This window comes from Cucurbita maxima, unplaced genomic scaffold (genome assembly GCF_002738345.1).
Source record: "Cucurbita maxima cultivar Rimu unplaced genomic scaffold, Cmax_1.0 Cma_Scf00055, whole genome shotgun sequence".
Lineage (NCBI taxonomy): Eukaryota > Viridiplantae > Streptophyta > Magnoliopsida > Cucurbitales > Cucurbitaceae > Cucurbita > Cucurbita maxima.
Genome location: NW_019272071.1, coordinates 434,234 through 506,322, shown reverse-complemented (window position 1 = coordinate 506,322; position 72,089 = coordinate 434,234). Strand labels below are relative to the sequence as shown.

Genomic DNA, 72,089 nt, shown 5'->3' with positions numbered 1-72,089 from the left:
GTGAAAGGTTACCTCGCAAGTCTCGTCAGTTTAAAGTAAACCTCGAATTTCATCATTCATAGAAGAACATATTGAACGGCTCAGATCTAAAGAAAAATTGTGAAAGGTACCTCGCAGATCTCGTCGGGTTTAAAGTAATCCTCAAATTTGATCATTCATAGAAGAACATATCGAACGACTCAAATCTAAAGAAAAGTTGTAAAAAGTTACCCCGGGTCTCGTCTGTTTAAAGTTCGTAATGTTGTAACCCCGTATCATGAAAAAAATATTATTAAGAATTATAATGAGATTTAACCTATGTGATTGTCGAACCTACGACCTTCACGTTATTAACACAACAATCTAACCAACTGAGCTAATTAAGCATAGGTTTTATGTACATTATAAAGAGTTAATCGAGTTTTGTTTACATAACTTTATGCATAAAAAACTTAAAAAAGTCATTATCTTTTGAAGTTCTAACTTGTATCATGAAGATATATATTTAAAAATCAAGGAAATTGGTCTATATAGGTGTCAAACCTAAGACCTTCACATTATTAACACGACGTTCTAACCAACTGAGCTAATAGGCCATCAATTTTATGCACATTGTAGATTGATAACTCCTAATTTAGTCAATCAAGTTTAGGTTAGATAATTTTATGCATAATAAACTTGAAACTTTAAGTCTTTAAAGTTTCTAATGTTGTATCATGAAAAAATATTATTAAGAAGAAATGAACTTACCCATTCAGGTGTCAAACCAACAACCTTCACATTAATAGCACGACATTCTAACCAACTGAGCTAATAGGCCATAGGTTTTATGAACATTGTCGAACGATAGCTCCTCATTCAGTCAATTGAGTTTCGCTTATATAATTTTATGCATAATAAACTTAAAACTATAATTGATTATCTTTTAAATCTAGTATCATTAAATATATCATTATTGAGAATGAATGAAATTGACCATGCAAGTGTCAAACCTGCCGTAGCTCCTAATCTAGCCAATCGAGTTTAGGTTAGATAATTTTGTACATAATAAAACTTAAAACTCTCTAATTTTAAGTCATTATGAAATTAGCCCATCCAACCTTCGTGTTATTAACACGACGTTCTAACCAACTAATCTAATAGGCCACAAGTTTTATACTCATTGCAGAGTAGTAGCCCCTAAATCAGTCAATCGAGTTTAGGTTACATAATTTTATGCATAATAAACTTAAAACTTTAGGTCATTATCTTTTAAAGTTTGTAGTGTTTTAATCCTCGTATCATTAAAGATATCATTGAGAATTAATGAAATTGACTCATCCAAGTGGCAAACCTACTTTCGCACTTAATTAGCGTGACGTTCTAACAAACTTAGCTAATGGGTCAAAGGTTTTATGCAAATTGCAGATCAATAGCTCCTAATCTAGCCAATCGAGTTTAGGTTACATAATTTTATGCATAATAAAACTTCAAAACTTTCAAATTTTAAGATATCTTTAAAGTTCATAGTGTTGTAACCCCGTATCATGAAAAGATACTATTAAGAGAATTAATGGTATTGTCCCATGGTAAAAGGGAGGTCCATCACTTCATTTTATAAGCCCACTTGAACGGTTTAAAGTCATTCGAAGAATACATTTTTTGACTACTCTAGGTCAATATTTTGGCTGATCCGGCTTAGGTTTGATATGCTCGGACCCTTTCTTCTTTCAATTTTTCAGAAGCTTAAATTAGTATGAATAGGTAGGTTTAGTTAGTTTACATACTTATGAGTAAGTTTAAATTATTTTATGCAAAAGTATGTGAGTTAATTTTCATTGTAGAATTTTAATTTATGGTGGTTGAATTTCTTAAACAAAATTAAAATTTAGAGGCCAGCATGAAGCTAACGTCAAATGGTTGTAGTAGTTTCGACTTAGGCTATCCAAGTAAGTGACCTTACCATCATTTAACCTTGGTTATAATTGTGTGTTGTATGATGACACGTGCTCGTGGCTTTGCACATTGTAATAGCCCAAGCTCATCGCTAGTAGATATTGTCTTCTTGGGTTTTCGAGATTACCTTACGATTTTAAAACGCATAGAGAAATTTTCACACCCTTATAAAGAATGTTCCCCTCTCCAACTGTTGTGGGATCTCACAATCCACCCTCTTTCGAGACTCAGTATCCTTGCTAGTACTCGTTCCTCTCTCCAATCAATGTGGGATCTCACAATCTACCCCTTTGAAGCCCAAGCATCCTCGCTGACACATCGCCTGTTGTTTGGCTCTAATACCATTTGTAACCGTCTAATCCCACCACTAGTAAATATTCTCCTCTTTGGACTTTTCTTTTGAGCTTCTGCTCAAGGTTTTAAAATGTGTTTGCTGTGGAGAGGTTTTCACACCCTTATAAATAATGATTTGTTTCCCTCTCTAACCAATGTGAGATTTCAAAATGCATTTGTCAACTACTAAATGAAAATCAATGCATACACTATTATTCGTTTTCCCCAGTACACCACTCGGTGTTTGGCACTGATACCAACAGTAACACCCCTAGTTTCTTACCCTAATTAGAGGTGTCACTACATGCATGCCTTAATTAACATATGCGGACATTGAAAATGAAACATTTGCAAATGAAGCCATAAACTTACACATTTAATTTAAAACAAGAAAGTAGAAATAACGTAGTTTTTAAACATGAAAAAGTTTTGCATATGTACCATAGGGTCGAGACTTTATCCAAAGTACATATGTAAGCTTGTCAGTCCAACAGCCCACCACTACTCGAATGGTAGTGCGACCTTTTGTTATCTTACATAAACCTAGAAAGAATTCCATGACATAATTTCTAAGTTGTTGAACCTTTGAGTACCCATCAGATTCACTAACCAACGGTTTGAGCATATCCTTTAACAACTCTCTATGTGACCTACCACATTGAAGAACTTAACCAACTTGAGATTCACTCGCTATGTATTAGTAATTTAGTGTGGTATCCACTTTAAAAGGATGATGCAAATAATCTTATGTTCGTTTGGTAAATATGAAGTAGGATACTTACTTTTTGAGTTGTCTTATACTCAAACAAGTTATCTCTTCATAACATTATTAAATCTTACTTACCTAAATTCCTTAACTTTCGAAATCTCTTCTCATAGATAAGGATTAAAAATTGGAAAGTTTTGATGTTTTATTATGCATAAAGTTATTTAACCTAAACTCAATTGGCTAGATTAGGAGCTATTGATCTGCAATTTGTATAAAACCTTTGGCCCATTAGCTAAGTTTGTTAGAACGTCGTGCTAATGAAATGCGAAGGTCGTAGGTTTGCCACTTGGATGGGTCAATTTCATTAATTCTCAATGATATATTTAATGATATGGGGTTAAAGCACTACACACTTTAAAAGATAACGACCTAAAGTTTTAAGTTTATTATGCATCAAATTATGTAACCTAAACTCGACTGGTTTAGGGGCTACTACTTTACATTGAGCATAAAACTTGTGGTCTATTAGCTTAGTTGGTTAGAACGTTGTCTTAATAACACGAAGGTTGGATGGGCTAATTTCATAATTTCTTAAAATTAGAGAGTTTTAAGTTTTATTATGCATAAAATTATGTAACCTAAACTCGATTCGCTAGATTAGGAGCTAGGCAGGTTTAACACTTGCATGGTCAATTTCATTAATTCTCAATAATGATATATTTAATGATACTAGATTTAAAAGATAATCCCTTATAGTTTTAAGTTTATTATGCATAAAATTATGTAAGCGAAACTCGATTGACTAGATGAGAAGCTACCAATCTACAATGTCCATAAAACCTATGGCCTATTAGCTCAGTTGGTTAGAACATCGTGCTACTAATGTGAAGGTCGCAGGTTTGACTCCGACATGAACTTAAGTTTAAGTTAAACTCGATTGACTAGATTAGGAGCTAATGATCTACAATGTACATAAAACCTATGGCCTATTAGCTCTGATGGTTAGAGCGTTGTGCTAATAATGCAAAATTTACAAGTTCGACACCTGCATGTGCAACTTTAAAAGTAATGACTTTTTTAAGTTTATTATGCATAAAATTATGTAAACGGAACTCAATTGACTGGATTAGGAGTTAACGATCTACAATGTGCATAAAACCTATGGCCTATTAACTCAGTTGGTTAGAGCGTTGTGCTAATAATGTGAAGGTTGTGGAGGTTCTAGGTTCGAACACTCTTGCATGGGCAACTTTAAAAGATAATGACCTTTTTAAGTTTATTATATGGATAAAGTTGTGTAAACGAAACTCAATTGACTGGATTAGGAGCTAACAATCTACCATGTGCATATAATGCATGTGTTCGACGAAATTTAAAAGATAATGACTTTTTTAAGTTTATTATGCATAAAGTTATGTAAACAAAACTCGATTGACTAGATTAGGAGCTAATGATCTACAATATGCATAAAACCTATGGCCTACTAGCTTAGTTGGTTAGATTGTCATGCTACTAACATGAAGGTTGTAGGTTTGACACTCACATAGGCTAAATTTCATTAATAATTAATAATATCTTTTCATGATACGGGGTTATAACTCTACAAACTTTAAACTAACGAGGTAACCTTTCACCATTTTTCTTTAGATTTAATCCCTTTGGTATGTTCTTCTACGAAGGATTCCCCATAGTATTCATGAGGAATCCTACCCAAAATTCAAAGGTAGATTTATGAGAGTTCTTTCAGGAACACGAAGGAAGGTGTTGCGGGAGGAAAAGCGTGTCAGACACTTGAGGGACACGTGTTGACGAGCGGGAGGAAAAGCGTGTCAGACACTTGAGGGACACATGTTGACGAGCGGGAGGAAAAGCGTGTCAGACACTTGAGGGACACGTGTTGACGAGCGAGAGGAAAAGCGTGTCAGACACTTGAGGGACACGTGTTGACGAGCGGGAGGAAAAGCGTGTCAAATAGCCTGAGGGACGCGTCATGCGGATTGTAAAGTGACGCGGCTCCACTCGATATGCGACACGCAGTAGCTCTTCCGACCCATGCCCATGTCTAACCAGTTTGACTTGAAGGATGTTCAACCCGATTCGCATGGTGCCACGCTTCAATGTAAAGAATTTCACTTCCCAACGCGCACCTCCGGATTTAAACCCACGACTCATCAACAGCTGGCCAACCCAAGCCCGCCACGTGGCAGCATCAGGACGCCTCAAGCGCGTTCGTATGGGCAAGTGGAGCGTCTTTCCAGTGACTGCGCGCATGAAGGTTAGTTTCCTTCCTCTTCGACTTTTGTTTGCTCGATCTTAATCCCGATTCTAATCCTAACCATATTTTTGTGTGAATTAGAACCTAATTGGACAAAATCAGTATTTTTGGACATGTTATTTGTGTAGAAACACTAAACAAAGGTCATTCATGAATCACATAAGTCACACACGGTATTTAAGAAGCAATACTTGTAGGGATCATTTGGAATGCATGCATGCTAGTATATTTACCTTAGGTGGTAGCTTTCCATGATTGAATGTAGTTAATTTGATTGTTATGAGTATGGATGTATTATGTGAAGTATTATGAGTGTTATTTGAGTGTTGCAAGTATGCTTTAAACCTCCGTTATTTATGTATATGTTTAATTCATGCTGAAAAGAGGATGATAATTCTTGAATTCTAAGAGCTTGATGGATGTTATCGCCCTATTGAGCATGTATGTTTAATTTGTATGAATTATGTATGACAATGCTAGATGACGGTGGTATGCACACTCAGTTATTTTTCATGACCCAATAATATGATAAGCCTAGGGGTTTGTGGTTAGAAGTGACAAGTCACTGAGTCTAGACCTAACCTTTCCCTATGAGCCTATTAGATCACCATAGTAAATGAAGTACCTTACGAGTGTTCTTAGGCTTCTAGTTGTGTGAACAGTATCTATAGCTTCATGGGAGGACCAGAAGTTCCTGATCAGTTTATGTTCTCACGTCGTACAGACCATTAGCTGCATGGGAAAGGAGGGGTTGTGTGTTGGTATTTATGCCCTAAAGCCTCGTAATTAATTATTTAGTTTTTAACAATTATTTTATTATTTTATTTGTAATTTATTGTTATCTATTATATGAAAATCGAAGGTTATTAATGTAATCTTGAACCGTATGTGGTTGACATACAAGAGAATCATGTTCAAGTAATAACCTAAATAGTCTATAGTATATGGATAAGGTTGGGTGCCTTATCTTGGTAAGGCTATTGATACGGCCCACTTTATAATCGTTATAAATGATTTGATCCAAATCGTTCATGTTGAGACATGTAAATAAGGGTATTTTATATAATGAGTTTGTATAAGACTGGATCAAGAAATATTTAATCAAGATGATTTTGGTGAAGGTGAGTTGAGAATGACATGATGAGTGGAGAAAGTTGTGGGTGGAGCAAGGCTAATAAAGACGCAAGCGACTCAACCGTTCACTCTGGAAACTATACTGTGTCGCCAAGGGAACTCAGCTTGCGTTTGCATGCTGTTATTCAGTCAAGACTTGAAGCACGTATCGAGGAGCTTGAAAATGCCCTTCAAAATAACCACAAGAAGCAGCAGCTTCTTAATACAGAATACACCAGTGCTTGCCTTGAATACACCAGTTGATTACTTCTGAAGTTGATTACTTCTGAAGAAAGTTTTCTGTAACAACTCAAGTCAGCTAATAAATATTGTCCACTTTGGCTCATTATATTTCATTGTCAGCCTCACGATTTTTAAAATGCGTGTGCTAGAGAAAGATTTCTTTACTCTTACAAGAAATGTTTCGTTCTCCTTTCCAACCTTTGTGAGAAATCTTTCCCCCAACCCTTAAATATTTCATTCCTTTCTCCAACCCTTATAAGAAATGATTCGTTCCCCTTGGACATGACTTTCTTTCAATGGCTTGAAGAAGCCATTGTTAGGATCGGAAGAATTGGGAAGAAGGGTATGGATTTCTAATGGAATTCTCACATAATCTAAGTGGAGTGGCCGACGTTCAAGTTTGGATGGGTAATATTTCAAAGCAGAGAGGCAAAAATTTAGGGCGGTTGAAAGATGAGGATTTACAATGGCATAGTTAAAGTTGGAAGATGGGTCTCAGCTTCTCAGCTTGACAGTTCTAATTTTCTAATTTCGTGTCTAATCAACATGTGGCTATTTTCTGTCTCGTACATTTCTGAAAATTCATGTAGCATTGACTATGTCGTCAAATTTTCATAATTTATAATAACTACTAAAGCAAAATATTGGATAAGACATAATAGATTATGAAAGAATATTGACAAATAATGCATGTCATATTCATTTTATGGAAGGGCACAAGAATTCTTCACGTCGGAGGCATTGATTAGAGTAAATTCAACCAACAAAATTTAGGGTTTGAATGGTTAGGTTGAATGGCACTATTGATGGTGTTAATATAACACAGGAGGAAGCAATTTGGATCTTAGACACTTTTAGAATATCAATTATAGTATACAACTAGCATGTTCCTAAGTATTAAAACTTAATGAGTTTGAATACTAACCTTTTATAGTTCAAAGTCATTTTTCCTCACAAATCGGTTTCGAACCACCACTAGTGTCTTCTCCACTATCCTCTAGCCTTAGAACGGGATTGTGGAATACGGTGAGTGACTAAACTTATGAGGGATTTTGAATATATGAAGAAAGTGTTTGTAAGAGGTTTTTCTCAAGGTTTTTCACCAAGAAGAAGACCTTTCATGTTTTATGATCACTCTATTTATAGAGTCATGTTTGTATGTTCATGCAAATTTGAGATCACCAAATTTTGACATTCAAAATTCCACTCAAATGTTTGGGATTATGTGGCAAGCATGCATGATTGAGTTAACCAAATTTTGACACTCAAAATTCCACTCAAATTTGTGGGTTTATTTGGCAAGCATGCAAGTTTGATTAAACCAAATTTTGACACCTCAAAATTCCACTAACATGATTTTTCCATTAAATGAAGTCAACATTTTGACTTTCTTCCTTTTGATTCAACAATCGATTTGAATTATTAATTTCAAATTAAAGTAATATTAAATGAATAATTAAACTATTTAATTAATATTTAATATTAATTCAAATGTCAATCCTAATTAAATATCTCAAATTCTTTTTTTTTTTTTTTTGTTTAATTCGTCAATAAAACAAAATGCGGCTAAATATATCGTATATATGTAGTACATTCTCCCTAATTTGAATTCGAACACTTCGAACTCACTCGTCACACTGTTCTATGGTTTAGTCTGATATGAGCTAACAGAGGGACCTAATGGACCTATAGATCATGGGCTCCAACAATCCAAGATTAACCGGTTAAACTCATTAACCTTCTTAATCAACATTCGTTAACTACTAGGACATTCCACTATAGCCTAGTAGTTGCACTCCCCTCACTATAGATATATTTCTATCCATTTGATATAACCATGATTAGTAAGTCGATCCTTCATAGGTTGTTCGTAACTAGAGCTGGGTCAATTTACCGTTTTACCCCTGAAGTTACTTCTTATTTCTTATGTCTCATTGATCCTCTAATGAACAATTGATTTGTGGTCCAACCAGAAAACCGAATCTCTCTCAGGCCAATGAGAGGGTAAGGCCCCTTGTTCAAGACCTAGAGTCAGTACTTAAGGGAACTACCTCTCTTCTATCCCTAAAAGTGGGTAGGAGAGAATTCCATCTTGCACCCTACGTCCCCAGCCATTTATCCAATCTTACCCCTGAAATGAGAGGCCTATTTAGCCGACGAACTTGAGCCACTCTCACCCATGCAAATCTAAGGATAATTCCGAATAAACAGGAGTTCATGGTTAGCTCAAGATTAAGATCGAGTTACCTATGTCATCGAATGAAAAGAAAATCAGTCTCCACAGTAAACGACATTATAAAGTGAGAGTGATTTTCTTCATGGTCCGATCTTATGCAATACTCATTGCATAGAACGCTCCCACTCACATGTCTCCACATGTACAAATTTAGTGATCACATTATTTATATCATATACAAAAGTGAGACGCATCCATAATGTCCCCAGATACTCAGCCTTATCATTATACTATAGATCATTTTGACTATATACTTGAACTTGATCAACTCTTATGTCTCTACATATAGTTCAAGTAATCATACTATAGCCAAAGTGTTCTTAGTTTATTGGATTTAGATTAATGATCGTAAAGTTCACTTTATTCAATAACAATCTTTACTGAATAAACAACAATAATAACTTTATTGAAAATAGAATATGTTTTTGTTTACAAACTATGAGTTTTAGGACATAAAACTCAACAAACTCCCACTTGGACTAAAAATCTAGTGGGGTTTTATAATGTCGGGTAGAGAGAAAGACATAAATACAATAAACTAGAGCATCACATACTCATGTCTTTTCTCCCGCTTGCCCTAGATTATATAACTCGTAGTCCTAGATTCACTAGGTGCCCTTCAAATACTTTAGCCGTGAGGGGCTTTGTAAATGGAGCAGCAATGTTGTGCTCTGAAGCTATCTGTGTGACGATCACATCTCCTCGTTGCACAATCTCCCTTATGAGATGATATTTGCGCTCAATATGTTTTCCTCGCTTATGGCTTCTTGGTTCTTTTGAATTTGCAACTGCTCCACTGTTATCACAATAAAGAGTGACGGGAAGATGCATATTTGGAACGACTTCCAAATCAGTTAAGAACTTCCTAAGTCATACATATTCTTTCGCTGCTTCACAAGTAGCAACATACTCAGCCTCCATGGTGAAATCAACAATGCAACCTTGCTTTATGCTTCTCCATATTATTGCTCCTCCGTTCAGAGTGAAGACAGATCCTGATGTCGATATCCTCGAATCTACATCGGTCTGAAAATCTGAGTCAGTGTACCCTGTAAGGATCAGATCCTTAGCACCGTACATTAGCATATAGTCCCTCGTTCTCTTAAGATACTTGAGGATATTCTTAACGACAGTCCAATGAGCACATCCCGGATTGGACTGATATCTGCTGACAATTCCAACAGCATAGCATATGTCGGGTCAGGTACATAGCATGGCAACAGACTACCAACCGCTGATGCACAGGGAATGAGTCTCATATTCTCAACTTCTTGAGGTGTCTTAGGACTTTGTTCCTTCGACAAATGAACTTCATGCCTGAAAGGTAATAATCCTTTCTTGGAGTCCTACATCTTATATCGAATCAACATTTTGTCGATGTACGATGCCTGAGACAATGCTAGTGTTTTGTTCTTGCGATTCCGAACAATTTAGATTCCAAGAACAAACTGAGCCTCTCCCAAATCTTTCATTTGGAATTGTGTCTCTAGCCAATGCTTAATGTCAGTCAGAAATCCCACATTATTTCCAATGAGTAAGATATCGTCAACGTACAACACTAGGAAAGCTACTGTAGAGTTGACTATCCTTTTATAAGCACAAGGTTCGTCAACATTCTGTTTAAAACCATAAGATTTGATCGCAGTATCAAACTTTATATTCCAGGATCGAGATGCTTGCTTCAACCCATAAATGGATCTTTTAAGCTTGCAAACCCTTTGCTCGTGATCCTGTTCAATGAACCCCTCTAGTTGAGCCATATAGATACTCTCTTCAAGATTGTCGTTTAGAAAGGCTGTCTTAACATCCATTTGCCAAATTTCATTATCATAAAATGTGACAATAGACAAGAGTATTCTAATCGATTTAAGCAGAGCAACAGGAGAGAAGGTTTCTTCATAGTCCACCCCCTCTCTTTGGGTATAACCCTTTGCTACTAGTCGAACTTTAAAGGTCTGTACCTTACCGGTTTGGTCTCGTTTTCTCTTATAGATCCATTTGCAACCAATAGATTTTACCCCATCTGGTTGATCTACAAGTTCCCGGACTGAATTGAAGTACAATGACTCCATTTTAAGATTCATGGCTTTGATCCACTGATCTCTATCTTCATCATTCATTGCCTGTTTATAAGTCAATAGATCATCAACGCCATCATCAGGTATGATGACTTGAGTTTCTGCGAAACCCAAGTAACGATCGGGTTGAGTTATAACCCTCCCACTAAGTTGAGGCATTCTCAACTCTTGAGAAGGATGTGATTGACCAGAAGTGTCAGCTTCATCAACAACTCTTGTTGTTGTATCAGTAGCTTCTTTAGAAATCTCACTTAATACTAGTTTGCTGCGAGGTTGATGATTTCTTACGTGGTCTTCCTCTAAGAATATAGTGTTTGTTGATACAAACACTCTATTTTCTTGAGGGTCATAAAACAAACCACCTTTCGTCTCTTTGGGTATCCTACGAATAGACATAATTTTGAATGACGTTCTAATTTCTTTGAGTTTTGCAACAACACATGTGCTGGACATCCCCAAATTCTAAAGTGACGCAAACTACTTTTACGTCATTTCCATAACTCATAAGGTGTTTCTGAAACACTCTTAGTAGGAACCATGTTCAAAATGTATGTAGTAGTTTCCACTGCATATCCCCAAAACGGATCAGGTAATTAAGCAAAACTCATCATAGACCGAACCATGTCTAACAAAGTTCTATTTCTCCTTTCTGATACATCATTTTGTTGAGGCATACCAGGGGCTGAGAGTTGAGACCTTATTCCATGTTCTATTATATAGTCCTGAAATCTTAAGTCCATGTACTCTCCTCCTCGATCGGATCAAAGTGTTTTAATAGTTTTACCTAATAGATTCTCAACCTCAGTCTTATACTCTCTGAATTTTTCAAGAGCTTCGAACTTGTGATGCATTAGGTAAAGATAGCTATACCTTGAATAATCATTAATAAAACTGATGAAATATTCATACCCTTCTCGTGCTTTGACATTCATTGCACCACAAAGATCTGTATGCACGAGTTCTAAGGTTTCTTGGCTCTATAACCTTTTTCGGAAAACGATCGTTTAGTCATTTTACTTTCAAGACAAGACTCACATAGAGGTAAAGAGTTGTCTTCTAACTAATTTAGAAGTCCTCTTTTAACCGATCTCTCAATTCTATTGAGATTACTATGGCCTAGTCTTAAGTGCCAAAGATAGGTATTAGGAGAAATCTTTTGTCGTTTATTTTAAGTTTCAGCTGTTTTAAACATCTCGGTATTTAAAATGACTTTTTTTTCACTCAGTTTTAACATATATAAGTTGTTTTCTAGTTTTGCAGAACAAATATGAATACCTCTTTTGCAAATGAACACTTCATTGATTTCAAAAGATACTTTATACAATTGTTCTAATAAACAAGAGATAGATATTAGATTTCTTTTCATTTCAGCAACAAAAAGTACATTATCTCATATAATGAATCTATCTCCAAAAAACAACTTTAAGTTTCCTACTGATCTTGCTGAGACAACTTCTCTTGTTCCAACTCTGAGTGTTATCTCGCCGTCCGCAAGCATTCTCCAGGAGCTAGTTTCCTGGTAAAAAGAACAAATATGATTAGTCGCCCCTGAATTTAGTATCCAAGTTGAGTTGTCATACTCTACTAAACATATTTCTACAATGAGTAAATCATATTTACCTTGTTTTGTCTTTTCGGCTTTCTTCTCTGCAAGATATTTTGGGCAGTTTCTCTTCTAATGCCCGTTTTTGTTGCAATGAAAATATTTTCCTTTATCTGCTTTTTGAACCTTGTGTTTGCGATTAGTAGGAATCTTATTTTTTCCTTTACCCTTCTTCTTCATCAAAACACTTTTCGAAGTTGAAGGTCCAGGCTTATTTTTGGAGGATGATCCTCGTACTAATTTCTTGGAGATAGCAACATTTGCTTCTCCTGTTTGTCTCTTGTTCGTTAAGAGGGATTGATAAGTCTGTAGCTCATTGAGAAGAGCAGTCAAGTTATATTCTATTTTGTTCATTACCACATTTGTGCGGAACTGGAAGAAGCTCTTCAGAAGAGACATCATGATAAAACTGACTTGACTCTTCTCATCAATGACAGCTTCATTTTCTTCTGCCACATTGAAATGGACTATCATGTCCAGGACATGTTCTCTAACTGAGGTCCTTTCTTTCATACGGCAGTTGTAAATGTATTTAATGGCTTCATGTCTAAGGGAGAAGGACGGTTGTCCAAACATTCCTTTTAGATATTCCATAATCTCTTTAGCAGTACCCATAACATCGTGTTTCTTAGCCAAAACATCAGATATGCTGGCTAGAATGTACACTCGGGCTTTGTCATTTGCCTTTATCCATCTGTCATATGCATCCCGAACTGTTCGGTTTGCATTTGAGCTGGGGTTTGGAGGACATTCCTCAGTTAAAACAAACCTTAAATCATAAATTATCAATATTGTGTTTAGGTTTGATTTCCAGGTTGCGTAATTGTCGCCATTTAATTTCTCAGAAGCGAGTAATTTTACTATTGAGTTTGTCATGCTGTGATATAAAGAAAATTCTATTAGTGATTTGACTTAATCCTGTTTAATCCAATCAGTTTTAGCAAATGTAATAATGTACCCAAAAATTATTAATTTGCAACGATACTTTAGTGAGTTAAAGCAACTGCTATCGAGGGGCAGTCAATCACTCATTCACTAAACCAAGACATTCTTGATTTTAAACATTAATCCCAGAATAACTCTTGTTCCTATAGTGTTTTTAGTTATCGCTATTTTGGTCAAGAATATACTAACTCTTAGTAATTCTTCACAAGTGTGACCCGCCATTTTCAGACCTCAGAGATCGGTCCCAACAATGCTATCGAATGAAAAAGCCAAAGTTGGGAACGGACCTAAGAAATTCTATCCATTTCTGGAGTTTGCGTTGTTTCGACTCCCATGTTAAGACCCTCCGAATGTGTAGTTGCTCTAGGGCAACATGCAAGTGAAACATGAGAATCTCACGGTGCAACCTAGTGGTGGAGATCATAGTAGGTGTTGATATACTTCCTTCTCCCACTTACTATAAATACTTTCTCTACTCACCTTGTCATTGACTCATGCAAATACCTTCCAAATGGAGGACGCTCCTAGGGCGACACAAGGCCGAGCATGAATCTCATGGTGTGAATTTTCCAGAGAGCGTAAAAGAAGAATGATGTATCTCATATATCTTTTTTCTCCCACTAAGTATTTTAGATGGTTGGGTATACTTATTACTTAGGTATATTCCGGCTAATTAAATATAACTTAAGTCTAGGTGATTTTTCTAAAACTTATATCACTTAAGCATGTTCATAAAACTGGGCTAACTAAGCTCAAGTACTGGTCCGATCTCCAGGTAGTAGGTGTTTCGTAAACCGTCGACTTAAGTACCTCCAGCCTTAGACAAGATCGTGCCAGGTGAGCTTTCTCGTAACCGCAATTTTATAAGACATCGACCTATTTTAACTATTAAAATTGATCGTGCTCTGTTCTTAACCCTAAGTGAGCATGCACTTATCTTTATTATAGATTTTAACGTCTATCTCGTTTTATGACGTTGAAAATAACCTATAACATGCCTTAACATGCTTTATATAACAATTATATAATAATTCATTCCATGCCATATAACAATTTATATCTATCACTCATGGAAACCTAAACATGCATACTATACATTATAACACTTATAACATACTTTATATAACAATTATATAATAATTCATTCCATGCAATATAACAATTTATATCGTTATATAATTTATAGATGCATGTTACCAAATGCATGTTACCAAATAGATGTTATATAAAGCATGATCGTTATATAATTTATTATATAATTTATAACATCTTCATTATAAATGCATGTTACCAAATACATGCACTTATCCATTCCATGCAATAACCTATAACATGCCTTAACATGCTTTATATAACGATCCAAGATTAACCGGTTAAACAAATTAACCTTGTTAACCAACATTCGTTAACTACTAGGACATTCCACTATAGCCTAGTAGCTGCACTCCCCTTACTATAGATATATTTCTGTCCATTTGATAAAACCATTATTAGTAAGTCGATCCTTCACAGGTTGTTCATAACTAGAGCTGGGTCAATTTACCGTTTTACCCCTGAAGTTACTTCTTATTTCTTATGTCTCATTGATCCTCTAATGAACAATTGGTTTGTGGTCCAACCAGTAAACCGAATCCCTCTCAGGCCAATGAGAGGGTGGGACCCCTTGTTCAAGACCTAAAGTCAGTACTTAAGGGAACTACCTCTCTTCTATCCCTAAAAGTGAGTAGGAGTGAATTTCATCTTGCACCCCACGTCCCCAGCCATTTATCCAATCTTACCCCTGAAATGAGAGGCCTATTTAGTCGACGAACTTGAGCCACTCTCACCCATGCAAATCTAAGGATAATTCCGAATAAACAGGAGTTCATGGTTAGCTCAGGATTAAGATCGAGTTACCTATGTCATCGAATGAAAAGAAAATCAGTCTCAACAGTAAACGACATTATAAAGTGAGAGTGATTTTCTTCATGGTCCGATCTTATGCAATACTCATTGCATAGAACGCTCCCACTCACATGTCTCCACATGTACAAATTTAGTGATCACATTATTTATATCATATACAAAAGTGAGACGCATCCATAATGTCCCCAGATACTCAGCCTTATCATTATACTATAGATCATTTTGACTATATACTTGAACTTGATCAACTCTTATGTCTCTACATATAGTTCAAGTAATCATACTATAGCAAAGTGTTCTTAGTTTATTGGATTTAGATTAATGATACTAAAGTTCACTTTATTCAATAACAATCTTTACTGAATAAACAACAATAATAACTTTATTGAAAATAGAATATGTTTTTGTTTACAAACTATGAGTTTTAGAACATAAAACCCAACAACTATGACCGACCTCATGTATTTATAGATGTTTATAATGAAGATTGCATCCTAAATCATAGATTTGGTAACAAACCATGAAATCATAGATTTGGTAACAAACCCATCAAATCATAGATTTGGTAACAAACCAGTAAATCATAGATTTGGTAACAAACTAATAAATCACTAGATTATCATACTATATACAGATATGATCTATTCTACGTTTAACATCCCCCTCAATCTGGACGATGTACTACTAAGTTCAGATTGCGCCTAAAATTGCTAGAAGAAGGAGCTGGCAGTGGCTTTGTAATGATATCGGCGAGCTGATCCTTGGAAGATATGAGTCGAACATCAAGTCTACGAGTCGATACTCGTTCACGAACGAAGTGATAATCAACCTCAACATGCTTCGTCAGTCGATGAAAGATTGGATTGGCGGACAGGTAGGTGGCACCAATATTGTCACACCACAGGCTAGGCGCTCGCACTTGTGAGATCCTGAGCTCACACAAGAGGACTTGGATCCAAATTAATTCGGCAGTGGCATCAGCAACCGCCTTATATTCGGCCTCCGTACTAGAACGAGAAACTGTTGATTGTTTCCTCGAACTCCAAGAGATAAGATTGCCACCAAAGAAGATCACATAGCCTCTAGTGCTTCGACGATCATCAGGATTCCCGACCTAATCAGAATCCGAAAAGACACTCAACAAATCAGTGCTGGACTTTATAAGACACAAACTCATATCAATAGTGTCATGTAGATAATGGAGAATTCGTTTGACTATCGCCCAATGTATAGAAGTCGGGGAGGATATATTAGGACATGTTAGAGACAAATATTGGAGAGCACCAACGACACTCAGATAGCGAGTAGTATCCTCAGGCGAGAGCTTTTCACCACCATCCAATAACAACTTCTCACTAGGAAGCATAGGTGTGGGCACACCTTTGGAGGTGAGCATATTGGTTCTGGACAATAAATCTTGAATGTATTTATGTTGTGTCAGAATAAGTCCATTGGAAGTATGGCGGACCTCAATCCCAAGATAATAACTCAAAATGGCAAGATCCTTGACAGCAAAATCATCCTGAAGCTGTGTAAGAAGTTTCTCATTAGCTGTAGAAGATGAGTTGATGATAATAATGTCATCAACATAGATGAGGATATACATCTGAATGCCCATCTTGTTAAAAATAAAAAGAGAGACATCAGCCTTTGAAGGTGTAAAATCCAGCTGTAATAGTTTGGAGCTAAGGCAAGAAAACTAAGCACACGAAGCTTGTTTAAGGCCATAAAGCGACTTATCCAGCTTGCAGAGATAACCAGGGTGTTGAGAATCCACAAATCCACGGGGCTGCTTCATATAAACATCTTCATTAAGAAAGCCATGAAAAAAAGCATTTTGAATATCAATCTGCCAAATAGCCCAACCACAAGAAATAGCAAGAGATACTAAGAGCCGAATCGTAGTGGGCTTAACAACTGGACTAAAGGTATCATCATAATGTCATACTGCTTTTTAAACCATTTAGCAACCAGGCGTGCTTTGTAGCGATCAATAGAGCCATCTAGCTTTTGCTTGAGTTTGAAAACTCATTTGCAATCAATAACGTTAAGACCAGCACGATGAGGAACTAAGTGTCATGTCTTATTTTTTTTTTTAAGTGCCTGAAATTCATCATTCATTGCCTAACGCTAGAGAGGATGCCCATCAGTAATATGTGAAGTAGGTTCAGAGGCAGAAGACTGAACTACAGAATATGTTATTATTCCATCTGTACGTACCGTGGGTTTCTTGATATTGTGCTTCAATTGAGTACCATACGAATGAGTAGTAGGTTCAGGATCCACATTTGAGGGGACAGTCGTATCAACCGTTGCGAGGGGAGCAACTGATGCTATAGCAGTTGGTCGACCAGCGGCCGAGGATTCGACTGGGAATTGTGCAATATCATCTGCTGGCAGAGGATCCGAGGCCCCAATCATTGGCGGAACAGCCGAAGCTGATTCGCACGGCGGCGATTCCAAAGCTTATGTGGATACCAAATTTTCAGCATCCAAAGAGTTAGTAGGCACAGACATATGCATGTGATCATTCTCCAAATTAGTACTGCTATTACCCAAATGCAAGGTGCACAAATCAGGGGCATTATGCATCAACTGCATGATTGGGGAAGAATTAGATGGGGCTCTCTTGAACGGAAAAATATTTTCATCAAATATGACATCTCTAGAAATATAGACATGACCAGAATCGGTGTCAAGACACTTATACCCTTTATGTAAAGAACTGTTGCCTAGAAAGACACATTCCTTTGATCGAAAAGAGTGCTTTTGTTTGTTACAAGGACGAAGATGAGGCCAACAAGCACACTCAAAATTTTTTTAATAAGGAGTAATTTAGTGGAGTATTAAAAAGATGCTCTAAGGGGCATTTGCTATCGATGACACGAGTAGAAAGACAATTGATGAGATATGTGGCGGTAAGAAACGTGTCGTCCCAAAATTTAATAGGTACATGAGCATGAGCTAGAAGGGCTAGGCCAGTTTCAACAATATGACGGTGCTTGTGTTCAGCATACCCATTTTGTTGATGCGTGTGAGGGCACGAAACACGATGAGCAATTCCAAGGGAACGAAAAAATGTGTTATGAATTTTCTGATATTCCCCGCCCCAATCAGATTGGACCCACTTGATTTTAGTATCTAGGAGGCGCTCAACATGAGCTTGGAATTGCAAAAATATACGAGGAGCTTCGGTACGATCATGTATCAAATAAATCCACGAAATTTTACTGAAATCATCAATGAAGCTAATATAATATTTAAAACCCCAACAGATGGAGGTGTAGGGCCCCAAACATCCGAAAAAATAAGTTTCAAAGGTGACGAAGACCTATGAGAAGAATTAGTATATGGTAACTAATCTTTTTGCTGATTGACACGCATTACAAACTGACAAAGATGACTCACTAGCACAGGAAATATTATTGAGACGCAAAATTAATTTTATTACTTGAGATGAAGGATGTCCAAAATGTACAAGTCATTGGGCGTGAGTAGTAGATCTGCTCATCAAGGCATGCTTGAGATCATCGACATCGGATGGCTTAATAGGATAAAGACCAAATTCACACCTCCCATCTAGAAGACTTTTCCCCAACCATCGATCCTTAATAGAAAAGTACCAAGGATGGAATTCAAAAAATAAGTCATTATCACGAGAAAATTTATGAACGGAAAGAAGATGTTTGGAAATTTCAGGCACATGCAAAATATTATGCAATGCAAGAGAACGAGTAGCAATATTAATTAGAGAATAACCAGTATGGAAAATACGCAAACCTGCTCCATTGCCTATTTGAACTTGTTCACCTCCATGATAGCGTTCACGCACAGCGAGACGATCCAGGTCACTAGTGATATGATCAGTAGTGCCTGTGTCGCTATACAAATTTAGGTCAATCTTGTAAGAGGAAGTAGCCGCCAGTGCCGAAGGAGCAGAAGGAGGTTCATCTTGATAGGACTCATCCACCCTATGTCAGCAGCGAATAGCAGTATGCCCCCACTTTGTCGCAGATCTGGTAGGAAGGACGAGCAGAAGGGCCACGGCGATCACCAGCAAGACGAGATGGTGCATAACCTTGAGAACGACCACGACCACGATCCCTACGCCCATGATTCTTCTGCTAACCACCACGACCAACATAACTGGCAGAAGATCCAAGATTTAACTGAAGTTCAGCACGACCAGCATAATTGGCATAAGATCTCGGATTTAACTGAACTTCAACCTGGTGTTGTAGTTGGCGAGCTTCAAATGCCATTAGATGTGCAAACACATCATCAAGCATGAGGGCTTCACTCTTGGTAGTCATTGAGGTGACAAAGGGATCATAGTCAGGGCCAAGACTAGCGAGAAGATACACAATCACATCATAATCCTGCAAGGCAGAGCCGGCGGTGGCCAGCCCTTTGATCTTGCAAAAATAATTTGTAGCAGATAATCTTGTTTCTTGGACGTGGCGAGCTCAACACGGATCTGAATAGTGCGAGCATGAGTTGACGACGAAAACATCCGCTGCAGGGTATCCCCGCCTCCTTGGACGTAGTAGCGACAACAACATCGTGAAGAATCTCCTCAGAAATGGAGGTGAGAAGGCCGCTAAGGACCTGTTGATCCTGATCATACCACTGATTATAGGCCGGATTAGAGACCAGGTCAGCACTAGCAGCAATTGAGGAAGGGACCAGCTTGGCAGGTGCAGCATTGGTGCCATCAAGGTAGCCCATAAACTTCGTACTCCGTATGTAGGGGAGGAGCTGGGCGCACCATATGATGAAGTTGTTTTTGGTCGAGACGGATTGTGACAGCATGGTGAAGAGGGATTGGGCCAAAGGTCGACGCCATGGTAGTTGAGACGGTGTTGGAGATGATGGATGGGGAAGAGGAAGATATGGTAGACATTTAAAGAATAAACCTTGGCTCTGATACCATGTTAGGTTGAATGGCACTATGACCTAATAGGTCACGACCTATTGTATGTATAGATATGTACATTCTAAATCATAGATTTGGTAACAAACCCATCAAATCAGTAAATCATAGATTTGGTAACAAACCCATCAAATCAGTAAATCATAGATTTGGTAACAAACCCATCAAATCAATAAATCATAGATTTGGTAACAAATTCATCAAATCAATAAATCATAGATTTGGTAACAAATTCATCAAATCAGTGACAAACCCATCAAATCAGTAAATCATAGATTTGGTAGATTTGGTAACAAACTCATCAAATCAGTGACAAACCTATCTAAATCATAGATTTTGTAACAAACTCATCAAATCAGTAAATCATAGATTTTGTAACAACAAATCAGTAAATCATAGATTTGATATAAATTTGGTAACAAACCCATCACATCAGTAAATAGATTTGGTAACAAACTAATCAATTAAATAGATTTGGTAACAAACCAATCAAATCAAAATCAGTAAATCATAGATTTGGTAACCAAATCAATCAATCAGTAAATCATAGATTCGGTAACCAAACCATAGATTTGATAACAACTCATAGGTTTGATAACAAACCAAAAATCCGGAAATGAATAAATCACTCGTAAATCATAGATTTGATAACAAACCAGTAAATCATGATAACCAAACCAGTAAATCATGATAACAAACCAGTAACCAGAACCAGTAAATCATAGATTTGGTAACAAACCAGTAACCAATCAAACCATCATGATAACAAACCAGTAACCAGAACCGAACCAGTAAATCATGATAACAAACCAGTAAATCATGATAACAAACCAGTAAATCATGATAACAAACCAGTAACTAGAACCAGTAAATTATAGATTTGGTAATAAAATCAGTAACCAGTAATAAAATTAGTAACCAGTAAATCATAGATTTGGTAACAAACCAGTAACTAGTAAATCATAGATTTGGTAAAAAATCAAACCCAGAAAATCATAGATTTGGTAACAAACCAATAACCAGTAAATCATAGTTTTGATAACAAAAACCAGTAACACCAGTAAATCATAGATTTGGTAACAAACCAGTAAATCATGATAACCAAATCAGTAAATCATGATAACAAACCAGTAACCAGTCAAACCAACATGATAACAAACCAGTAACCAGAACCAGTAAATCATAGATTTCGTAACAAACCAGTAACCAATCAAACCATCATGATAACAAACTAGTAACCAGTAAATCCAGTAAATCATAGATTTAACAAACCAGTAACCAATCAAACCATCATGATAACAAACTAGTAACCAGTAAATCCAGTAAATCATAGATTTGGTAACAAACCAGTAAATCATAGATTTGGTAACAAACCAGTAAATCATAGATTTGGTAACAAACCAGTAAATCATAGATTTGGTAACAAACCAGTAAATCATAGATTTGGTAACAAACCAGTAAATCATAGATTTGGTAACAAACCAGTAATCAGTAAATCATAACTAGTTAAATCATACATAAATCATAACCAGTTAAATCATAGATTTGGTAACAAACCAGTAACCAGTAAATCATAGATTTAGTAACAAACGAGACAAAATCATAGATTTAGTAACAAACCAGACAAAATAACAAACCAGTAATAGTTAAATCATAGATTTGGTAACAAACCAGTAACTAGTAAATCATAGATTTGGTAACAAACCAGTAACTAGTAAATCATAGATTTGGTAACAAACCAATAACTAGTAACTCATAGATTTGGTAACAATCCAATAACCAAAACCAGTAATTAGTAATCCGTAAATCATAGATTTTGTAACAAACCAGTAATTAGTAATCAGTAAATCATAGATTTTGTAACAAACTAGTAACCAGTAATCAGTAAATCATAGATTTGGTAACAAACCAGTAACCAGTTCACTAGTAACCTAACTAGTAATCAGTAAATCATAGATTTGATTTGATAACAAACTAGTAACCAATCAACTAGTAACCTAACCTAATGAGTAATCACTAAATCATAGATTTGATTTGGTAACAAACCAGTAATCAGTAAATCATAGATTTATTTGGTAACAAACCAATCATAGATTTGGTAACAAACCAACCATAGATTTTGTAACAAACCAGATTTGGTAACAAACCAATCATAGATTTGGTAACAAACCAATCATAGATTTGGTAACAAACCAATCATAGATTTGGTAACAAACCAGTAACTAGTAAACCATAGATTTTGTAACAAACCAGTGACTAGTAAACCATAGTAAACCATAGATTTTGTAACAAACCAGTGACTAGTAAACCATAGATTTTGTAACAAACCAGTGACTAGTAAACCATAGATTTTGTAACAAACCAGTGACTAGTAAACCATAGATTTTGTAACAAACCAGTGACTAGTAAACCATAGATTTTGTAACAAACCAGTGACTAGTAAACCATAGATTTTGTAACAAACCAGTAACTAGTAAACCATAGATTTTGTAACAAACCAGTGACTAGTAAACCATAGATTTTGTAACAAACCAGTGACTAGTAAACCATAGATTTTGTAACAAACCAGTGACTAGTAAACCATAGATTTTGTAACAAACCAGTGACTAGTAAACCATAGATTTTGTAACAAACCAGTGACTAGTAAACCATAGATTTTGTAACAAACCAGTGACTAGTAAACCATAGATTTTGTAACAAACCAGTGACTAGTAAACCATAGATTTTGTAACAAACCAGTGACTAGTAAACCATAGATTTTGTAACAAACCAGTGACTAGTAAACCATAGATTTTGTAACAAACCAGTGACTAGTAAACCATAGATTTTGTAACAAACCAGTGACTAGTAAACCATAGATTTTGTAACAAACCAGTGACTAGTAAACCATAGATTTTGTAACAAACCAGTGACTAGTAAACCATAGATTTTGTAACAAACCAGTGACTAGTAAACCATAGATTTTGTAACAAACCAGTGACTAGTAAACCATAGATTTTGTAACAAACCAGTGACTAGTAAACCATAGATTTTGTAACAAACCAGTAACTAGTAAACCATAGATTTTGTAACACCAATAAAACATAGATTTTGTAACAAACCAGTAAACAGTAAAACATAGATTTTTAGATTTTGTAACAAACCAGTACTAGTAAACCAACCAGTAAAACATAGATTTTGTAACAAACTCGTAACCACATGTAACCAGTAAACCCCAGTAATAGTAAATAGTAAACCAAACATAGATTTTGTAACAAACATTTTGTAACAAACAATAATCAGTAACAAACCAGTAACCTAACAAACCATAGTGTAACAAAAAATCAGTAACCATAGATTTTGTAACAAACCAGTAACCATAACCTAACAAACCCATAAATCATAGATTTTGTAACAAACAGTAATCAGTAACCATAGATTTTGTAACAAACCAGTAACCATAACCTAACAAACCCATAAAACCAACAAACCCATAAAACCAATAACTAGTACCTAACAAACTAGTAACCAATACCAGTAACCCAAACTAGTAACCAATACCAGTAACCATAACCTAACAAACAAGTAACCATAGATTTTGTAACAAACCTAACCTAACAACAAACCAATAACCTAACAAACCATTGATTTTGTAACAAATAGTAAGTGCCAGTAAACCAGATAGTAACCATAGATATTTTGTAACAAACCAATAACGAGTAAAAGTCATAATAACTAGTATGGTAACAAACCATAATAACCAGTAACCAGAAAATTATAGATTTGATTTGGTAACCATCATAACCAGTAAATCATAGATTTGATTCAGTAACAAACCATAACCAGTAATCTAACAAACCAATAACCCAAACCATAACCAGTAACCCCCAAACCATAACCAGTAATCATAGATTTGGTAACAAACCAGTAACCAGTATTCATAGATTTGGTAACAAACTAGTAACCAGTAATCATAGATTTGGTAACAAACTAGTAACCAGTAATCATAGATTTGGTAACAAACCAGTAACTCATAATTTGTAACAAACTAGTAACAGTAATCATAGATTTGGTAACAAACTAGTAACCAGTAATCATAGATTTGATAACAAACTAATAACCAGTAATCATAGATTTGGTAACAAACTAGTAAAAGTAAATCATAGATTTTGTAACATACAAACCGAGTAAATGTAAATCATAGATTTGATTTGGTAATAGTAAATCATAGCTTTGATTTGTTAACAAACCATAACCACTAAATCATAGATTTGATTTGGTTAACAAAATTTGATTTGATAACCAATCATAGATTTGATTCGGTAACAAACCATAACCAGTAAATCATAGATTTGAATCGATAACAAACCATAACCAATAAATCATAGATTTGATTCGATAACAAACCATTTGATTCGGTAACAAACCATAACCAGTAAATCATAGATTTGAATCGATAACAAACCATAACCAATAAATCATAGATTTGATTCGATAACAAACCATTTGATTCGGTAACAAACCATAACCAGTAAATCATAGATTTGAATCGATAACAAACCATAACCAATAAATCATAGATTTGATTCGATAACAAACCATTTGATTCGGTAACAAACCATAACCAGTAAATCATAGATTTGAATCGATAACAAACCATAACCAATAAATCATAGATTTGATTCGATAACAAACCATTTGATTCGGTAACAAACCATAACCAGTAAATCATAGATTTGAATCGATAACAAACCATAACCAATAAATCATAGATTTGATTCGATAACAAACCATTTGATTCGGTAACAAACCATAACCAGTAAATCATAGATTTGAATCGATAACAAACCATAACCAATAAATCATAGATTTGATTCGATAACAAACCATTTGATTCGGTAACAAACCATAACCAGTAAATCATAGATTTGAATCGATAACAAACCATAACCAATAAATCATAGATTTGATTCGATAACAAACCATTTGATTCGGTAACAAACCATAACCAGTAAATCATAGATTTGAATCGATAACAAACCATAACCAATAAATCATAGATTTGATTCGATAACAAACCATTTGATTCGGTAACAAACCATAACCAGTAAATCATAGATTTGAATCGATAACAAACCATAACCAATAAATCATAGATTTGATTCGATAACAAACCATTTGATTCGGTAACAAACCATAGATTTGATTACCAGTAATCATAGATTTGGTAACAAACCATAGATTTGATTACCAGTAATCATAGATTTGGTAACAAACCAGTAACCAGTAATCATAGATTTGGTAACAAACCAGTAACCAGTAATCATAGATTTGATAACAAACCAGTAACCAGTAATCATAGATTTGATAACAAACCAGTAACCAGTAATCATAGATTTGATAACAAACCAGTAACCAGTAATCATAGATTCGATAACAAACCAGTAACCAATAATCATAGATTTGATAACAAACCAGTAACTAGTAATCATAGATTTGATAACAAACCAGAATCATCTTACTATACAAATATGATCTATTCTACGTTTAAACGATATTCTCTTATTAAGATTAAAAAAACATAAAAATAAAAAAAAAACAACGCAAGGCTTATAATTCGGCAATACAAGGAGTCATAAGACGTTACACTAGGAGCAATTTGTTTCCAAATGAATCAAGCAGTTTCTCCCCAGTACCTTTAGGCAAAGTCATCAGTCATTGTAACCACCTCCTCCCTGGTATGAACTGGAGCGATTGTAGCCGGAACTGCCGCCGTCATAACCACCACCACGAGACCTTTCAGTCGCGAAGTTCACTCTAATGTTGCGCCCATGGAGATCCTGATTACAAAAAATGAACAATGTAAGAGAAAACAGTAAAGATATTACTGACCCACAACAGAATCAACTGGAACCCCTGGTGGTTTAAATAAACTGATGGCAAAGCCACACTGATCCGTGGAGTCAACACTACCACAAAAGCCCCCCATAACATAAATTCGTTTACCTGTCCATCCAGCGCTTGGATAGCACTGGAAGCCTCCTCGTTCGCGGTGAAAGTAACAAACCCAAAACCTCTGGATCTTCCGGTATCACGATCCGTTATCACTCTCGCTAAGACAAAGGTAGACATACATAAAAATCAGAGTCATTCACCGGCTAGAGGAAGTGCCCTCGAATATTACTGATTTCACAGAAAGACTAAATATAATTTCAATTTTCCGTATACAGATGATGGGCAGCAGTGTGTATGTACCCTAGCAAATAAAAGTAGGTTTTTTTAAATAAAAAAAATGGTTAATTAGATTAGTTTCCTGCACACCTTCAACTACTTCCCCATACTTGTCGAACGCTTCCCTCAGACTCTGGTCATCAGTACCATAAGAAAGGCCTGCAAAACAAAGCAACGGATCTCAGGTAAAGTCTTAATAGACCACCAAGGTGTAAGAAAGAACAGAAGAACGGGAATTCTAGCTTACCTCCAACAAAAACTTTCGAACTTGACATTAATCTAATACTTTGAAAGATAGACAGTTTGGAAGGTTGCAAATCCGAACGGATCATTGATGCAGAACTCTTCCTAAATACCTTTCCAACTTTGCTAAGAAAAGCCATGTTGACGACCTGAAACGAGTATTAACCAAATGAATAAGTAAAACTCCAGAGGGAACAAAAGGTAGTTGTGCAAGATGACACTGTGCTACAAATATTTAGAACTTTCAATGTACATCGACTCCATAATCGAAAAGAAAGCTTTTGGTTTGTATCAAATTCAAACAGTCTCAACCAGAGCAAAAGAACGCTGGATCACAATCAGAATCAGAATCATTCTTAACCAGAACATATATACCCGGAACATTAAAGAAGCCTTACATGTCGAAATCAAAAAGACACAACACAAAAGAAAAATGAAAGAAAACTTCCAATCACATCATATCTAAGTTCAGAGAGGAGAACAATCTTTGTATTTCTTCTAAACTAGTTGAATCAAGATTAATGAAGATTAATTCAAAATCACAGATTTAGTAACATAACCAGAAAATCACATAATCACATATTTGGTAACAAAACCAGAAAATCACATAATCACAGATTTGGTAACATAACCAGTAGATCACAGATTTTGTAACAAAACCAGTAGATCACAGATTTGGTAACAAAACCAGTAGATCACAGATTTGGTAACAAAACCAGTAGATCACAGATTTGGTAACAAAACCAGTAGATCACAGATTTGGTAACAAAACCAGTAAATCACAGATTTGGTAACAAAACCAGTAAATCACAGATTTGGTAACAAAACCAGTAAATCACTAGATATGGTCTATTTTACGTTTAACAGACTCATAAAAAATCACCACAGAAAGACAAAAGATCTAAAAACAAAACACATCAGTCAAAATATAGAACAAAAAGTAAAAAAAAAAAATACAGAAACATGAGAATGAAGATGAACAACATTACAAAACAACGAAAGGAAAGGAAAGGAAAGGAACAAGGAATCGGACGTGCAGATAGAACCTTTGTTGGCTCTCTTCGCTTCTTTCACAGTCGAGCTTAAACCCTAGGCCTTGAATTCGAGCAGGGTTTTATGACAGCCGAATGATTGGAAGAGCGATTTAAGTAGAAGCTAAAAGCTTGTATATGAACCGTTGGATAATGAAAGGGAGAGTGGAGGCCGTAGGATGAGAAAGATATTGGTGGGGGCTGACGTGTCATTCTTACATTGAACAGTAACTCTTTGAACCCTAAACCCAAACGTTATGTAAAATTACTATCGTACCCTTGGAGACTTTTCCCGTTGATATTTGCCCCTTTCTCTCGAATGTCTTTCCATTTGTACCCTTTTACGCCCTAATAAAAATATCTCTAAATTTTAAAATACATTTCAATTATATTATTAAATATCTAAAAATTTCATTTTAACCATTTAACTTTAAAATTATTTTAAAATTATCATTAGATATTAAATTAAAATAACTTATTTATTGTAAAATTTAAATCGTTTCAATTTTTAATTAAATGTAATTTTGCTTTTAAAAAATAATATTTTAAATCTTGGAAGCTCATAAATGCTTTGTCCAGCTTATAAAGTGGGTAGACTGTGTTTTCGAATTAAATTACAAGAACTACTCAATTATAAGAAATGACACGAAATGTCAATGGGACGAGAGAGATGATCATGGAAGTTCGAGGGAAATCTAGTTTCAATTTCGGAGCTTGCGATTTTCAAGTTCAATTTCTCTCTATAATTCATCACCGACCTTAATCAACATAAGTTCATCCGTTAAGAATGAGAAATAGAAATAGAATTGTGATCGAAAGTATAATTTTCATTAATGTTAAATAGGATACAAACTATCAACTAATGCTTAAATAATGCTTAAAATGAGGGAAAATATATATATAACTAAATCTTGTAAATAAGATAAAATATACGGTTAATCAAATCCTAACATAAAATATACTACTAACAACTCAAACATAAAATATACTACTAACAACCCCCAAAAATAAAGAAAAAATATTAATCGATTATGGATATATAAGATATACTCCGTAACTAATTATTAAAATATATTCCCCAAATATCATAGGTTTAGTAAAAACATCTGCCAATTGCATTTTAGTCGAAACATAACACGGTTTGATGATTCCAGCTTGTAACTTTTCTCGAACTATATGATAATCTATTTCAATGTGTTTCGTACGTTCGTGAAAAACTAGATTGGCTGCTATATGTAATGCTGCTTGATTATCACAATATAACAATGCTGGTTCGGACAATTGAACATTTAAGTCTTGAAGAATGTATCTTAACCAAGTTAACTCTAAACAAGTATTTGTCATAGCTCGATACTCGGCTTCTGCTGATGATCTGGACACATTAGTCTACTTTTTAGACTTCCAAGAAATAATTGAATTTCCGAAGAAAATGCAGAACCCAGAAATAGACCGTCTGGAAGTTCGACAACCACCCCAATCAGAAACGCAATATGCTTGTAATCTTAAATTGTTTTCAGATGGTAGTAGGAGTCCTTGACCAGAAGTGCCTTTGATGTATCTCAGAACTCGAAGAGCTGCCTCCCAATGTGGTTTTCTTGGTTCATGCATAAATTAGCTAAGCATACGAACTGAATAAGCTATGTCAGGCCTGTCAAATATATTAATATGTCAATCAACCGTCTGTATTTACTTGGATTATTCAACTTCTCTCTTTCAGTTAAAGAAAGTTTCAGATTTTGCTCCATAGGAAATTTTTCTGGACGTGCTCCAGACCTATGTCTTGAAGAATGTCTAGAGCATACTTCCTTTAAGACATAAAAATTCCTTCTAGACCAAGAAAATTCAATGCCTAGAAAATATTTTAAATTTTCTAAATCTTTGATAAGAAATTTCTTGAGTAAATTAGTTTTGAGATATTGAATTTCTTTGAGATCATTGTCTGTCAACAAAATATCATCAACATAAATTAGAATGGTAGTGAAAGAAGTACGTTTACTCTTAGTAAATAAAGAGTAATCTGCTTTGTACTGAGTGTAGACTGCATTTTGTATAGTTGTAGAAAATATGGAAAACCAATTGCGAGAAGCCTGTTTTAATCCATAAAGAGATTTATGGAGCCGACATACTGTATTCTCCCCCTGTCGGCAAAGACCTGGTGGTAAATACATATAGACTTTCTCGTCTAGATTACTATGGAGAAAGACATTTTGAACATCCAACTGATGGATGAACCATTTTCGAGCAGCAGCAACACTGAGTAAGCAATGAAGTGTAGTAAGTTTCGTTGTAGGAGAAAATGTCTCTGTGTAATCAATACCTTCAACCTGAGTGTATCCCTTTGCTACAGAGTTGTATTTAATTTTGTACATTCAACGACAACCAATAGCTTTATGTCCAAGTGGTAGAGGAACGAGAGACCAAGTATGATTACGTTCCAAAGCTGCAATTTCATCATTCATAGATTGCTGCCATAACGGGTCGCCAACTGTCTCGTCATAGGTTTTAGGTTCTGTTTGGAATGTAATAAGAGCTAGAAAAACACGTTGAGTAGGAGAAAAACGAGAGAATGAAAGGTAATGATGAAGGGGATACTTGGTGCGAGAGCTGGGACTTGGGCTAGAAGTTAAATGATTGGCTCCAGAAGACATCTCATAATCTTTATGTCAAGCTGGAGGCTGTTTAGTACGAGTAGAACATCGGAGTGGAACTGATGTATCAGGTGGGATAGGATTAGAGTTAGTGGGCGAATTTGGAGAATGAACAGAAGGTGGAGGAGACGAAAAAGTAGTAGGTGAAGGAATAGAAGGTGAAGGAGGAATAGGAGGTGAAGGAATAGAAGGTGGAGGAGTACTTTTAGAATAGATGTTTGAGTAGGATGGATCATGAAGTGGTACAATAGGAGTCGAAGGAGCTAATGTCAAAGTTTGTGAAGCTGATGAAAAAGGAAAATCATCTTCACAAAATTTAACATCACGACTGATAAAGAATTTGTGAGATTGCATGTCATACAACTTGTAATCTTTATGACCACAAAGGTATCCTACGAAAACACAAGAAATTGCCCGAGATTCAAATTTTTGCTTAGGATGTACTATAGTTGCATAACATTTACAACTAAAAACTTTAAGATGATGAAATGTAGGTGGTCGTTTGTAGAGTGCTTCAAAGGGTGTCTTGTTAGATAACAATGGTGATGACGTTCCATTTATAAGATAAACAGCCGTTAAAATCTCCCCAAAAATTAAGTGGAATCTGTGACTGAAAGAGAAGAGACCTAGCTACATTTAGGATATGATGATGCTTACGTTCTACGACTTCATTTTGTTGTGGAGTATAGACACATGTGCGCTGAAATTCAATGTCACAAGAAGTAAAGAATGGTTGCAAAGATAGGAACTCAGTCTCATTGTCTGATCGAACTATCTTGATAGTAGTATGAAATTGAGTTTGAACAAATTTAACAAAGTTCATTAACAAATGATGTACTTCTGACGAAAAACTCAAGTACATCGAGTAAAATCATCAACAATAGTGAGAAAAAACTCAAACTAGAATGGGTAGGAATCGAGTAAAATCATCAACAATAGTGAGAAAAAACTCAAACTAGAATGGGTAGGAATTTTATGTGGTCTCCAAACATCACAATGTATCAGATCAAAGGCAGAATGAGGAACTTCTTAGGAAAGGCATCCTAGTTTATTTTTCTAACGGGCAGATAATGCAATTATGAGAATAACTCGCATTATTAAGATGCAATTGATCAGCTAGAAATTTAAAACGAGAAAAAGAAGGATGACCTAGGCGTAAATGCCACAAATCAGATGACTGAGATACTTGATGAGCTGAAAATTTGATTGGAAATGAAGAAATATGATAGAGACCTCCAAATTGTTTACCCGAGCCAATCATCTTCCCCATAGCCAAGTCCTGCATAACACAAGAATCAGGATAGAAGGTGACATAACATTTCAAGTCATTGGTAAGTTTGCTGATGGACATTAGGTTTAAATTGAATGAAGGCACACATAAAACGTTGTTTAATTTAAGGGTCAGGGCTAAGGGAAATATTGCCAGTATGTGACACACATGCTGTCTCTCCATTAGGCAAAGTTACTGTAGACATGATGGCAGCCTTTGGTTCAGTCATAATAGAAGATTTTGATACTATATGATCCGTAGCTTCACTATCGAGAATCCATGAATTAGAACTCATAGAGTTAATAGATAATGTAGATACTGGAAACAAACCTGCAACATTGATGTGATTGTCAGAATTACCAGAAGGGTGATGATTGATTGCAGATAAGGCTTGTGCTATCGGTTGTGGAATTAGGTGACTGTTCTTCTGTATTCAACTGAAAAACATCGGTCATATTTGCAAATGATCAATATCCACGATTGTTGGATTGATTGACTTGTCTTGTCCTTCCAGAATTATTTTTCTATCGACACCGATCTTCTGTATGTCCCCTTCTGTCACAAAATTTACAGTGAAACTTAAGGATTCGACACTCATTAATTGTATGACTACTTTTATTGTAGTGTTCACATGATTTGTCCTTGGCGAATTTTGAATATGCTGTCTTCTTTTGTACTGCTGATGCAATCAAGAAATTCTCAATAGGTTAAGAAGTTACCTAACTCTGCATCTCTTCTTATACAAGTAATGAATAGGCTTGCCTCACATGAGGTAATGGAGTCATCATCAATATGTTAGATCTCACCGTTTTATAAGACTCATTGAGCTCCATGAGCAATTGCATCAACTTGTCTTCTTCGCGTTGATCAATATGTATTTGACGTTGATTACAGGTAAATGGTGTGTGGTACGCTTCTAGTTCATCCCAGAGTGCTTTGAGCTTGGTGAAATATGTTGACAGTGCCATAGTTTCTTGTGACATCATTGCTATCGACTTTTGTATCTAAAAAATTGCTGGAACATTCTTTTGTGAGAATTGATCGTGAAGATCAACCCACACTTGATGAGCTGTCTTGGCGTGAATAATGCCTTTAGCGATATCTGCTTCAACAGAATGAGTTAACCAAGATATTATCATACTGTTGCACTAATTTCAGAGTTCAAATTCAGTTGAATTTGCATCTTGAGACGGTTATTCAATTGTGCCAACAATAAAGTCAATTTTCTTTTTGGCAATAAGAGCATGCATAACTGATTTACTCTAGAATTGATAATTTGTTCCATTTAATTTGGTTGGAACAAGTGAATATTCTGGTTGATCAGAGTGATGAATATAATAAGAATGTGTTAAATCAACATCCAAAATTTTGAAGCTGGATTTGGTTGATTCTGCCATAAAAGAAATTTTGATATTAAGAACACCAAGATCGATGTTTTGATACCATGTTAAGAATGAGAAATAGAAATAGAATTGGGATCGAAAGTATGATCTTCATGTTTACAACGTTTAAATAGGATACAAACTATCAACTAATACCTAAAAATGAGAGAAAATATATATCTAACTAAATCTTGTAAATAAGATAAAATATACCGTTAATCAAATCCTAACATAAAATATACTACTAACAACTCCAAAGATAAAGAAAAAATATTAACTGATATCTAAGATATACTCTATAACTAATTATTAAAATATATTTTCCAAATATCATATCTTAATATATCGTCTTTCACTTTCATTGTTCCCATTCATTCTTAGACTTTCTCTCCCATTTTTCATGTTTCTCAACGAAACTCGCTTCTATACGAGCAGAAGAAACCGTGTTTTTCACTCTATAATTGATATGTGATTCCCTCATAATGTGTTTAGTTTTTTTTAATAGTTTAAAAACTTGGTAATTCACGTTAAAAACAATACAACCAATATAAGGGTTATGAAATGGTAGATTTGAAACTTAGATAAACGAGATTAGCCTAATTTGTTTGAGTAATAGAAAATCCTATTTCAAAATACTTAGTAGGAGAAGACGTTTGTCAAGATATCAAGATATTAAGGACACATGTCAGGATATCCTACGTTCTCTATTATTGATTCACACCGTGAGATTCATGCAGGGCCTCATGGCAATTTTTGGACCATCCCCTACGAAAGGTGTTTGCATGAGTCAATATCAGGGTGAATCTTAAGAAAGTATTTATAGTAAATGGGAGAAGGAAATGTGTCAACATATCCTATGGTCTCCATAAAGGTGTTTGCATGAGTCAATATCAGGGTGAATCTTAAGAAAGTATTTATAGTAAATGGGAGAAGGAAATGTGTCAACATATCCTATGGTCTCCATCATTTGTTCATAACTTGAGATATATGTAAGACCCTGTGGCGGCTTTTGGACTGTCCCCCTACAGAAGGTTTGCATGGGTCAATATCAAGGTGAACTCTTGGGAAGGATAAAATAGTAATTTTATTTCCAATACTTGACCTACCCTACAACAACACTTGTTGGGATAAAATTACAAGATCTAAAATGATGTGTTACATTTACGAAGAGATCATTAAGGTTGTTAATGATGTTCTTGACCGAACTAATGGTAACTAAATATTATAGGAATAAGACTTATTATGGTATGGTCAAGATTGTCTTAGTTTAGTGAAGGAACACTTGACCTACCCTATAGCGGTACTTGTTCTAAATCAAAGTATCATAGCATTAGAAATGCTTTATAGGGTTCATTTTATAAAATTGTTTGTTCTTATGGTGAAATTGAATGGATAGTTGATTGTTTGTAATAAAATAATATTTTATATATTTCAAATATTATGTTCAAGATCTCTCTATTGTTTAATTTTCACGACTGATCAGTCATGTTGATACAATTGTAATACTTAGAAAAATAATATTAACACTATGATGGGAGTACATAATTTTTTTTGTCTTTATTGAGAAATGTTCTCAAGACCTATTGTCAATGTGAATCGAATTATTAGAAGAGCACATGATTGGTGAATCAAAGGGGATGAGAAAGCTTTGTTCATATCTTCTAGTTGACATGTTGGATGTCATGACTAAAAGATAAGAAAATGACAAACATATGAGATGTTTAAATCCATAGAAGCAAAATTTAGATAATTATCTAAATGAAGAAAAATCTTATGATTGGAGCTATTGATAGGAAATAGTTCCTAATTAGCTAGATAAGATAAATTTTGAAATTACCCTATAGAAAGAAAAATATAAATGAAAGTGATTTACTAAGGAATAGTCGATATTCTATTAGCCACATTTGTTTTTCATTACACTTGATATGTAATTCTTGGAAAATACTTGGTGACGTAGAATATGTTATACATGTTAGGCAGTAGGAAATCAATCTCAGTTGTTGCAGTCCTAGGCATAGAGGAACCACACCAATCCATCCCGAACTTGGTGGTTAAACTCTACTGCGGTGACGATACTGTAGGGGAGGTCCTGCGGAAAAATAGCTCGACGCCAGGATGATAAAAAGCTTAACACCTCTAATTCTTATTACTTTTCAATATTCAATATGGAAAAAAAAAAAAAAAATGAAAAGGTCGTCTTATTCAAAACCCCTTCTCTCCCACTTTTTCTCTTCATTAGGTAGTGGGTAATCAAGCACAACAGAGTCTGTGTCAGTATAGTAGCAGTCCTCTCTTGAGATATAAGGGTACATATGGATTCTAGCAGAGGCTGTGGGAGACATTGAGATGTCATTAAGTAAAAATTGTTACTAAAGGATGAATATGGTGTTTTTAATAATCATAAGAGAAATTCAATTTCTCATATAGTAGGATTACTTTAAAATATTAAAGTTAATATTTTCAAAATTGTTTGAAAATATTTTCCGATCAAATTAATTACAATTAGTATATGTTAAAATGTTAACACTCACTATCTTACCAAACATTAAGATATTCATGATTAGAGAATCAAGAATAAAAAGACAAATTGTTTTCTCCAAAAGACCATACTTGTCTTTGGTACTTTATTTGATTAATGTCAAATGGAATACAATGAAAAGACTAGTAAAAGGTAATTCGTTAATTACTTTACATGTCTATAGATCTCGCTTTACATGCAAGATAATCATTGGCTTTTATTGAATAAGGCTTCAAGTCCCGAGAGATTTTTGAGCCTGTGACCCAAGTGGTCTGATGAATGCAAAAGTCAAAGAATACTGTTAATATTTTATCATTATGATGGATGATTATTCAATATATAAGTATCCTTACTAAATGTAACTTATTCTATTTTTTTTTCTTCGTTGAAATCCATTTTGGTAAATCTATCAAGACATTATGATAGGATCATAATGAATAGTAAAAGAAGATTGTGTACTAAAATGAGTTGATAGGGAGTGGAATTGATTTTAACTCTAACCATTATACAATTTTGTAAAATTACGATGTAAGAGGAGAAAACAAGACTATATTAGATAAGTCACCTATTATAAAAAATAAAAATTATATATCATTAATGAACTCTTGTTAGGATATGCAATAGCGATTGCATAGTGAACCTGATTGTCTTCAAAATTGTCTATGAGACAATTTTTAAGATTAAAAAAATATAGTAAACTTAGTTTACAACACTCAAAATTATGTTTAAGGGTAGCTTACTCGTAACTAGAAACAAAATATTCTTTTGTGACAAATATAATTTTCTAAAAAAGTTCAAATAAGGTGAGATAGAGGACCAATTTGAAGGCTTTAATATTTATATGACAAATTCAAATTGAAAAACATGTTTTTCATCTAACGTATTAAAATAGTTACGAGGGATGATAACCAATTTGAAGGCTTATTACCTTCAAAATAGTTATAAGGGATGATGATGAAGGATAAATAAGTTAAAGTCATAAAATTCAGGGATTTGTAGGTGTTCTTGATGAAGTTAAACTCATAGGATATGAATGGATCTAAAAAAAGATGTATAGATAAGAAGATACGTATCTTCAAAATAGGACTAATGACAAACAGTTGAACTTAATGAGAGAGAAGCTAGAAGTAAACTCTCTCATATTGTCATTTAGAGTCTATTATTATTATCCAATTCATTTTTACATTAGAGATAATGTTAAATCTTTCAATCTAACATAAATAATGTAATCTTTCAATCTAACATAAATAGATGACTATCTAACCAATTCCAAATAAATGATTTGGTATAATTCTGTATGCCCTAAAAATAAATATTCAAAGATAAACGTTAATATTGTCCCATATTACATTATGCTGACAAAATTGTTGTCAAATATTTGATGCAAGACTTCAAACAATGATAATGATCACTCAAATATGAAGCAAGATGAATAGTATCCTAAGTAACCTCAAATGTTGAGAGTATGATTATTATTTTTCCTAAGTGAGAGACAATTAATAGATAGATGAGAATTCATATTGTTAGATTATATTAGTTAAACTTATGTATGACCATGAAGTGAAAAATTAAAGTTTTCTCGTATATCTATGGATAATGAGAATTTTTTTATTTTGGGTATGGAATTAAAGATTTGATCTTTAATTGATGCACTGGTTACATAAATTTAGAGAAATTTATGTTAAGATCAATTTTACCTTAGATGGTGAAGTATGGTATACAAGCCAAATATATATATATATATTTTGCTTCTAAAGGAACAAAATGACTTGTATGACTGTAATAATTTCTTAAACATTTGAAAGGTGTTTTAAATATGATTTAGTCTGTCATTTTTCATTGTGATGATAGTGATACAAAGACTAATATTAAGGAAATTATAAAATTTCAATCTATAAAAAATGATATTGAGAAGGAAAGTATCGTGGTAGTGACCCAGATGACTTTTAATGATTATTATTTTGATTTATATAAAATGGCTCTCTAGGCTAAAGTGTTTAAAGGTCATCTAAGATTACAAGACATATCTCATCTTCCCTAGGGTAAGTGGGAGAACATGTTAGGTATAAAGTTTGCCCTCGGACATATGTCTCACCAGCTTTAGTGCAAGTGGGAGATTGTTGGGATTTAAGCCCTAAAGCCTCGTCATTAATTATTTAGTTTTTAACGATAATTTTATTATTTTATTTGTAATTTTATTGTTATCGATGGTATGAAAATCCAAGGTTATTAATATAATCTTGAACAGTATGTGGTTGACATACAAGAGGATCGTGTTCAAGTAAAAACCTAAAGAGTCTGTATATGGATAAAGTTGGGTGCCTTATCTTGGTAATATTATTGATACGACCCACTTTATAATCGTTACAAATGATTTGATCCAAATCGTTCATGTGAAGACATGTTGGTGGGGGTATCCTATATAATGAGTTTGTATAAGACTGGACCAAGAAATATTTAATCTATCTTTATAAATCCGTTAATTGAGAAGATTAATATTTCACATGATGATTATATGTGACTCAATCTTAATCCTGGGTGAGTTATGAACTCCTGCCTGTGAGGACTTCTCCTTAAATTTACATGAAGAGATGAAAAGTAGATGAGTTGTTCTCTTAAGTACTAATTTCGGGACTTGAACAATGGGGCCTCACCCTCTCGTTGGCCTGAGAGGGACTTAATTTATGATTGAATCATAAAAAAATTGTTCATTAGAGAATCAGTGTACTTAAGGTGAAAGATGTAATTACAGGGGTAAAACGGACTTTTAACCCGGCTGTAATTATGAACAACTCGTGAAGGATCGACTTACTAGTAATAGTTATATCAATGAACATAACTTATCATACCGTGCATAAGAGTGCAACTCTAGGTCTAGTGGAGTGACCTATAGTCAATGAAGAGAAATTGATTAATTAAAGGGTTTAATTAATTAATTTTATATCATTCGAGCTTATCGGTAGGTCCATAAGATTTCCTTGCTAGCTCTTAGTAATGTTAGTTTAATTTATTTTAAAGAAAATTTGAAGAGTTCTAATTTATATTTAATATATTAGATATATTAAATATAAAGGAGAAATAAATTTAATTTGAAATGCCAAATTAATATTTAATATATCAGATATATTAAGTAAATAGAGAAAACCTATTTAATTTGAAAGATTCAAATTAATATTTAATATGTTAGATATGTTAAATATAAACGAGAAAAATATATTAATTTGAACTGTGGAAATTAATATTTAATATTTAAATATACTAAAAAGGAAAAATATATTTATTGTATTTAATTCTATTACCGGTTAAATCAATTAATGTATTTTGATATATTAAATAAAAATATATTTAAAATTTAAATGAGATTCACATTAATATTAGGATATCTTATAATATCTAAATGTGATTTGTATAAGGTGTTATATACTAATATATTAAACATGCAAATATATTATTTGACAAAAATTCTCGAAGAGTCCCAATAAATAAGACCTTCCAATTGAGCCAAAATATACCATCTCTCCCCCTCTATTTGAAGAATGAAATTACTGAATTCTCAAATCCTTCTTCTCCAATTTCTTTAGGATTTTCTTTCAGCAGACTCCCATAAGTCTTGATCTTGTGTTCGGAGTCATAGTAAGGAATATTTCATGGATGTAGAAAAACTTTTGCATGGTTGGAATGAGTCTTGCAACCTAACCTTTCTACAAAGGTAGAGTTATTGTTCGAGTTTATTGTTTTTGTTTTAATTCATAATAAAAATCAAAACGGTTTCCAATGCTTCCGCTACGTGGATGAAGAGTTCATTCCCTTCATTGCACCCCCAATAAGGGGGACTATCATGGGCTTAGGAGGTACTCAACACACTCTTAGGTAAGATACCATATAGTCTCAAAATGTCATGTAGAGGTAGTGCCTCATAGAGAGACACCAGTCATTACAGTTCGGCATAAAGAACTCTTAGAGTTTAAATGAAAGGATAGAGAACAAAAAAACGTCAAGGGCCTAAGACCAAAACCAGACGTCCTAGAGCCAAAGAGAAGTTTGTGGGAACCTGTTAAGCTTAGGATGCGATGAGAGCCTACGTGTAGGTGGCTTACTAAGTATTATATTTATACTCGTCCCAATTTTCCTATTTTTTTTTTCAAGTGTTTGTAGGCTAACGGTCAAGGTTGAGGAGCGTTTGAGAGCTGTACGGTTATGAAGGGGATCGTTCTGGAGCGTCAATCCCTTTTCAGTCATTTTGGAGTCTTTTGTATTTCTTTGTTTAACTTATATCCCCTTTGTAATGTTTTGAAACAAAACTTCTCTTTATTCTCTTTTATTTAAATGATATTATTAACTTTTAATTTTCTTTTCTTTTTGTCTATTTTCGTTCTCGTCTTTTAGGTCATGGTTCAAGTTTTTGAAATCTAAAAAAATGGATCATGACAGATCTGATTTAAGATTTTGAAAGGTTCGATAAAGTGGGCTCAACTTTTCTTTTTGTCCGAACCTTAGGACGCCCTTCACCGGAGTCACCTTCAAGAATACAATGTCTCCTAAGCTCATATGTCTCATGTTAGTATAACTCTTCTATCTACCATGCACATTCTTGTTCTAATTTCCCCCTCATGCAGCATATGAGCGGATCTTCACTAAAAGGCGACTCTATTGGCGAAGATATGATAACAAGATGCTCGGGCTAAGGTTCCAGAATAACGACTGGCTTTGTGCCCTCATTGGTAGCTTGAACTATCTCTTGTCCTAACAACTCCCATTCACCTACCTCGTCTCAACATACTCATGTTCTTGTGGTCAGTGTAGATGTGATAATTCTCTCCATACAAGTAGCCACTAGATTTTAAGTACAAACACTATCGTAACTATCTCCAAGTCATGGGAGGGGTAGTTCTGCTCATAGTTCTTCAACTGTTGGGAAGCATAAGCGATCATCTTCTTGTTTGCATCACTACACATCCTAGTCCTTTTTTAGTGGTGTCATGATATATCACATAACCCCCTGAACTCTCTGGAATTTTGAGCACTAGGGCCGACACTGACCTATATTACAGATCCTGGAACTAGCCTTACATGCTTCATTTCATATAAACGGAACACCCTTCCTAGTCAACTACATGAGCGATGAGGCTATCTTGGCAAAATCTCATACGGTTCGCTGATGTACCCTACCAGTCCCAAGAAATTGTATACCTAGTAATTGCATTCGGGCGAGCCCACTTGGTGACAACTTCCACTTTTGCTGAGTCAATTGAAACCCCATCCTTCGACACCATGTGCCCTAAGAATGAGCCTGTTGTAGTCAAAATTCTCATTTGGAGAACTTGGTATACAACTTCTTTTCCCTCAAGATCACCAGGACTTTCTGGAGATGTACCTTGTGTTCTTAATACATTTTCAAACACAACAGGATGTCGTCTTGGAACACGAAGACAGATGTGTTGAATCACTCCTTGAATATTAGATTCATTGACTTCATGTATACATAGGGGCATTGGTGAGTCCAAACAACATAACCAAAAACTCATAGTGGTCGCACCTCGTTCTTAATGTTGTCTTCAGCACATCTTATTCTTTAATATTAATCCGGTGGTAGCCTGATCAAAGATCTATCTTGGAGAACATTGTCACCTCCTTGAGTTGGTCAAACATATCTTCTATACGGGGAAGATGGTACTTATTCTTCACTGATCTCTTGTTCAATTCCCTGAAGTCATGCACAAACACATTGATCCATCGTTCTTCTTGACTATAACAGCTTAAACCTACCACTAGTAGATATTTGTTTGCTTCAACACATTATGTATCATCGTCAACCTTACGGTTTTAAAACGTGTCTGTTAGGAAGAAAGTTTCCACACCCTTATAAGGAATTCTTTGTTCCTCTCTCCAACTATTGTGGGATCTTACATTGACAAACGACACTAGAGCACTCCAAGAGGATACCTTAGATGAAACACTTGTCCAAGAGGATACCCTAGATTTTCTACTGTATACATATCATGAACATTTAATGTGCAAGTACTTCAATGAAAACTTTACAAGATAATGTAACTTTGGTCTTGCATGTCTCATCTAAGGCCTTTAAAAAAATTAATACAAATTGAAATAGGAAGAAAAATAACATAAAGTAAAATGCCCAGTGCTAACCTATATGCTACTAAATGTAAATGCAACTAATCTTGCCAACCTATATTCTACTAAATTCAAATTGTAAAACTATTCTAAGCATGTGCCAAAATCTCCTAGTTTCAATGTCATCATCAGCTAGCCTTGTCTTTACCTGAAAAATGAGACTAGCACATGAATTAAGTATTTTAAGAAATACTTAGTAAATCCCTATCGGGATTAAATGCAAACACATATAATTTCATGAATGAGACCTATCATAGCAATCTATTTTCCTACAATAGCTATCCTAAACGAGTGCTTGGATGCATACTTAAGTTTCCTACACACGGTCCACACGTGCGAGTATGAACCCACCAGTCGGTTCGTGTTGGATCGGTATGGCAACCCTAGAGGGGGGGGTGAATAGGGTTTTAACGGTAAAGGTGTTTAAATGTGATTAATTTTTTTTAATGATGAAACTTTTTATAAATGAGTAGAATATGATAATTACTAGAACAAAATAATTCAAGTCAAAACAATAATCAAGTAGAACATGCAATAAATTACAATAATAATTTTGAAATTAAATAGGAAAGAGTTAGAGAAAATGACACCATAGTTTTATAGTGGTTCGGTCAAACTCGACCTACTCTACTCCCCAAGCGCCTCTTGGAAATTTGAATAAAGAAATTTCTTGACTTTTTCTACGGATCAGAGCCAAACCGCTACATCGCTCTTTTTACGAGTTCAAGAGCAAACTCAATCTTTTTCACGGTATAGGATCAAACCGATACTAAGTATTTGAGTTTGATAATAACACACCACAACTCTCTCAAAAAGTAGATTTACAATTTGGGACACTCACAACTGTTTCCTCACAATACAATAATAATCCCTCTAAAAAAATAAGATGAAAAGAAATAAACTTGTAAGCTTGGAGAAAGCTTGGAGAGAACAAACAAACAACGGAGATTTTGAACCAATGAGGATTGAAGAATTTATGGTTGTGTATTAAAATGTGGGGAAAGATGAGTTTATATAGAGGAGAAAAGTGGCAAAATGTAGGAATTAATATTGACCACTAGATTGTGTTAGGAATAATGGAAGGTGGAGATTAAAAGTAAATAAATAAGAAAATTTTCTAAATCATTTATTTAAATTTTTTAATATAACAACAATAAAAAATTATATGAATAACTGTCCAATGAAAATTCAAAATAATAATATAATATAATAAAGTAACTAACAAAATTTTAAAATATAATAATATAATAATATAATAATATAATAATATAATATAATAATAATAAAAATTGACGTGAGTAACGGTTAGATTCAAATTTATATTTTGTAAAAACAAATTTATTTAGAAATATAATAATAAGAAAAACTCCACCATTTATTACTCTTTCAAAATTATAAATGTCATATTTTGATTTGTCCATCATTTTGATTTTGCTGCCACATCATCATGTCGGGTATGTTGTCTCGACTGTAATTTCTTCGTTTTAGCTCTGATTTGAGTAATTGAAAAGTCGTTGAAATCGTTATTTCCCGACCTTATACTGTGACAGTTCAAAATACTGAAAATAGTTAATAATTAAAAGTAGGTTTGTTATCATCAAAACATCAATGAATTAATTGATTTAAATTAATTAAAGTGAGATCAAGGGCCAAAAAGCCAACAATCTCCCTTTTTTGATGATGACAAACCATTTAAAAAAAAAAATCCATAAAAACCAAGGTAATACACTTAATAATATCAATCAATGCTAATATATTATCATAGATTTCACTCAAGATCATATTCTCCCCCTATATTAATGCCTCAAGAAATTATGAAACATCACGTGAATGATTCATAAATTATAAAACAACAAACTTAGAGCATATTTTTCTTAATTTTCTCCCCCTTTGTAATCATCAAAAACAACAATCGAAAAAAAATACATTTAAGAATGACATAATGGCTCCCCGTAAGAACATGCATTCAAAAATTATAAACAAGATTATAAAATTCAAGATATATCACACGAATAATACCAAACTCAAGCCTATTTTTGCAAAAATTTTCTTCATTCAATGGTTTGGTGAAAATATCGGCTAGTTGATTATTAGAGTTTACAAAATCAAGAATAATATGTCCATTTTGCACATGCTCTCTAATAAAATTATGTCTAATGTCAATATGTTTAGTTCTAGAATGATGAATAGGATTTTTGGTTAAATTAATAGCATTTGTATTATCACAAAACATAGGCACACTATCAAACTTTAATCCAAAATCACAAAGAGTTTGTTTCATCCAAACAATTTAAGCACAACAACTAGCAACCGCAATATATTCTGCTTTGGTAGTAGACAAGGCAATCGAATTTTGTTTTTTACTAAACCAATAAACTAAGAAACTACCAAGAAATTGACAAGTTCCACTAGTACTTTTACGATCAAGTAAGCTTCCGACAAAATCCGCATCCGAATATCCTATCAATTTAAATTCAACATTTCTAGGATACCACAATCCTAAATCAATAGTTTCAAGCATATATTTAAATATTCTTTTAATGGCATGTAAATGAGATTCCTTAGGACAAGATTGAAACCTAGCACAAAGACATACACTAAACATAATATCGGGTCTACTAGCGGTAAAGTAAAGTAAAGATCCAATCATACCTCGATAAGCTTTAATATCCACAGTTTTACCTTTTTCATCCTTGTCAAGCTTAGAGGATGTGCTCATGGGAGTTTTTGCAATCTTACCTCCATTGAACTTGAACCTCTTGAGCAAATGTTTAGTATATTTCTCTTGATTGATGAAGATACCATCTTTGAGTTGTTTGATTTGAAGTCCAAGAAAGAAACTAAGTTCTCCCATCATACTCATCTCAAACTCACTATGCATATATTTAGAAAATTCTTCACATAAAGAAAGATAAGTAGAACCAAATATGATATCATCCACGTATATTTGCACTGATACCATATTGTTTTCTTCTTTAAGTTTAATAAAGAGTGTAGTGTCGAGTTTACCCATTTTAAAATCATTCCCGATAAGAAAATTACTAAGTCTATCATACCAAGCTCTTGTAGCTTATTTTAAGCCATAAATAGCATTTTTCAACTTAGACATAATGAGAAAATTCAACATTTTCAAATCTGGGAGGTTGTTCTAAATTCATTTATTTAAATTTTTTAATATAATAATAATATAATATAATAACAATAAAAAGTTATGTGACTAACGGTCAAATGAAAATTCAAAATTTATTATAATTATAATAATATAATAATAATAAAAACTATGTGAGTAACTACCAAAATTTTAAAATAATATAATATAATAATAATAAAAATCGATGTGAGCAACCGTTAGATTCAAATTTATATTTTTGTAAAACAAATTTATTTAGAAATATAATAATAAGAAAAACTCCACCATTTATTACTCTTCCATAATTATAAATGTATACTTTGATATATTTTGATTTGTCCATCATTTTGATTTTGCTGCCACATCATCACGTCGGGTATGTTGTCTTGACTGTAATTTCTTCGTTTTAGCTCTGATTTGAGTAATTGAAAAGTTGTTGAAATCGTTATTCCCGACCTTATACTAACAGTTCAAAATACTGAAAATAGTTAATAATTAAAAGTAGGTTTGTTATCATCAAAACATCAATCAATTAATTGATTGAAATTAATTAAAGTGAGATCAAGGGCCAAAAAGCCAACAATTCGCACACCTCCTAAGCTCCATTCTTGTCGGACGAGTATTCTCTAGTAGCTACTGATATCGAAAACCCGTTAGGAATAATGACTGTTTTGGCAGCATTATGGTAGCGTATGCGTCTATAATATCGTGAAAGGAGAAGGGGTATCCTCCAATACATTAACACACAATAACGTATGAGGTCCCAACATTTTTCCATTGTCATTATCATGTAATACAACCCCTACTAACGTTTTACAATATCATATCATTTTGTTATATCGTTTATTATATCATTTATTATATCTTTCACACATGTGCCAAGGGTTGTATTTCATGCTAGTTCGTCGTTTTGCATGTCAATCACATCATATCATTCATATTAAACACATGTCATATCATAACGTTTTCATGCTTCCAAACATAACCATTCTCATCATGCACATATCATATCATGTTATAGAAAACTCACAAATTTGTGAAATAAATCTCTCACACACTAACGATAGAAGGAGACAAAGAACACTCTGTTTATCTGGAAAAAAAAAAACCCTTCTTCTATTATTTTCTGCTTTACCATAGAAATAACAAATGTATTTATAAGCTCTCCTAAAACTAAATATAGACATCATAACCATTGTTTCCTAACCCATAAAATAAAATAGCTATTGTTCCTATAAAGACTCTTGCCTTTTATCTTCAACACTCTAGGCCTTTTCATTTACGAATAACTCTTGAATTTAAAACCCACTAAAATTCACTAAAACAAACATTTAAGGTTTATTCAACGACTCCAGCAGCGCCATTTTCCTTTTCTCGAGCTCAGCCATGGCTTCTTCAATTTCCTCTCCTTGTCCTCGAGCAACAAACTAAGCTTATGCTTCTCTAACAAAACTTCATTTAGAGCTTCTCGAAGATAGCCCATTTGAGACAACAACTCCTCATTTCTCCCGTTCTCAACCTCGCTCAACTCAATCACAGATGTCATAGCTTCTTTCAGTTTACTCAATTCCCTTCACAAGTCCACAACGACATTTTCCACTTCCACTTTTTCCTCCTCCATTTCTACTTTATCACGAGTGGTTATCTCAATCGTGTGTCGTAAACTCACTGCGTCCGGTTGGACTCGATTCAGATTCACATCAAGTGATCTCTCTGTTGAGTTAACATCTCTACATCTTTCTCCTCCCTCACTAACTCTCCTACTAAACCATCAAACTCCATCAATAGAACATTCTCTTTCTCCACACCTTCTTTAATTCTCTTCACAAGCTCAGAAATTACCTTCCCATTCTCTTCCTTCTTCTGTTTGAGATAGAAAGAACTCTCACTCAACTCAGCCACTTCCTTCTCTAACCTTCCAATCTCCATTTCTAAAAGCTTTCTTTTCTTTTTCAATCTCTACTTTCTCCTTCAAAAGGCGCTTGTTCAGCGATTTCAACGTCTGTAACTGAGACTTCTCCACAGATTTATCCACGACAGATTTTGGTTGTTGCTATGAATCTCTGTTTTCCTTCTGATGATCCCGAAGTTTCTTTGGCTCGTTTTCCGATCGCGTGTTCAATCCAGAGTCCTTTGATTTTCTCGTCTCTGATATCGCGATTTCGCCAAATCCGCTGCGTATCCCTTCATTTCCAACGGCTTTCACCTGAAGGTGTTAATATAACACATGCGGAAGCAATTTGGATTTTTAGGCACTTTTAGAACATCAATTATAGTAAATAACTAGCATGTTCATAAGTATTAAAACTTAATGAGTTTGAATACTAACCTTTTGTAGTTCAAATTTCTTTTTTCTCACGAACCGGTTTCGAATCATCACTAGTGTCTTCTCCACTATCCTCCGGCCTTAGAACGGGATTGTGGAATCCAGTGAGTGACTAAACTTGGGAGGAATTTTGTATATATGAAGAGAGTGTTTGTGAGAGGTTTTTCTCAAGGTTTTTCACCAAGAAGAACCCCCTCCCATGTACCATGATCACTCTATTTATAGAGTCATGTTTGCATGTTCATGCAAATTTGAGATCATCAAATTTTGACACTCAAAATTTCACTCAAATGTTTGGGATTATGTGGCAAACATGCATGCTTGAGTTAACCAAATTTTGATACTTAAAATTTCACTCAAATTTGTGGGGTTTATTTGGCAAACATGCAAGTTTGGTTAAACCAAATTTTGACACCTCAAAATTCTACTAACATGGATTTTTCCATTAAATGAGGTCAACATTTTGACTTTCTTCATTTTGATTCAACAATCAATTTGAATTATTAATTTCAAATTAAGGTAATATTAAATGATTAATTAAACTATTTAATTAATATTTAATATTAATTCAAATGTCAATCCCAATTAATTCCGACACATATTTAATTAAGATATTTAAATCTTATTTAAATATCTCAGATTCTCTCTTTTTGTTTAATTCGTAAATAAAACAAAAATGCGGTTAAATATATCGTATATATGTAGCGCATTCTCCCTAATTTGAATTCGAACACTTCGAACTCACTCGTCACACTGTTCTATGGTTTAGTCCGATATGAGCTAGCAGAGGAACCTAATGAACCTATAGATCATGGGCTCCAACGATCCAAGATTAACCGGTTAAACTCATTAACCTTGTTAACCAACATTCGTTAATTACTAGGACATTCCAGTATAGCATATTAGTTCCACTCCTCTCACTATAGATATATTTCTGTCCATTTGATATAACCATGATTAGTAAGTCGATCCTTCACAGGTTGTTCGCAACTAGAGTTGGGTCAATTTACCGTTTTACCCATGAAGTTACTTCTTGTTTCTTATGTCTCACTGATCCTCTAATAAACAATTGGTTTGTAGTCCAACCAGTAAACCGGATCCCTCTCACGCCAATGAGAGGGTGGGGCCCCTTGTTCAAGACCTGGAAACTTTAGGGAACTACCTCTCTTCTATCTCTAAAAGTGGTAGGAGTGAATTCCATCTTGCACCCCACGTCCCCAGCCATTTATCCAGTCTTACCCCTGAAATGGGAGGCCTATTGAGTCGGCGAACTTAAGCCACTCTCACCCATGAAAATCTAAGGATAATTCCGAATAAACAGGAGTTCATGGTTAGCTCAGGATTAAGATCGAGTTACCTAGGTCATCGAATGAAAAGAAAATCAGTCTCAATAGTAAACGACATTATAAAGTGAGAGTGATTTTCTTCATGGTCCGATCTTATGCAATACTCATTGCATAGGACACTCCCACTCAAATGTCTCCACATGTACAATTTTAGTGATCACAATTTTTATATCATATACAAAAGTTAGCCGCATCCATAGTGTCTCTAGAATAAGGTACTCAGCCTTATCCTTATACTACAGATCATTTTGACTATATATTTGAACTTGATCAACTCTTATTTCTCTACATATAATTCAAGTAATCATATTATAGCTAGAGTGTTCTTAGTTTATTGGATTTAGATTAATGATCGTAAAGTTTACTTTATTCAATAACAATCTTTACTGAATAAACAACAATAATAACTTTATTGAAAATAGAATATGTTTTTGTTTACAAACTATGAGTTTTAAGACATAAAACCCACCACCACTGCCTCACAACTATTACCATCATCTTTCGCTCCGCCGTGTTCTTTCGCTTTCACATCTTCATTTTGAGCCATCAAGAGAAGACCTTCGTTTGTTGCGCCATCTAAGGCTAGGTTGATTGTTTCTTCCATCTTTTTATCGGCTCGACAATCTTTTGCAAAATGCCCCACTCTCCCAGAATTGTAATATTTGTCGGAGTTACAATAGGCCGCATAGTGACCATATTTGCGACATTTGTAGCACTGAATGTTGGAGTAAATTGATCGGTCGCCTCTTCCTCGACTGCTTCCTCTTCCACGCCAATTTGCTTGGCTCAACTATCCCTTCTCCTTATAGTATCCTTCATGACTGCTACCTTGACCACCACGACCATTTTCACTACTTTCAAGGCCACAACCTCTACCTTCAAAATTTTGAGAGTATAGTACTTGATTGAGTGTTTGAAGTGCTTGATTGACGCCTTGGTTTGAAGTGCTTGATCGAGTGTTGCCTCCTACTTGTTCTTACGTTGCTCGTGTGCCTCGAGAGAATCGACTAGCTCATCGACTATGAACGTTGCTAGGTCCTTTGACTCTTCTATCACGCATACAACATTCTCAAAGTTGTTTGTTAATGACCTTAAAATCTTCTCCAAACCTACATCTCGGCTAACATTTCTCCATTTCGGTTCGGTTGGTTTACCATAGTTTGTACATGCGTGATGTAGTAAGATACACTTTTTGATTTCTTCATCTTCATGCTCTCCAACTCGCCACGAAAAGTTTGTAGACACACTTGCTTGACTCGGTCGGTTCCTTTGAACACTTTTCCTAAAGTGTCCCACGCTTCTTTTGAAGTAGTTGCACTGGCAATCTTCTCAAAGCCTGACTCGTCAACGGCTCAGAACAACATGTATAGTTCCCCTTTATCCTTTGATCACACCTCTTTTAACGCCTTGTTTTGTGCCGCTGTATAACCCGTGGTATCTTTTGATTCTTCGAACCCTTCATCGACCATCTCCCATGCATCTTGAGAACCGAGAAGAGCTTTCATATGAATGCTATAATTCTCGTAGTTTGTCTTTGTTAGTCGCGGTAGCAGCATTTGACCCGTCACATTCGTCATTGGCTCTGATACCAATTTGTTAAAGAAAACTCATAAATTTGTGAAATAAATCTCACCAACAATAAGGATAGAAGGAGACAAAGAACACTCTTTTTTCCCTGCTCTGCTTTACAGTTTTACGATAAAAATAACAAATGTATTTATAAGGTCTTCTGAAACTAAATATAGACATCAAAATGACACTGTTTCCTAACCCATAAAACGTCACTGTTCAAAGACTCTTGTCCTTTTTCTTATACTCTTGGGTTTAAAACCCACTAAAATTAACTAAAAATAACATTTAAGAAAAACATATCATATCATATATTATACCAGTCACATAAGATATCCCGAGTTTGCATATATGGGCATATGACACGTGTGAAGCAACGAGCATGTATCATGATATAACACACTGTTGATGTCGGGCAATTGGGAGGAAAACGTCGACGAGTAAAAATCGACTGAAGAAAATCTTCTTCGAAGAAAAAGAATAACGGAAAACAAAGGAGAGAGAATATTTGCTTAAGACCCGATAATGATTTCTCATTCAGTTGAATATTCTAAATAACAAATTTAATCCTAAAAATGAATAGTAGACACAAACTTGCACCCAAAGTTGGCCAAAATAACCAGAAAAAATTAAGCTCTACCATTAAACGGGGAGCATTAATTCATATTTGTTCAAAAGTAAAAAACAACTAACGAAATCTAAGGAAACCATAGCTTTTATCTAACAATCTCTTCCTAAAAGCTGTGTTATATCTACCTTATTATTTGAACTCTGACCTTTGAGCCTGTTCTTCAAATTTTACCCGCACCAGGGACTTGGAGAAAATGTCTCCAAGATGTTCCTCTATTCGGATGAAATCAATCTTGATGAGCCCTCGATCGGCACATTCTCGGATGTAGTAGAATCTGATTTCTATGTGCTTGCTTCGGTCGTGCAAAACTGGATTTTTGATTAGGGAGATCGTAGCTTTGTTGTTCACGTATAACATTGGTGGATCACTTTCTCTTCTGATGAGTTCTTCCATCAGTCGAGCAAGCCAGACCCCCTGTGTTGCCGCCATTGAAGCGGCGATGTATTCTGCTTCGCAGAAAGACAAAGCAACTACCTTTTGTTTTGTTGATTGCTAGTAGATCGTGCCGCCTGAGAGAAAGTAGATCATCCCGCTAGTGCTCTTACGATCATCAACGTCACCGACCATGTCACTATCACTATAGCCGACCAGCTCAAGTTTCTTCTTTCCTTTCACTGCGGAGTATCTCACACCCCAGCCTCTAGTTCCAGCCACATAGCGCAGGATGTGCTTGACAACCATAAGATGCTTCTCCCTGGGTGCTTCCATGAATCTACTCACGTATCCAACTGAGTAAGCAAGGTCAGGGCATGTGTTTATCAGATAGCGTAGGCTCCCGACAATGCTAAGATAATTGGTGGCATTGACTATCGTCGTAGTGCCGACCTTCCTTAGCTGGAGCCGGGCCTCCATTGGCATCCTTGTAGGGTTACTGTCCGCAAGCCCAATTGTGTCCAGCAGCTTTTTCGCATACGCACTTTGGCAAATGGTGATGCCGGTAGTACACTGTTGCACTTCGATGCCGAGGTAGTAGCTGAGCACACCGAGATCGCTCATCTTGAAGTTCTTTGACATCTCCCTCTTGAACCTTACGAGGACTTTCATGTCGCCTCCAGTGATTATGAGATCGTCGACGTACACTCCCACGATCAGTCGCTACTCGTCGTGGCCATGCATGTACATGTCATGCTCAGAGGCACATCGCTTGACCTTTAGCAACAGTAGGGTACTGTCGAGCTTCGTGTTCTAGGCTCATGGTGCTTGTCGAAGCCCATAGAGTACCTTATGCAGGCGCAATACCTTGTCAGGGTTGTCATTGTCCAGGAAGTCCGGTGGTTGTCGAACATAGACGGTCTCCTTCAGCTCTCTGTTCAGGAACACGGATTTCACATCCATGTGGTGGACCTCCCAGGAATGATGTGCCGCGATTTCCAATAATAGGCGGACAGATTCCAGTCTTGCCACCAGCGTGAATACCTCCTTAAAATCCACTCCTTGCTTCTAGACGTAGCCCTTCGCCACTAGACGAGCCTTGTGTTTCACAACTTGTCCCTTCTCGTTGCGGTTCAGTCTAAAAAGTTAGAACCAATCTATCACAATATCTTCCACTCAAAATGTGAATAAATCTGAAATTATTATTATTAAAAAAAGACAATAGAGAGAACTAAAATAATGAAGTGTTGTATTGTGGCTGTGTTTTACTAACGTAAGACTTATATTTAATCTAAAATAATTCCTAAAAATAACTCGATAAAGACTCAACTGAGATACACCATTGAGGTTGACTCGTAATAAAAATGAATAACTTGAACAACTTGACTAATTCGGAGAAAGCTTATTTCTCAATAACTCTGTAAGCCTTACGAAAAACTTCAAACTTCACTTTGACAAGTGCCTTAGTAAATTGCTTATTAGTATGTATTTTATGCAATTCAACATCCTGCGATAACACTTTCTCTCGAACAATATGATAATGAGTTTCAATATGTTTCAAACGAGCATGAAACACCAGATTTCCAGCAAGTTTTATTGTACTTTAATTATCACAATTAATTTAAATTGGTTGATTGAGTGTAGTCATCATTCTTGAATAAGCCTCCTAAGCCACAAACATTCTTGAGTAGCCATTGTAGCAACTACATATTCTGCTTCACAACATGACAAAGCAACGACGATTTACTTTTTACTTCACCATGAAATTGCAGTAGAGTCTTCTATAAAACAAAAACCTGTTGTGGAGCGTCTGTCGTTCACGTCACCAGCCCAATCAACATCCACAAAACCACTCTAAGAAAAATGAATTTGATTTCTCATGCATTAATCCATAATTTAGAGTGTTCTTGATGTAATAAAGAATCATTTTTTCTGCAATTAAATGAGTCTCATGTGGCTGATCCATAAATTGAGACACAACTCCTACTGAAAAAGCAATGTTTGGCCTTGTGATAGTTAAATAGAATAAACTACCAACGAGTTGACGAAAGAATGTAACATCTTCTAATGACTTCCCTTCATTTCTAGCTAATTTGAGATTTGGTTCCATAAGAGTAATTTTATCTCTTGAATTCTCTATACAAAAACTGCAATAAACTTATTACATATCATTTTTTTAGAGAGAAAATAACCATCACATTTCTTAATGTCCAAACCCAGAAAACAATTTGCGTCACCTAATCTTTTCATTTCAAAACGAACAGACAATGCATCTTGGAGATTATGATTTCAACAATATCATCCCTAGTAATAATCATGTCATCAACATAAAGTAAGAGCAAGGTGCATACAGTTGCTGTTTTCTTAACAAACAAGCTCGGATCAACACATGAAGACTTAAAACCACAAAAATTAAGATATTGAGCAATCTTACCAAACCAAGAATGAGGAGCTTGCTTGTGTCCATACAATGCCTTCTTAAGTTTGCACACATAATCAAGATATTCCTTAAAGGTAAATCCTTGCGGTTGCTCCATAAAAATATCACGATCCAACTCTCCGTAAAGGAAGACATTTTTCACATCAAGCTGCCATAATTTTCAGGCTTTACTAGTAGCTAAAGAGATGATTATCCGCAATGTTACCATACTTGTGACTGGACTAAAAGTCTCATCATATTCTCGACCATATTGCTGAGAGAACCCACGAGCAACAAGACGAGCTTTGTGTCTATCAATTCTACCATCAGCTTTTTTCTTCAACTTCTAAACCCACTTACAAGTAATTAAATCGGCATCATGAGGCTTTGGTACAAGCTCTCAGGTGTCATTTTTTTCAAGTACTGAAATTTCTTCCATCATTGCATTTTTCCATTCTCAAATCCCTTTAGCTTCACTGTACAACTTTGGCTCATTTTTACTTGTATCTTCCATGAAAAAACAAGACAGAACAGAAAATTGATTAACGTCAACTACAAAATCAGACAAATGACCTAGTAACTTCTTCTGTCTTTGAGGATTTTTTCTTGTGGCAACTTCAATATTTGTAGTGGATTCTGTATTTTCCTCCTCTTGAATGTCTGTCGCAATTAAAAAATCCTTTCTCCCTAATGTAGAATCCTTAGGAAGGGGTGCAAATCCATACAAAAATACATTTCTTGGCTTTTCTACGAGTATGATAGCCAACCCTTTTTATGAGTATGATAGCCGACCCTTTTTATGAGTATCATAGCCAACAAAAATGCATTTCTTGGCCTTTCGGTCAAGTTTAGTTTGATTATGTTTCAATACATGAACATAACAAATAGACCCAAAAATACAAAAATAACTCACATTGGGTTTACGATGATAAATTAGCTCGAATGGTAATGATCCTGTCCCTAGCTATGGAGGCAGCCGATTTACAAGATGGCAAGCTGTTTGAAAAGCTGATGCCCATAACTCTCTTAGAAGACTCCTCCCATGTAGCCAAGACAAGCAAACTGATGTAAGATGAGCAAACTTGCGCTCAACCACCCCATTTTGTTGTGGGGTTTCTGGACAAGTCAGTTGACGCTGAATCCCATGCTCCTTACAGTATTCCATATAATCATTTGAAAGAAATTCCCCTCCATTATCAGTGCGCAAGCACTTGATTTTCAATTCAATTTTTTTTTTCTACAACATGCTTAAACTGAATAACCTTTGAAAAAGCTTCACTTTGGTGTTCTAAGAAGTATACTCAACTAAAACGAGTGAAATCATCCACAAACACCATCATGTAATGAAGGTCGGTATAGCTTGCTATTTGCGTTGGTCCCAAAAGATCAAAATGAATCAATTCCAATACTGTTGAAACTCTACTCTTTGAGCTTGAGAAATGAAGACGATGAGACTTGCCATATTGGCATCCTGGACAAACCTCATCATGTTGAATATCTTTAAAAACAGGGACACCATCAAGAAGTTGTTTTGTGGATATTTTCTACAATAACTAAAAACCTACATGACCCAAATGAGCATGCCAAAGCGTGGAGCTTGCATTATGACCAGCTTTCTTGATATATTCATCACTAGCTGATAAAACATATAGAAATTCTTTTCTTTTTCCACCTAACAGGATATCAGCAGCAACATGTTTCACATTAGAAAGTATTTGAACATCTTTAGGACAAAAAAGAACATACCTTCCTAAATCTGTTATTTGTGATATAGAAGCAAGGTTTTTCTTCAAACCAGGAATATGATAAACATCCTTGAGTAGAACACTCTCATCATTCAAATCTCCTTCTTTCGTCATAGGATGCATTGGATTATCAACTGTCACAATGACCTTTTGACAATGTGGACGAACATCTAATAAAAGAGTTTCGTTTCCAATTGCATGAAGAGAACAACCAAAATCGACAATCCATTCTTCATTGTAGTCTATAAAGGCATGAGCATCTGCAGAGACATCATCTTGATATACAGCTAAAGTCACATTTGTTGGCCGGTCAAGAACTTCAATAGTTAAGCAGTGTTCCCAAATTGGATCTGAAGAATTTTTATTTTCATGTATAGTATTTGCTTCTGATTCCTACCGTTTGGCTTGGCAATTTGGCTTGATATGGCCTGACTTTCCACAACAATGACACATCACTTTCACCCGACAATCTCGTTGACCAGGTTTTCCACACTTAACAAGCTTTAAATGGCTTCTTTGATGACTTCTCATTTCTACGACTTCTCATTTCTAAATTGATTCTCATTACTTGACGAAGGCTTTGAATGAAAATTCTGTCTCCTTTGATTTTTGACATACAACACATCTTCTGACTTTGGAGAAAGCTTCTTACTACAAGTCATTTGTTTAATCAAAGCTTCCTAATTAGAAAGCAAATTCTCCAATTCAATAAATGTAGGCAAATTTGCTCACCTTTGTATTGAGAAAACAAAATGGCATAAAGTTTTTTCGTAATCCACGAATAAGATAAAGCCATAATCGAGCATCACTCACTGGCCTCTCAGCATTTAATTCTGAAATTTCAGAACACAGATTTTTCACTTTCAAGAAATATTTTTCAACAGAAAAATTACCTCAAGTTGCCACAGCTAGTTCATTTTCTAGAAATTGCAATCGAGCTATATTTTTCTTAGTGAACAACTTTTGAAGTGTTTCCCACACTTACTTTGGTGACTTTAAATCACGAACGTGATCAATATATTCCTTGCTATTCAAAGTTCGCAACGTAAATAAGGCTTTTCCACATTTGATCTTCCATTTTCGGTGTAATTCAACATTTTGTGGAGTACCTGCTGGAATTTCAGTGTCATCATCTTCAATTAAATCCCACGAATCTTGCTCCGGTAGATAAGATTCCATACATAACTTCCAATAATTATAATTATTGCCAACAAACTTTACATAACTTCCAATAATTATAATTATTGCCAACAAACTTTTCCATAGTTATACCCATAGAAGCACTTTCACAGTTCATCTCGTTGACTAATAATATTAAACCCTTGGTTACCAACTTGGCTCTAATACCAATTGTCACAATATTTTTCACTCAAAAGCATGAATAAATCTAAAATTATTATTACTCAAAGAACACAATAATAAAGTGCAAAATAATGAAGTGTTGTAGGGTGGTGTGTTTTACTAAGACTTCTATTTAAACTAAAATAATTCCTATAAATAATTCCACTCAACTGAAATACAAATTGAGCGTTGACTCCTAATAAAAATGAATAACTTTGAACAAACTTGACTAATTCAATAAGTTCACTAATTTCTGACACCAATTATAGCTTAAAATGGATGAACCTAAATTTGAAATTTAAGTGTAACTTGTGTTTTTGAGGTTGACTCCTAACAAAAATGCTCTTACTAATTCTAGTTTCCTACACAACCAAAAGCATAGAAAACGACATTCATGAGAAATTTCATCATGGGGGCATTTTGATAATTTCTTACATCATGCATAACATACTCATTCATTTTGCTCAATTTGTATTTGCTTCATGCATATAATACATAAATAAATAAAAAAAATAAAAATAAAAACACACATACAATACATATAAAAAAAAGCTTTTTCTGAAGTCCTTAACATGTATTTTTTACCACCTTAGTTAAGGAATGCTAGCATGACCTAGCGATCCCTACCAGTATTACTTGCTTAAAGTCTATGTGGTTACTTACTTGAATGACGTTTGCATTCTCGAGCTAGCTATTCCACATGTTTGGAGCTCAAGAATTTATGGAATTTCTCTGGTAGATCCTAATTTAAGCACAATTATGCTAATATCAAAATCAAGATGAAAAATGGACAAACGGAGGTCGAACGAACAAAATGAGACTCACATGCGCTTACACACGTCGAGAAAGGCTTTTCACGTGCAATTTCACACACGAAGGTTTTTTTTGTAGATCTCGGTTAGTGATTGAGTCAGTAGATCAAGTTCAAGTTGCGTTTTTTGTTAGGGTCATAGGTTAACGAGTTGCACACACAAGTTTTTGATTGAATCCAAGTTCAGGGATTGGGTAACCTACACGCATGTCACAATTAGTAGCCAAACGAGTCTCTCCCCTCAGCATTTGCCACTTGTCCTACTTAGTTTCAGACGTGCTGCTGCCACCGTCGTCTGATGCACGCCTTCTCCCTTTTTGTCAACATTCAATATTCTAGAAAGAATATGAGGTTTCTATTACCTATTTAATTTCTTCTCAATTTTGTAACTTCTTATAGATACACGTAGGTATTTTTTTTTTTTTAAGTTTATTTGAGACACATCAAGAATTAATAAAGTGCAAAATCGGTCCAAAATTTAAAACTTAAGAAATTTACTATTTCTTTACATTCACCAAAATAATGCCTTTTTGATCCTAATGAACTCTAGCTTCCTATATGAATTTTTTGTGAAATTCTTCCCATATGAACAAACTAAAAATTTAGAACTTAATTTCAAGAAACAAAATTAGAAAACATGAAATGCTTGTCTGCGCTTCATTCATTCTTGACGGATTTGAATGGTAACACCCGAATCGCAACAGATACATAACTCTTACTTTAATATCTTGAATTTGGAAATTTTTTGGATTTTATTATTGACATAGAGGGTGAATCTCAAATAGGTGCATAAGAAAAGAAAAATGTTTGAGAAACCTAAGGAACCTTGGAAAATAAAAATCAATATTTTTCAAATTAAGAAAAAATTGGGATAAAAATCAACAGGGGCAAAAAGGTAATATTTCTCACCTTATAATTTGAGGGGTCTGGGCTCGCCTCTATAGAAAATAAAGAAGAGAGACGAAGGAAGAATTTAAATTTTCGTGCAAGGAGGAAGAAGAAGAACATCGATGGGAAATATTACCTTGTATTCCTCCACTTTCTCTTTACCTTTGGAGGTCTCAGCTTTGTTCTTTTTTGTCAAGCTCATACTTGCCTATAACTTTGAAATCTATCTTTTCAAAATTTGCATTCTTTTTCCAAGTGTTGCAGACTTAGAAATAGCATACTTCTTGGAGTTCTCCTTCTCCCAAGGTAATTGCCCTTCAATTTTGACGGTAAGGTGTAACAATTCTTGCATATCAAAGTACGCTTGCTTAGCCACTTGATGAGCAAGTTGTCGGTTCAACCCACCATGGAATCTAACAATTGTATCCTGCTCGTCTTCGTCAATGCGCTCTATTCATAAGGGCTTCCATTTCTTTGTAATATTCTTTAACACTTTTGGATCCCTGTTGCGAAGTATAGAGTTTTTGCTTGAGTATTCGAGAATGATTCTCACATCAGGTTTGTAGTGAGATTTATTCCGGCTGTTGGTGCTACTGGAGGTGCATAGTCTTAGGTGGCACAGCTTGAGGTGGCGCAGCTGAATTGTCCTAGTCACTAAGCCTTCACAAGGTGGGCTATCTTCACCCTCACCTCTTCCTCTACCTCTAATAGGGGGTCTTCTCCTTCCTCGTCGTCCTCTTTTGTGTCCTCTATGTGGTATAATTCTAAAACCAATATATAATTCTTCTTAAGTCTATAACTCGCTAACATAAATTGCATCATATTGCATACAATCATAACATATAATTTAGCAAATATGACATATTCATAAAAATACTACTAAGTCGAACATCATGCTACGATCCATCATATAATTGAGCTTAACAAATTTGATACTAAATTACATTCAATATTAGTAAACAGACAAAGTACATGCAATTAAAGGCATTTCTTTCTCTTATCTTATACAAGACATACCTGATAGTGACAGAACATCGATGGTGAGACCATGGAACGTGCCAAGCCTATCTCGTAAGCTAGTCTACAGAATCTATAACCTAGAGCTCTAATACCAACTATAACGACCCTAGATTTCTATTAACCTAAAGTTGCTATCATTATCATATCTTATACTGTTATACAAAATTAAACATTTAACCTTCATCTTAAACACTGTTATGGACTTGCGCATACAAAAGCATCTTTAAAACAACATAAATAAATAGAAGTAGCACACGACTTGAATATTTTAAGAAATACTAATAATTGACCCCACTATTAGGATTAGGGAATGCAAAAACATGCAATTAATGATCGTAGGGAATGCAAACACATGCAATTAATGATCGTAGGGACCTATCTTTAAAACTATCATGGGGCGGCCTCCAGTCCAGATAAAATTGGATGTGTAGTACTTCTCTACACATGACCCACACGTGCGAGAGTGGATCCCAGACAGTTCGCACCTTCTAGATCCATCATAGTCGAGCTAGCTGTCTGTAGCGACGTCTAGAGGTCAGCAGACCCTTGAGTGTCATGCGAGACATAATAATCATTATCATTGTAGTGTTCGCATCCGTACTCATCATCATAAATGGGAAGTAACTTGAAGTATATGTACACACAAAATGCATGAGGACCCTAGAGTTTTACATATTTAAAACATCTTTATGACAAACCCTATATACCCTTCACATATTACTTTAAGTAATATGCATGCCTTGGCCTTCATACGTTCATCATCATTAATATTAGCTAGGGCTAGGGCCTTCATACTTTAAGTAATATACAAGCCTTGGCCTCAATCTCATAGTGCATCATGGTATTTAATACATGCCAACGTCTTAATACGGAATAATGTCATATTAATCAATTTATAATCTTACATCTTACATTGTCATGCTATCATGCATCATCATCATATCATCATGATACAACGTCATCATGTAACATCATCATGTAACATAATATAACATCATATAGCATGATCAAATAACATAGTCATAGTCACCACCTCATAAAATATAAAGCATAAATGACATGTGCAAAGACTACTGGGCACATGTCGTCATAGATAAATCAAGTCGCCTGACTTAGCCGATAGTAAGGCCACTTACTTGATTGGTCTTGGCCGACATTTTCTCTAAACTCAAGTACATTTGAATTTTGTCTCTTGAAGTTGCTCCAAGTGTCGTGGGAGTTGTTTCCTATTAAAATGTCCATCTCCTTTGTTAGTAATTTACATTTCTAATCTAATTTAACTTGAATTTCAGAAATAAGACGTTATACTGACCTTAATTATTTCTATTAGAGTAAAAATAAGCTTCGAAAGGGCAAAAAAAATAAAGGTCGGTGTCAAAATGTCAAACCGAGCCTAATATGCCATTTTTGAGCCTAGGAATCCGAGATGCCGAGCCGAAGGAGCCGGTGTATGCAGCAGTGACCCTGTCGCTGAGGGACATTGACATATGAGCAAGTCGCGAAGTGGTTAGAGGTGCGGGTCTCGAATGTTCATGTGGGCGCGCAGGTCTGTGTAGTGGATCCGTGGGTTGGGCTGTGTTCTGTGTATTTGGGCTTGAATGTTGGTTTTCAGGCCAATCACAGAGGAACTAGACTATTGGATTGGTTGGCGGGTATCTGGTTTCTGTGTTGGGCAGAGGCTTTGTAAATTTTGTTACTGGACCAAATTGGGTATGGGGTTTCTTGGCTGGAATGAGGTTGTGGGTATTCAAGTTTGGGTCCGAGCAGGTGGACTTCATCTTTGTACGTTGGATCCTACCCCACTATCTCGTCAGTGTTGTGTTCGTCCAACAGAAATGAAAATGATTGTTTGTATTCCCCTTCATCCTGTGTGTCTATTACTCTTCACTTTTCTTACAAGTACGCTCGGGGATGAAGGTTGTTCGGTGGTTCGACTCTCTTCGTCGCTAACTTTTGAAATGGTTCACAACACGACAACGAAAAATTTGATAAAAATTTATGCAAATTTATAATCAAACAACATCACATTTAAAAGAAATTAAAATATATTTACAAATGAAAGTGGTGTCACAAGTTTATTATAAAATGGAGATCCGGGAAAGAGACTCAAAAACTAAGGACAACAATTCCTAACACAGAACTGACTGATGGCTTGGGACAACCCTCCTCTGTGACTGCATTACTCCCAAATGTTCAACCATCAACGATCACTCGAAATAGAAAAGTAATATCTAATGTCTATAAACATACTAAATAAGCAACCTATTTATAGGCTCTAATAACATTCTTGATCGAGCAAGTTGTCACATGCTTTTCTCTAAGTTACAGAAATTTTGGGTCTAAATTATATGTAATGGCCCTAATTTTCTTCACTACTATGTGCATGACGTAACTTCTTTATATAAAAATATTTGTTTAAAATGACTTCATAAAACTATGCCAGGTCATGAACCGGTACATTTAAGAAAGTATCTCTAAACAATTTAAAAGAAATACTTTTTTTGGTTCCTTTGTTTTGTTCATAAATTATGTTGCTAGCTTAGGATCATTTGGGTATATAGAAATTGCAACATTTAAATATAGAAATTGCAACATTTAAATAAGTCTGAATTTCATTTGATAAAATTAATGGTTTGTGGTGAATATCAACCTAACAAGAGTAAAGAAACTTTCGCTATATCAATTGTAATGACCTATTTATATTACTGAAATAAAGTTGCCACAACATGCCTAACTTAACTACGAAACACAGAAAAATCTTTCAAAACATTTCAAGACGGTGTCATAGACTTTTATGTTAACAATTACATCGTTACACGGTTAAAGCATAAAAAAAAAATAACATGAGATTTAAATAAAGCAAGTAAGATAATAAAAATATGTCATGTTCTAACCTAAGGGCTACAAATATCATGAAATACATTTATAATAGCTTCAGTCCCATGGTCGTCATCTCGACATCGTCATTTGTGCAGAGGTGCCTTGTCTTTACCTACAAAATAAAAGCAGCGCATGACTTGAGTATTTTAAGAAATACTCATTAAGTAACCCCACTACTAGTATAGGATAATGCAAACACATGAAATTATGGTTGGAACCTATTATAAAATATCATTTCATGGCCTTGGTCTCATATTCTTGTCCGGGTAGATTTTGATGTGCAGTACTTCTCTACTCACGACTTACATACACACACATTGCCCTTAGGCGAGCTCGCATACTTACCCAATGATCTGGGCTTCAACTAGCATACACTCATGCTGTTGATATACCATGGAGGGAAGAGAGTGCACACATTATTGTGGTGTACACAATATCGTATCATAACATCATTGTGAAGATAAATGTCGTAAGGTACGTGTCCGTACTAATCATGACGGTGAGGTATTTCGGTACACGTGAACATATAATATGAATGAGATCCCAATAGTTTAAAATAATGACATATAACTATGAATAAGGTAGTGTACAATGTAGTACCATAATTTCATATCACGTCACGTTCCTCAATGGCATAACGTGTCAATATGATATTTCATAACATTATATATCACATCATTACAACAAGTCATAACATAATAAGCAAATATAACAATCAAAAGGTATGAACTTGCAACCGTCACTGGGCATGCGCCGCTCACACTTCAAACAATTCATCTAAACCAAATAGTAGTGAAGCTACTTACATGAGTAGCTTAACCGGATTTGCTAAATTATACTTCAAGTTTGTATAATTTCGTCATTTGAAATCTAAGTCAACTTACATGAAGTTACAACACCGGATAAGAATACGGTGAACAATTTAATTTACCAAGTGCTCACAATTAAACCTCTAATTTATCTTAGGCTAAGGTTCGATTTTAGGCTCGTAACTGGGCAATTTTCATTTTTTCCTTTTGGTTTTTCTTTTTATCCCAGTTTTTGGATATATTTCATTTTGGTTAAGTTTGAATGGTTTATTGCATAGTAAATTCGTAGAACAATAGCCAACTTTTATTTTTATTTTTATTTTTATTTGTATGATTATGATATTTATCTAACCGGACTAAAAATAAAATCAATGAATAAAGTAAACATGTCAATAATTTTGATATTAACTTTCAAATCCAAATGTCGGAATTCCTAAAACATCTAGATCGTTCTCCATTATTAACTGCTAATTTAAATCAACATCCAATCAAATTAACATATACTCAATAATTGAAATTTTATTTTCTAGTCTAAAATGGATGTTATTTCATATCATATCTTAAAAATGTTGGATGATGAAAGTCACACATCGGTTAATTTAGGGAATAGTCATGGGTTTATAATCTAAGAATACACTCTCCATTGGCATGAGGCCTTTTGGGAAGCCCAAAGCAAAGCCATGAGAGCTTATGCTCAAAGTGGACAATATCATACCATTGTGGAGAGTCGTGTTCGTCTAACATGGTATCAGAGTCAGAGCCATGCCCTAAACTTAGCCGTGCCAATAGATTGGCCAATAGATTGGCAAATCCTCGAATGTGGAACAAAGTACTCCAAAAAGAAGTCAAGCCTCCTTGAAGGTACAAAGGCAGTAAAAAATGACTAAGACTCCAAAGGAGTCAAGCCTCGATTAAGGGGAGGCGTGCTTTGTTCAAGGGGAGGTGTTGGATGATGAAAGTCCCACATCGGTTAATTTAGGGAATGATCATGAGTTTATAATCTAAGAATACACTCTTCATTGGCATGAGGCCTTTTGGGAAGACAATATCATACCCTTGTGGAGAGTCGTGTTCGTCTAACAAAAAAAATCCATGGGACTTACACTCTTATTTTTCTTCTTCCCCATTTGCTACCCTATTACTTCACTGGCACCCTCTTTCTTCCATTTTTTTTTTTTTTTGTGTTTCTCGTGGGTTTCGACGACATTGGGTGGCTATTCATTTTCGGTGTTTGAGGGAGTTTGCTACTTTCTGGATTTTCTCTCTTTTAAAATATTTTTTTGCTTCAGTTCATTTAGGGTAGGTACAAATTCTTACCTTATGTTTTTGTTAGCTTATTTAAAATTTAAACGGTTGTTATGTGCCTTTTGAGGTTAAAACAAAAAAAGATTACGTGATCAACTCGTCATTTCAAAAATATTTGTGAGATTAAAATAATAAAACTTTTTAGTGGTATTTTTGTTCGGAGAGTTTATTATTATTATGAAGAACCCATGGTATTCTTCCTAAGTGCTACTATTTTATTACATTGATTTGAAAACTTCCACTCAAAAAAGATAGAATCCTCCACCACAACTTGACTCATTCCCATCCCTAGAACCTCTGGCCGTGTGGTTAAGAGCCACATGCTTTAACCCATTGAACTATTCCAGCTAATAATTAGTAAAAGTTCAAGCCCACCACATCTTTGAAAAGGAATGTTTCATCCCCTTTTCAACTATGGTTGGATCTCACAATCCACCCTACTTGGGGGCCAGTGTCCTCGCTCGCACACTGCTTGGTGACTAATTTTGATAACTTTTGCAATAACCCAAACCCACCGCTAGCAAATATTGTCAGTTTTTGCCCATTACGTATCGTCATTAGCTTCCCAATTCTAAAACGAGTCTACTAGGGAGAGGTTTTCACACTCTTCTAAGGAATGCTTCGTTTTCCTTTCCAGCCGCTAAAAAATATTGTCCATTTTTGCCCGTAACATATCGTCGTCAGAATCATAGTTTTAGAACACGCTACTAAGAGATCTTTACAGACTCTTATAAATTATTCTGCATTCTCCTCTCAAACCAATGCGGGATCAGAGGGCGTGGGTTCAAATCCCACTTCTGACAACTCAAATAAAGGTAAGATAAAAATACAATAGCATATCATTATTGAAATCAATTGAACTCCCTGAAGATTTAAAATTGTCACGACATGATTTTCCAAGCATCTAAGAAAGTTAGTGTTCTTCATGTTTACCATTACACCTGAATCTCAAGGACACTATGATTTTCTGTACCGCTTGGGTGCATAGCAAATGACGAGTTGTGAGCCTCCGTCAATATCTCGTTCCTTAATTCCTCAATTGTTGGAATGTATAGGCTTCCTTACATAAACATCCATCATCTTAGGATTTAGAGAAACTGTCCACTCGGCCCTCTATTAACTGACTCATAATTTATTATTATTATTTTTTTTGTACGTTTTGGTCTTCTTGTAAGATATTCGCCAACTAATCTCGAGTTGCAAGTCATCTTATCTTCCAGGAGTCACATATGTCATATAGTCATATATTACATATTCGCTAACTCACCTATTGCAACTTGAATCGATAATAGGGGAAATGGTAAGAGCATAACTAAATTACATGATTTGTGGTATGCTTAAAAGAGTTAAAACTGTGTGGCACCAATGGTCGGGAATAGTTTAGATGGGCACAACTGTAATAACTCAATTTTAAAGACTTCAAAGCACAACTATACTAACTCAATTTTCAAGACTTCAAATCATTATTCATGACACCTCTTGACAAAGAAAAATTTTCATAAAAATTGGAACAAGATTCGAAAACTAAGGACAACAACTTGTAACACATAAAATTGATGTGACGAAAAAATTTGATAAAAATTGGAATGAGATTTGAAAACTAAGGACAACAACTCGTAACACATAAAACTGACGGCTCGGAACGACCCTCCTCTGTGACCTTAACTAACAATTAGTGATCACCCAAAAAGGAAAAGTAATATCTAGTGCAACTAAATAAGTAACCTAATTGTAGGCGGTAATCGAATCCTTGATCGAGTGAGTTGCCACGGGTTTTTCTCTAAGTTATAAAAAATTCAGGTATAGATTATATGTAACGACGCTAGTTTTCTAGGGACCTAGAGTCAATAGAATATGCATGATGTAACTACTTTATGCGAAAATATTTTTTACATTATGTTTTTGTATCGAAGCTACCCCTAAAAAGAACTTAATACTATTCTATATTATTATTAAGAATGCTAGATTAAGACCATGTAACAATGGTAGGAATTATGAACCTACATAATTATATGGCATTGTCCACTTTGGTTGGAGGGTTAAATTTTTCCACATACTAAAATGGAATGATTCATTCCCATTTCTAAAAAGAGAGCTGAACCTCCAACCTTATCGTTAATAATCATACGCTCTAACCAACGGAGCTCTTCCAACAAATTATGAGTATTAGCCTAGATATTGTCTACTTTGACTCATTACGTATCGTCGTCAACCTCACAGTTTTAGAACGTGTCTAATAGTAAGAGATTTCCACATCCTTATAAGAAATATTTCATTTCCTCCCCAAACGATGTGGGATCTCACAATCCACCCCCTTGTGTTCCCAGCAACCTCGTTGGCACGCTACCTGATGACTAGCTCTAATACAATTTGTACAAACCAAGCCCACCTCTATCAGATATTGTCTACTTTAGCTAATTCGTATCACCATCAGCCTCACGATTTTAAAATATGTCTACTAGGAAGAGGTATCCATAACCTTATAAGAAATGTTTGGTTCCCCTCTTCAATTGCTAGCAGATATTGTTTTTTTTTTTTTGGCTTGTTACGTATCGTCGTAAGTCTAAAAGTTTTAAAACGCGTATATTAGGGAGATGTTTCCACACCCTTATAAGTAATGCTTCATTCCCTTCTTTAATGAATGGATTAGTAGATCTTCTAATAAATAGTTAGTATGGTTGAGTGGTTAAGGCATTAGACTCATGGTTAAGGCATTAGACTCAAGGTTTGGTCCTTGTGAGAGTGCCTAGAGAGGTTTACACACCCTTACAAGGAATGCTTCATGGTTTCCACACCCTTACAAGGAATGCTTCATTTCCCTCTTTAATAAATTGATTAGTAGATCTTGTAACCCTTACAAGGAATGCTTCATTTCCCTCTTTAATAAATTGATTAGTAGATCTTGTAACCCTTACAAGGAATGCTTCGCACCAACCGCTAAAAAATATTGTCCATTTTTTCCCGTACATATCGCCGTCAGAATCACAATTTTAAATCACGTCTACTAGAGAGATGTCTAAGGACTCTTATAAGTTATACTTCATTCCTTTCTCCAACCAATGTGGGATCAGATGGTGTGCATTCAACTTATCATTATTGAAATCAATTGAACTCACTAGAGATTTAAAATGGCCACGACATGATTTTCAAGGCTTCTACAAACGTTAGTATTGTTCAAGTTTACCCTTACGCCCGAATCTCAAGGACACTCTTGATTTTCTGTACTACCTGAGTGCATAGCAAATGACGAGTTGTGAGCCTCTGTCAATATCTCGTTCCTTAATTCCTCCACTGTTGGAATACATAGGCTCCTTAATTCCTCTATTACTGGAATACACCGGCATCCTTGACATAACCGTCCATCATCTTAGGATTTAGAGAAACTGTCCATTAGGCCCTCTATTAATTGACTCATAATTTTTTTTTTTTTTTTTGGTAGGTTAGGGTCCTCTTGTTACATATTCGCCAACTAATCTCGAGTGGCATGTCATCTGATCTTGCAGGAACCATATATGCCATATAGTTGGAATATACAGGAGGTGGCCTCACCTATTACAACTTGAATCGATAGTACGGGAAATGGTAAGAGCACAGCTAAATTACCTAAACTCTAGTATGCTTAGAAGAGTTAAAATACGTGGTACCAATGGTCGGGAATAGTTTAAAGCTAAATAGGGTACAAATGTTGATAAGACAACATTAATCCTCAACCTAACGACCTAACCTTTGAATGAAGCAAGAACTTGAATAAAAGAAATAAACACCTCATTATACAAAATTGGGATCAACCAAGAGACAACACTAGAATTAGATTATTTCTGAGAGATCTAGGGGCAAGATTTGGTACCTTGTTCTAAATCAAGTCACTCCACAATCGAACTTGATCAAGGCTTGATTGAATGACTCAGATGCAATCTACCACAAGAATTGCATGAAACATAGAAATGACAAAGATGATGCTCGGATTTCTAAGAGTGAAAGTCTCAATTTCATTCATTCACAGTCTAATTTTTACATAATAATTTGTGGGTATTTATAGTCTCCCCACAAAAGAAGTGAGTGACCATTATTTAATCCTGATCTCCTCAAATCTCACAAAAGACGAAGTCAATTTGACCATTACAAACTTTATGAAATTAAATAAAGTTTTCTATCAACTCATGAAATGATGTTTGCAAATTCATCTGTTATTTCAACTGTGCAAATATTCACTTCTGAAGCTTCAAATGATCCTTCCTCAATCGAGTCAGCTTGTAACACGTAAAATGAAGGTTGAATCGAGCCTATCCAATTTTGTAGATGAAGAATGAATGCTTGTTGAATCTTCTTGGACTTGGGTTGTGTAATAGGTCCAGTTGAAATATTTGTTATACCGTGATTCTTATCATCTTCCCCCTCTTCAAAAGGATTCGTCCTCGAATCAGAAAAATGATCACCTACATCAAAAGAACTCAAGTCAGCAACATTGAAAGTAGAATGTACTAAAAATTCTACGGGAAGATCAATTTTATATGCATTGTTATTAATTCTCTCAAGGACTTAATAAGGGTCATTCCCTCTTGGATGTAACTTTTTCTTTCTTTATGGAAATAGCTCCTTGCGAAAATGTATACAAACCCTATCAGCGAGTTGAAAAATGATTTCCTTCAGTTCTTTGTTAATTCTTGAAACAACTTTGAAATTTTGTTTATCAATTCTCTCCTCCACCTCTTTCTGCAATATTTTTGTCAAATCTGCCTTACTTGTGGCTCCTTCACTCACAAAAATATTGGAAGGAATAAGAAGCAAATCAAGAGGCGTAAGTGGATTAAATCCATAAACTACTTCAAAACGAGAAAAATGAGTGGTACTATGAATTGCTTTATTATATGCAAACTCTACAAATGAAAAACATTCGTACCAAGACATAATATTCTTAGAAATAATAGCCTTAAGCAATGCTCTTAATGTTCTATTAACCAACTCAGTTTGCCCATCAAGTTGAGGATGACATGTAGTTGAGAACAACAACTTGGTACCCATTTTAACCTAAATGACTTAAAAATTTAACATCCCTATCACTAATAATTATTTCAAGGATTCCATGTAATCTTACTACTTCCCTAATGAATAAGTCGGCAACATGTTTTGCATCATCTTATTGCATGCTATAAAATGGGTCATTTTACTAAATGCCTCCTACAACCAAAATACTATATGTACCCTGTTTAGTGTGGGGCAAGCCAAAAACAAAATCTATAGATATATTAGTCAAGGTTCGTTAGGTACATTCCAAAAACTATACAATCAATTTGGTTGTGATCTATATTTAGCTTCTATGCATTTAAAACATTAGCTATAAAACTTATGAACATCGTGCTTCATCTTCGGCTAAAAGAAGTATTTATGCAACATATTTCTAAGTTTTATTAATCCTAAGAGGTACCAACATGTGCTTCTCTAAAAAGAAAATCTCTTATAGAGTATTTAGGAATAAAAAGTTTACTGAAATAAAAATTCATGAAACACATAATAATTATATACGGTTTTTTTTCACAAGACAAGATGCATAAATAGTTTTAAAGTCTTGGTCATCTGTATATAATTATTTAATATTCTCAAATTCAAGAATTTTTGCACTAATAGTAGGGAGATTGTACCTTATAGATAATACTTCAACTACCACACTATCCTTACCTTGCTTATATTTGATGACATACGAAAATGTTTCAATAAACTCTGCCCACTTTACATGCATACGTTTTCTTTGACCCTTCAAATATTCAAACTTAGAATCAAAGTGGATCACAAATTCCCTAAGACATAAGTAGTGTTGCCACACCTACAATATATGAAGTAAATCGTTTTTCACTCAAATACATTTAGGGCTTTCCATCTTGAATTTAAATAGCACCTATGCCCAAACCACTCACTATCGCATTAAATTTCAAAAGTTTTATCAAAGTTAGACAAAATAAGTAAGGGAACCTAGCTAAATTTCTTCTTAAACAAATTGAATGCATTCTCTTGCATTTCCCCCCTTTAAAAACAATATTTTTTTTTTCACTAAATCATTCCAGTAGTGCAGATATGGTTTTAAAATCTTTTATAAATCTATTATAGGAGCTAGCTAACCCATGAAAACTCCAAACCTCACTTGCAATTTTTGGTGTTGGTAAATCCGTAGTGATTTTGACTTTCTCTTTACCTACTTCTACTCCATTTTTATCAACTATGAAACCGAAAAAGTGAACTTTTTTCATGCAAAAATTACACTTAATAAAAATAAATTGAAATTTCTCCTTTCTATGTGTAATCAAAATTTCTCGCCTTTAAAAACAACATTCTTTTTCACTAAATCATTCAGTAGTGCAAATATGGTTTTAAAATCTTTTATAAATCTATTATAGGAGCTAGCTAACCCATGAAAACTCCGAACCTCACTTGCAATTTGGTGTTCGTAAATCCCTAGTGATTTTGACTTTCTCTTTACCTACTTCTACTCCATTTTTATCAACTATGAAACCGAGAAAGTGAACATTTTTCATGCAAAAATTACACTTAATAAAAATAAATTGAAATTTCTCCTTTCTATGTGTAATCAAAACTGACTTAACCTGCTCCACATGCTCAAGGAAAGTCTTCAAATAAATTAAAATATCATCAATATACACAACAACATGTTTTTTGAGATATTTTCTCAAAACATTATATATTAAGCGTGTAAATGTACTAGGAGCATTAGTTAACCCAAAAGACATAACAAGGCATTCTTACAATCCAAACTTAATTGTGAAAGTTGTTTTCCATTCCTCTCCTACATGCATTCTAATTTGATGATATCCATATTTCAAAACAATCTTGGTCTATTGGAGGGAATGTACCCAAACATTGCACAAAAATAATGCACCCAAAAGTTATTAATTTGTAACGATACTTTAGTGAGTAAGAGTAACTGCTATCGATGGGCAATCAATCACTCTTTTACTAAACCAAAACATTTTTGACTTAAACACTAACCCTAGAGTAACTTCTTATTCCAATAGTGTTTTAGTTATCGCCACTTTGATCAAGAATATACTAACTCTTAGTGTGACCCGCCATTTTCAGACCTCAGAGATCGACCTCAACAATGCTATCGAATGAAAAAGCCAAAGTTGGGAATGGACCTAAGAAATCCTATCCATTTCTAGAGTTTGCGTTGTTCCTTCTCCCATTATGACCCTCTGAATGGGTAGTTGCTCTAGGACAACATGCAAGCGGAACATGGGAATCTCACTGTGCAACCTAGTGGTGGAGACCATAGGATGTGTTGATATACTTCCTTTCACTTACTATAGATACTTTCTCTATTCACCTTGTTATTAACAAATGCAAATACCTTTCGAATGGAGGCCGCTCCCAAAGGGACATGAGGCCGAACATGAATCTCACGGTGTGAATTTTCCAGAGAGCATGAAAAAGAAAACGATGTATTTGATATACCTTTTTCCTCCCACCAAGTATTTTAGACGGTTGGGTATACTCATTACTTAGGTATATTATGACTAATTAAATATAACCTAACTCTAGGTGATTTTTCTAAAAAAACTTAGATCACTCACGCATGCTCATAAAACTGGGCTAACTAAACTCAAGTACTGGTCTGATCTCCAGATAGCAGGTGTTCTGTAAACCGTCAACTTAAGTACCTCCAGCCTTAGACAAGATCGTGTCAGGTGAGCTTTCTTGATCGTGCTTGGTTCTTAACCCTAAATGAGCATGCACTTATCTTTATTATAGATTTTAACATCTATC

General features: G+C 34.8%; 1 protein-coding gene and 1 non-coding gene across 3 annotated transcripts; both read right to left on the bottom strand.

Annotated features, from left to right (window-relative positions):
- Positions 1-19,603: 19,603 nt before the first annotated feature.
- Positions 19,604-19,742, bottom strand: LOC111471703. Its single transcript, XR_002715237.1, has one exon. It is a non-coding gene; the product is annotated as a small nucleolar RNA Z247 (small nucleolar RNA).
- A 6,225-nt stretch (positions 19,743-25,967) lies between these two features.
- On the bottom strand, positions 25,968-27,890 carry LOC111471699 (glycine-rich RNA-binding protein 3, mitochondrial). Of its 2 annotated transcripts, none has more exons than XM_023117429.1 (5): positions 27,787-27,890; positions 26,745-26,889; positions 26,588-26,656; positions 26,273-26,379; positions 25,968-26,106 (listed from the first exon to the last, which is right to left on the bottom strand). In XM_023117429.1, exons 2-5 carry the CDS (start codon positions 26,878-26,880, stop codon positions 25,978-25,980), a joined length of 441 nt encoding a protein of 146 aa, XP_022973197.1. In that variant the 5' UTR covers positions 26,881-26,889; positions 27,787-27,890; the 3' UTR covers positions 25,968-25,977. The 2 variants fall into 2 exon arrangements, with proteins under 2 accessions (XP_022973197.1, XP_022973198.1); XM_023117430.1 differs by having other exon boundaries at positions 27,774-27,845.
- Between the last annotated feature and the right edge of the window lie 44,199 nt (positions 27,891-72,089).

Bases quoted from the DNA above. Each gene is read 5' to 3' on its own strand.
- LOC111471699 (XM_023117429.1), bottom strand. From the start codon at position 26,880: ATGGCTTTTCTTAGCAAAGTTGGAAAGGTATTTAGGAAGAGTTCTGCA. The intron at 26,657-26,744 runs GTAAGCTAGAAT...TTTGTTTTGCAG, and splicing joins TTCGAAAGTTTTTGTTGGAG to GCCTTTCTTATGGTACTGAT. The intron at 26,107-26,272 runs GTAAACGAATTT...TTTTGTAATCAG, and splicing joins TCCAAGCGCTGGATGGACAG to GATCTCCATGGGCGCAACAT.